Here is a 72,089-nt window from a genome sequence, read left to right as displayed (position 1 = left end):
CAAAACCAGCTGATTGCCGAGAATGAGCGTGAATGTGAAGAGCGCAAGAAGATGGCCTGGTCTATGATCCATCCGGACACCGACTAGGCTTTCTTTAACTTGCGGTACAGATACACCACTGAGGTGTTTGATGCCTAAGTTCTCGGAACAGAGAAGTTGGCTCCCTTTGAAGAATGGGTTGGCATTGCCGAGGAGGAAGAGGAGGAGTAGACGGAAGATCAAATGCCGGGTGAGGCTAACGAAGCTCAAGCCCAGCAAACTCAAGATGCTCCTCCTGCCAGCCAGGGCTAGCCGTCTCAACATCAGCAATAGCAGCAGCAGTAGCTTGATTTGTTTCTTCATTCTTTCTACTTCCGGCTTGCGAGCCGTGTAGTTTACTTGTATCTCCTTTCCCCGGACATAGGTCCGGCTGACAATCTTTTATTAATATATTTTTCCGACTGAGTAAGTTTTACCTTTGATATTATTTGCTTCAATTTTTGAAATTTTTGCCCGTACAAATCTTTTCTTTTTGCAATTTGATTCGATACATGCAGTATACCGGGTGCATTGGCTCTGCCTGCCCCTGGATGGTTGTTTGCTTAATATTATTCAACTCTAAGCAGGCAGCCGTCCATACAAGCATCCAGACAAATCCGGACAAATATTATTTAAAATAGAATTATTCTAAGTTGGATTAGCAGACGGTGCCGGCTAGGGCCAACCTAGATTATTCTTTAACCGGCTGCGGATTACCCTTTGGGTATCCGTCTTTGCCGTTTGCTGGTATGCAGGCGGCCATTGGCCGAACAGATGTATCATAACCAAGTTATGTATTAAATGCTAAGGTTCTGACCTTGCTTAATTTGAGTTTGTAGCCGGCTGTAGTGCTTTTGTGCAAAGACCGGTAACCTTCGGTCAAGATTTTAGTTACCATCTGTGTTGCTTCAGAGCAACGACCGGTTATATCTTGGTTTCAATTAATCATTTAAGCAGCCGTGAGTTATCTTAACCTAGACAATCGGTTAAAGCCGCTTAAGATATGATTTATAGAACAACGTACCACCCAAATGGGAGATGTTCTCTTCGATGAATTCACCCAGATGGGCATCGCCGGTTGCCTGCTCATGTTGGAGCAGGAGGCTTAAGATATATCCGGCCATTAGCCTTATGAATAGCTAAGTTTGATACATAGCCTACGTCTACTCAGTTTAGAGCAGACGGTTGCCCGGTTGTGCATTGCACATATGGGACTTTACACAAAAGACAATGAAAATAAAGCATTATTTTCATTAATATACTCTATTTACAAAGATTTACAAGTCCTTAGAAGTAGTACTTTTTCAAGTTATCTACGTTACAGGTTCTGGCTAGCTGTCTGCCATCTGGAGTTTTCAGGCGGTAGGTACCGCCTTTAACTTCTTCAAAAATCCGGTAGGGGCCCTCCCAATTAGGGGTTAACTTTCCTTGCTCATTGGCCCTACCGGTTGCTTCCATTTTTCGTAACACAAAGTCCCCCACTTTTAGGGGTCGTTTGTGTACTCTTTTGTTGTAGGCCCTCGTCATTATCGGACGGTATATCACATGACGCAAGGCGGCATTGCCCCTGCGCTCCGGGAGCGAATCCAATGCTAGATGAATGGCCTCCCAATGAGCCTCTTCATCATAGAGCATGATTCGAAGTGTTGGCTCATAAAGTTCCTTGGGCAGGACGACTTTAGTGTCGTATGTCATGAGAAACGGGGTTTCACCGGTTGCCCCTTTTTTAGTTGTTCTGATGGCCCATAGGACATGAGGCAACTCATCTGCTCATAGACCGCCAGCCCTTTCAATTTTCTTCTTAATGTCGTCTGAGATGAGCTTGTTGAAGGCTTCAACTTGGCCGTTTGCTTGGGGACGGCCGACTGATGCAAAAACATTGTGAGATCCCTTGATCTCCCAACTAGCTCTTGAGGGTAGGCGTTTCAAACTGAGGGCCATTGTCAGAGACCATAGACATATGTACCCCAAACTGGGTGATGATGTTTCTCTAGATAAAAGGGATGACATCCTTTGTCTTAATGCCCTTGACCGCCTCTACCTCAACCCATTTGGTGAAGTAATCTACAGACACCAAGATATACCTCCGTCCGCCCGTAGCAGGTGTATATGGACCCAAGATGTCCATGCCCCATTTTGCAAATGGAACCAGGCTGTAGATAGTCGCCAAATCAGTGGCCAGTCGGTGTATGAGCCGGCCAAATCTTTGACACTTATCGCACTTCTTCACCATTTCCATGGCATCTGCCTTAAGAGTGGGCCAAAAGTAGCCTTGCCACCTGGCCCTTTTTGCTAGAGTTCTGCCGCCTATGTGATGCACAAAAGCCCGAGTGCAAATCCTTTAGAACCTCTTTCCTCCTTTCAGGGGTAACACACTTCAGCAGCGGCTGGAGGTAACCCTTCTTGAAGAGTTCCCCCTTGTAGACCTCAAAACTTGAGGCTCGCTTTTTCAGCGCAGCCGTTTCTGAAGGGGCGTCCGGCAAAGTGTCGTCTTCCAAATAATCCCGGATGGCATCCATCCAGGTAGAGCTTCAGTCAATAACTCCAATGGGATCATGTTCAATGCTTTATTTTTCCATGACTTCCCAAAAGACTGACCTAGGCGCATCACAAGAGGCAGATGATGCCAGCTTAGACAGTGCGTTCGCCTGATTATTTTCTGACCTGAGCACCTGACTTAGATGAAATTCGTCAACTGTCCTAGCCTCATCTTTAACCGCCTGCAGATTCTTGATCATAGTCGGATGGGTGGCCTCGTAGTCACCGTGGTATTGGCTAACGATCAACTGAGAATCTGAACAGGCGTCAACTTTCGTTGCCTCTGCCGCCTTACACATGCGGATACCGGCTAGCAGGGCCTCATACTCCGCCTCATTGTTAGAGGCTTGGAACTTGAACCGTAGTGCATATTTATACGGGTCCCCTTCCGGAGACTTGCAAATTACGCTTGCACCACAGTTGTTCATAGTAGAGCTCCCGTCTACATAAACCTTCCAGACCTGATCAACATTGTCCGGCTGAGCCGGCCTTGTCATTTCCACAATGAAGTCGGCAAACGCCTGGCCCTTCACTGCCTTTCTTGGTTCAAAGGTGATTTCCAGACTTTGCATTTCAATAGCCCACTTGAGCATTCTGTCGGATGACTCCAAGGTTATCATTGGCTTGAGGGGTTAGTTTGTGTAGACCACCACCGGATGTGCTAAGAAGTATGGTTTCAACTTCTTGACTGTCATGAATAGGGCAAGACAAAAATTTTCAATCAAGGGGTACCACAACTCAGCATTTCGAAGAACATGGCTAATGAAATAGACCGGGAGTTGTATGTCGTCTCTCTCAGCTAGGAGAACGGCACTGAGGGCGTGAACTGAGACGGCCAAATACATATAGAGAACCTCTCCTGCTAGAGGGCTGACCAGCCGTGGAAATGAGTGAAGGTGCTCTTTCAATTTCTGGAATGTCGCCTCAGCATTTTCCCCCCATTCGAATCTAGTCTTCTTTTTTATTGTCTGGAAGAAGTAGAGGCACTTGTCGCCTGACCGGCTGAGAATCTTCCCAATGCCGCCAGACAACCGGTAAGTTTTTCGACTTTCTTGATAGTACGGGGTGACTTCATGTCAATTATCGCTTGTACCTTTTCCGGGTTAGCCTCTATCCCCCTTTGATCAATCAAAAATCCGAGAAACTTCCCAGACTCAACACCAAAGACACACTTTTTTGGATTAAGCATGACCTTATGCCGCCTGAGGGTGGTGAAGTTTTCTCGGAGGTCAGCAAGGTGATCCGTCTGTAGCTTAGATTTGACTTCATGTCATCAATGTACGCCTCTACATTCCTCCCAATTTGATTAATGAAGACCGTATTAATCATCCGCTAGAAGGTAGCAGACGCATTTTTCAGCCCAAACGGCATCACCGTATAGCAGAATAACCCTTGATCAGTGACGAATGTCGTCTTCTCTTGATATTTTTTCCACAAGGGTATCTGATGGAAGTCTGAATAGGCTTCCATGAAGCTCATCAAGTCATGACCGGCTGTAGAGTCGGCTAGACAGTCGATCTTTGGAAGTAGATAGTTATCCTTTGGACATGCCTTGTTCAGATCTGTGTAATCAACACACATCCGCCAGGAGCCATTCGGCTTTTTAACAAGGACAACGTTTGCTACCCTGTAACACCCTAATAATTCTCTCTTAAAAACCTGTAAATACCTTTAACAATCTGCAAGAGAATTACTGACGTGCTACCGCCACGTGTTCAAACATTAAGGCTAGTTCAGAATTTAGCAACGGAAAAAACTTAGTTATCAATAAGTTTCAAAACCAAAAATCAATAATTGAGTCATCACCAAGTTTAAACTTGTAAATCACGTAAAGTGCAAAACTACACACCCAATCATACGTCAATCATTCAAACAATTAAAATTCTAATTCAATTCTTGATTTATTAGTGACAAACAATATTTAGTATTGAATCCTTTAACTACCTCGGTGTATAAACACCTTAAGTGCATAAGGCACCTCAAATCCTTGACCTCGTCTTATAAGACTTTAATTCTCCTTTACTCATTCCATTTCAATAAACATGAACGAGTATTAAAATAATTCATTCCACATATTCACGTACCTTTGCCTCTAAGCTCATCTTGCAATTTAATGCATAAATAATGCTTACAAGATAAATTAATACGCAATTCTCATACATGAAGCAACACCAATCACCACATTAATCACCAATCAAACTTACTACCATACAATTCCAACCAATCTATAAGTTTCCTAACATGATTCTAAGGTTTTCCAAGTCCTTAAACATGCTTCTAAAGTCAAGGTTTTCGTATCCTTGTACGTACCTTGAGTAAACGAGTTGGTTGGCCACTTTAGGAGCTAAAAATCGTCTTCTACAAAGTCCTCTCCTAAACCAAAGAATAATAATTCAATCAATACTCAAGCAATATAATTTACAGCAATACTAACTTCTTTAAAACCCCTTAAACCATTGAAATAATGCTTTTAAATTACTCACAATAGTCAAAGTTAATAATTCAATAGTTAAACTATTAGTCTATATGTTAAAATCATGAAAATATAGCTAATAACATAAAATTCCAGCAACTTTAAAGTAAGGATTATAATCTGGAAATTTAATTTAAGAATATAAAATAACCTCATAAACATCTCTACTTGAAATAATCATTATATATGTTAAAAACCTAAAAATCCATCATAAAACTATGATTTAAAACCTTTAAAACCAAGATTAAAAATCTGAAAATTTACTTTAATAGTAGAATGTATGAATACAACAATCTAAACTTAAAATACTTAATTAGAGTTCAATTAGTTTCATAAAAACTCAATCAAACCTTCAAAATTCAACTAAACAACACTTTAAAACCTTCCTTTTTGCTAGAATTAAAAGCTTATATATTATTCTTAAAATTTCCTACATTAAAACATTAAGATACATACATATTCATAAAATTACAGCAAGTTAGAGCTTTATAAAAATCTGAAAATTTATTTTAAACCTTCGATAAAAATCAAAAACTACCCAAAAACCATATTTAGATGCTGAATTTGGCCACGAGAGCGTGGTGCTCACTACCAAGGTAGTAAGTTTTGATTAAAACATCGTTTACACACGAAAAACACTATTTTTTTTGTAAAAATCGGACGCGTTAGTATCTAAACGTGATTAAAACGTGATTAAAAACAAATTAAGAACGGAGATCATAAGTTGATTACAGAAAATTGAAAATTTGTTTTTAGTCTTAATTAATCAGTAGAAATTCAATAGGAACAAAATCCCCAAATTAATTGATCATTAGAACCCAAAATCCCAATTTAACTAAATTAAAACCCTAGGTTTAAAATTACAAAATCTGAAAATTAAAACAACAATTATAATATGAAATTATTAGTTTAAAACATCAAAAACATAATTTGATACTAAATAAACTAATTTCAAGCAATAAAAACCAAACCCAAAAATCAATTACATAAGCTTTTTGAAAATAATAAGAAATAAAGGAGGAAGAAAATAAGACTAACCTTTTTGTGTGGGGGGGAAATTTGGGGATTCATGGGGTATTTATAGGAGAGAATTGTAGGGTAGAATTGGGCCTCATAAAAATAATGGGCCAATTAAATAAACAAATGGGTTAGGCTTTGTTTTTATAATAATGGATTGTAGGATATAGGTTCATAAAATAATTTAGCCTAAAATAATTTTTGACCCAAATTAATAATTTGAAAATTAAATTCTGGAAAAATACAAATAAATATTATAAATAAAATAAATTTCATTTATAAAATATTTAAAAATACGGGGGATTACAATCTACCCCTCTTAAAAGAAGTTTCATCCACGAAACTTAACCCAAAGTCAATAATTTCTCAAAATTATTCATACTTTTGTGTTTTGTATTGCTATAAATTGCTTGCTTCTCAACATGTATGCTCAACAAACTGAACTTATACTCAATAAATTCGTACTTGGCCAAAATTTACATACTTTAATAACATGCAAACACAACAATATTGTTCAATAATTTGCAAAATCATGCAAACTTAAGCAATAGGCATAAATGAGGTAAAAAGCGCGAATTTATATCGTATTCTACCCCTCTTAAAAGAAAAGAGTTACGCCCCCGTAACTCACCTTAAGAAAAGAGTTAAGTGAAAAGAAAAAGTACCAGTAATCACATCTGAGGACCTCTCAGCCTCTCCTTTGCCCATTACAGGCGAACGCCCAGGAGTGTTGTTCCTCCCCTAATTACCATTGTTACCATTACCAATATTATTGTTGCCATTATTGTTACCAATCCCAGACTTCCCATTCTGACCACTCTGCCCATTACTCTTTACTTCCTGGTTAGAGGAATTGCTAGACCTCTGTTGGTTATTCCCACCATTCCCTCCATTTCCTTGTTGGTTCAGCTTGGTGTAACACTCATACTCCCTATGCCCTTTCTTATTACAAAACTTGCAAGTCACTAAATTCCCATCACAGTCTATTCCAGGGTGGTTCTTACTACACCACTTGCAAAAGAATTTCCTCTCCCCATTGCTATCATTAGAGGAATTTCTACCATTTTGGTCACCCCTCTCAGATGAGTTCCCATTCCTAAACCTCTTGAAGTTACCTTGGTTTTCATAATTCCCATAGTCCTTCCTTTCTCCCTAACCTTAGCACTCTCTCCCACATCCCTAGAGTTCAGATGATACATGTGTGCAGCTCTCTCATATACCTTATCTAGGGTCTTAAAAACTTTCCCAGTTAGGTCTTTTTGTAACTGTTTGGTCAATCCTTGTTCAAACCTCTGAGCCCTTAGTTCTTCAGTCGGGACAACCTCAATAGAAAACCTAGCAAGGATCATAAACTCATTATAGTACTCTGAAATTGACATTCGGCCCATCTCTAAGTTTATAAACTCATGCAAGTCCTAATAACCTTCCTCAGATTGGTCTAGCTTCGGAGTTAGAATCCTTTCCATAGTTTCTAGAGTATCTTCATTGTTAGTGTCTCTCTCATCCTTATACATGATTACTTCGTCACTTATCTTCTCTCTACGTCATCCCAATGCAACCGAAAAGCATAACACGAACACATCATGAAAAAAATTCAATTAGAACACCATCGCACAATTTATTAACTAAGAAACTTGCAAAATAATTAAATAAATGCAAGGTAATCAATAAGCATGCATGCCCTTTCTAATTCTACCCAAATCTCACCAGATAAATAAATCAAGCTTCAAAGTTATTTTATAAACATTTAAAACAATTATTTCAAAACACGGTTAAATTTAAAATCATTTTTACTTTTAAATATAAAATCCTTAATCGATTAGTTAGGCGCCTATGACATACTAATTGGCTTTTAGTGGTAATTAAATCTAACCTAAGCTCCCATATACCACTTACCTAATCTGGGTAGTAGCATTGCCAAATGAACCCGGCATCTAGCAGCTTCTTGACCTCGGCTGCTTCCGCCTGAGATCTTTCCTCGACGTGGTTCCTTTTCTTTTGCCTAACCGGCTTCTTTTTTAGATCTACGGCGAGTTTGTGGACAGCAAGATCCGGGCTGACGCCTGACATCTCTTCCACTTCAAAGGCAAAAATGTCTTTGAATTCCTTCAGCAGTTGGTGCAAATCTACACCTAACTTGGCAAAAGCAACCGTCCCCACTTTAACAGTTCATTCCGGACGGCTGTCATCTAGAACAATGTCAATATTTTCACAAGCCGGCTGGGGACGGAGATCATCTGACCGCGCCCCGATCAGTGATTGTTATTGCTTCTCTTTTTTTACGGCCACCAGGTGGTCCGCCTTCCTATTTTTGCCGGCTGCTTTGAGAGCAGGCAGGGCTTCCTTGAAGTCATCAAGGTCAATGGGCTCCTCGCCTTGGCCGGCTGCGGCCACAGTAGGCTTGACGTCTGAGAGATAACACTCCCTTGCCGTCTTCTGATCCCCATTCCGGGAACCCAATGACCCATCAACCCTCTCAAATTTGATCAGCATGAGGGATGGGATGATGACTGCCTTGGACTCGTTGAAGGTTGGACGGCCCAAAATTAGATTATAGGCGGTCAACTCCTTGACCAACAAGAACTTAACGAACATGTGTCGTCCCTCCCCCTTTTCTCCTAGCCAGATGGGTAGGTCAATCCTCCCCACCGGATGCACTACCCCTCCCCCAAAGCCAACTAAGGGGTGAGAGGCCTTGTGCATGCTGCTAGGCTTGTACTTGAGCTTCCCCAAGCACCGATAGCTTATAAGGTCAGACGAGCTCCCGGTATCAATAAGGATCCGGCCCACTCGTTAGTTGGCAACCTTGCATTCGATGACTATAGGGTCATCATGAGGCCGCCTAACCTTGCCTCGATCCTTCTTAGAGATGAGGACCTCAAGGAAGGTGTCTTTTGACGCCTGGCCCTCATCCACTAAGGTGACCAAATTTCTGATGTTTTCATTGGTACCCAAGATGATAGGACCCCCTCCCGCGAAGCCGCCTGCTATGGTAAAGATCTGCTCTACATAAGTGTCAGAGCTTATAGCCGGCTTCTTGGACGGTTGTCCATTGTTTGTTTTGGGGTTACCCTTGGACTACAGCATATAGGACTTCAAAGCCCCCTCATCAGCCAGACGGTCCAGTAGCCACCTGAGGCTATAGCAGCCATTGGTGTCATGGCCTATATCCTCATGGAAATGACATTACTTGCTCTTGTCCCGACTTTTGATGGGACTCTTCATTGCTGCCGGTTTTTTAATGGTCAACCGGTCTTTGATCTCCATGAGGATGGAGGAGCAATCCTTGTTGAACTCGTACTTGGGGACGTACGGCTTCAACTCTCTCTTTTTCTTTTGAGACGGCTGACCAGAATGGTTCGCCTCCCAGACTTCTTTTCTTTTCTTGCTCTCTTCTTTTTTAGCCGGCTGAGAAGACCGGCTATCCTTTTTGTCAAACTTTTTAAGGTCCAATGGGTGCTTGATGGCACAGAGATTCGTTGCCTATATGTAGGCTTCGACTTCCATCATTGCCTCTTGGAGGGTAGCAATCCTCTTTCTGGCCAGGTTGAACTTGAAGGTTGACCCGTCCTTCAGACCCTTGAAGAAGTCTGTGTAGGAAACTTCGTCAGACAGCACTTGAATCTGAATTCTCATTAGATTGAACCGCCTGACATAGGACCTTAGTCCTTCTCTATCTCCCTGCTGAATAGCCCCTAGTCAAGACTTGTCTTTTTGGCAGGGATGTTCATGGAGAAGTTGGACGCGAACAGGTATGCAAGCGTCTTGAAGTTGTTGATGCATCCGGCTGGAAGATTGTCAAACCATCATTGGGCTATGCCCTTCAATGTTTCCGGGAAGCAGCGGCACCAGGCGGCATCATCCAACCCCTGTAAGTACATGAGGTTGGTGTAAGCCATTAGGTGGTCTTCCGGGTTGGTGGCAACCAACACATTCTTATCCTTGGCCGGCTGAGCCACCTCGGTTATCTCCCTGGAGAACGCCAACGACTATTCCCCAAGGTTTAGCAGCCAGGAGTTGCCAGATCATGGGCTGGACATTTTGTGCTGCCTGACCCCCAAAGAGGGTCGGCTGCATGTATGGTGATCCATACGACATGTATGGTTGTTGGGGCACATAAGGAGCCGGCTGGATAATCTGAGGGCAAGTACGTGCGGACATGCCGCGTGACTGACTCTCTCAGTTTGTTTCTGAATACTTCATTGAAGTGTTCCGAAAACTATCTAGGTCAGTCGACGTTGAGGCCGACTCAGACAATTATTGACTTCTCTTCTTGTGGATGAACATTCGGGCATCTGAGTAAGTCTTTTTTGACCCATCCGGATGAACTTGCCGGATGGCCTTTTTTTGCCCTGATTCAGGGAAACGAAGTTTGGATAGGTCGATCATGGGCCCGTCTGCCCCTTTGGGTTTAGGGTGAGGAGTAGGCACACGATCTTTCACATGCTTTTTCCCGGAGGGAGAAGGCTTCTTGGCCGACTAACCCTTGTTGGTGCCTGTTGACTTGTTTATCAGGTCCTTGATCTCCCCTTTAAAGTCGTCATGAATTTCATGAGTTCGTCTCTGGTTATGGGGGCAGCACCCTCCGCCACCTGGGGTCGCCCAGCCAGCTTGACGTTTCGGCTGGTAGGACCAGCTTTTGTCAACACCTCGTTCCCTTGTTTCCTTGGAATGGTTGCGTCTCGTTCTGAATGACCCATCTGGGGCCACGTAGGTGTCGACCTCAAAGTCGTCACCACTATCTTGGTCCGTGTGGACCTCAGTTTCGGCTATAGGCCGTTTGTCCTCAACAAGCGGTACAGATTCTGATGCCATCTAGGAAGTACTCTCCCCACAGACGGCGCCAAATTTTTCGAGGTTTTTGGTTACAATTTCAAGAATGCGCGTTGACCGTCTGTACCTGCAAAACCACGAAAACTTCGGTTGGGTGGAGTTCCGCCTCCAACGATCAAGTTAGAACGTTTCCGGATGTATAAAAGTGCGGAATGTAAAGGTTTTTCTCTCCGATTCCGAGAGAATTCTGCAATTAATATTTCTCGGGTTTTTGTGTGTATATTTATGAATATGTAAAAAATGAGGATTTTCCTCTATTTATAGTGGAAGCGGATCAGTTCCCCTTTTAAGGTTAAAGTGTCACGTGTCAGTAGAGGATTGGATCCCCTAGGATCTCTTCTGAGGCTGACACATGTCAGCATGCTATAGGGCCACGTGGGCAGTATTTTACCCTAAACAATCCCAACTTTTTATTATTATGCAATAATCCCAACTTTAACTTGCGTTTTCTTTCTTCAATCTCGATTACCTGTTACCTGCAGAAAAGGTTAAAACAAATGTAAACTAATTTTTTTGATTGCCACGTGTTGTAGTTAATTGGTTCAAAAAAAATAAAAAATAAAAATGAAAACCACCTTTTCCCACCGAAACTACAAACCCCACCCAGCCTTCTCCGTCGCCCCTCCCTTTTCCCCTTGAACCACCCTTCCTAGTAACCCCCTCCCTCTCCTCAAAACCACATCCCCACCCCTCTAAACACCCAAGAAACCCCTCTCACCACCATCGAAAAACCTAAGCTAGGTGAAGGGGGTGGCGGTTTCGACGGTGTGGGATAGGAGGGGCTTCGATTTTGACCGCGTAAGGAAAGAGGGGGTTTATTAGGGGGGTAGATTTGGGGAGGAGAACGGTTTTGTGGAAGCGTTATGAGGGGCGATAACGGTTTTCGAGGCAAGGTTGGGGTGGAGGAGGGGCGATTTCCGGTGTTAGGGTTGGTTCGTTGGTGAAAATCGGTGGCGGGGGGTGGGAGGGGGTAGGCTAGGAGAGAAGGGCCATCGTTGGTGGCTGGTGGTTTTGATTTTTAAAATTTTTTAAAATATTTTTGGACCAATAATGTTTTAACACGTGTTAGGTAACCTAGAATAAAGGGTTGTTGTCTTTTGTTGATAGGTTTCGGATTGTTAGAAGAAAACGCTCATTAAAGTTGAGATAATTACAAAATTATCGAAAGTTAGAATTATTCAAATTAAATTGCGTAAAGTTGTGATTGTTGAAGTGTATTTTTTCTTTTTAGTAAATGTTTCACAAAATACGAAATGGAGGTAGTATTTTATTTTAATCATGCCTAAAACTATGTGTTGATCAAAGTGTAACACTTAAAAAAACACAGTGGGATATATTGTGAGTATTGTGACTGGGGTTGGTTGAAAAACTAAAAAATGATAATAAAAAAAGAAAAACACCTTAAAAAGTGATAGTTAGGGAATAATATAGGTACAAGTTATGGATGTAAGATAAGAACAATATTAAAAAGTATGAGTGAGGTAAAAATGAGGACCATGTGAGGTGAGAGATGTAATAAAATAGTGGAAGGTATTTCCATTTTGAGTGCACGTATGTCATTGCAATTTTTGTATGGTTATATCATTAATTATAAACTAGTTTTGTGCCCGGGCGATGCTCAGATAGCTGATTAAAGTTTAGGATAAACTTTTTGGATTGAATGTTAAATACTGTCATACAACCCCTTTTGATAAAGCAGGATGTTTATACATACCAAACTGAAAATATTTTTTTACCAAAACTAAATTTATTTTTCCTGATTAAAACTTATTTTCACTGATTTTCTATTATTTTTGTGTATAAATTAAATATATTATACATGGATCTTATTTTAAAGAACTTCTTAAAACGAAATTTATGATGAAAATAGTACCGAGTTATAAGATATTTATTCGAAGTTATGATTAATTTTGTATATGTGAAATATTAGAAGTATATCGATAATAAAACTCTATACAACATTTTTATCTTGAAATCTATCCAAATTTCAATTACTTAGCATCAAATATGTCACAATAATACCTAGTTTGTAACACCCTAGAAATTCCTTTCCTTTAAAATACCTGTTTTACCCTTTTTTTTAAAATACGAAATAGGAAAACCTAAGGCATCACCGCCAGCGTGAAAACGGCTAAGGAAAATATAAAAGACACACAACGGGAGACTATCTTTTAAAATCACTTAAAACAAGTCAACTTTTAAAAAGTCAAACTAAGTTAACCTACAACTTGAAACCATTATAGGCCCTCAAAAACCAAATAATACTAAAAACCTTTGCGTTAGTATCACAAACACAATAAATAATATTCAAAGCAATTATAACACATTATATTCCTATAGGAACTAAACATGATTCGCTCTTCACTCATGCCCCTCATGAAAATGCTTCATCACCTGAAAAACTTCTCTCTACTTGTCCCCACTACTCGCCATTAGAAATGGGTCGTCGTAGGGCCAAGGTAAAGACAACGCCAAACAAACATACAAACACACAATCAACAATGTTGAGTACGTAAGCGTAATTAAACACACTAACATGCTTTCATCCTATCAACACACAACTTACCATGTTGCACCTGTTTACAAGCATACAAACATTCAACACTTAACAAGACAAATAGCTAGTCCAATTATTTAGCTTGATTACGCATCGAACGGGTTTCACCCTAGCCTGACCCAATAAAGGGGTACTAACACGGGAGCTAACCGTGTAAGTATAAAATAAACCACTCGTAAATGGCGGAATTCCTGAGCATAATAAAAAGGAATATACAGCGTCTTGTACTCCTAGTAGAAGTTATGGTTAAATATAAAACCCCATAACTCCCCCCATATGTTCGTACTCAAGGTATATATGTTCCAAGAGTTTTGGTGCGTAATCTCTTTCACTTTACGTTGTTTACATATTTTTAGCCTTGTTGATGACTCTCAAACACAATACAACCAAACACTATAATTCATTCAAGCAATCAAACATACAAATTTAATTCTTGAATAATTATTGACCACATAAATTTACTGTTGAATCATTTTTAAACTACCTCAGTGTTAAATAACACCTTAAGCGCATAAAGCACCTCAAATCCTATCCCTCGGTGTTAAAAACACCTTAAACGCATAAAGCACCTCAAATCTTATCCCTCGGTGTTAGAAACACCTTAAGTGCACTTAGGCACCAAAATATAATTTATTCCTCGTGTACATTGATGAGGAGCGAAATGTCGTTGTCAATACACCTTCCTATCAAATTAATCCTAGATTACCTAAATGAGTATAGAGGCAAGCAAGGGTCGAGATCCACGGAGAAACGGGAGATTGCAACGCTAAGTGCTAACAATAGAGTTTTAAAACGGGTGTATATGAATAAGAGTGGTGGAAAACAAGACAATAAATAAACTAAGGCTACCAAAATTACTCTAACAATTAACAAAGACTAACAAGTATTGGAAACTATGAGATTAAAAACGCTAGGGGGATCCGGGAACATCAAACTTGGAGATTAAGAGCTAAACACATAGATAATCAAGGATTCGCAACCAAGGGAGCAAGGATCCTACTTAACACAATTCATTCCCATGCAATTGATTAAGCAATGTATAAACTACGATCTATCCTAACATGATCACTCCCGCGCATCAATTAGGACATGTAATAATATAGTCAATGGTGCACAACATCAACCATATAACAATAAGCACAAGTTCATACAACAAGGGTTTAAATCCCCAAAAATCAAGTATTTAATCAAATAGCAACCAAGTCATCCATTCCCCTTCCCCTAGCTAAAAGTCTAGCCTAGGAGAGAGAAACTACTCATATCAACAATACCCAAAATATTGGCCATAATCAAAATCATCAACATAACAATCAAAAATACTTGAAATATGTAAATAAACCAAAATAAAAGGGATTAAGATAGAAAGAGCTCACAAAGCATCAACTTTGCATTAAAATACGAAAATGGGTCTTTGAACCTTCAATGGTGAACCATCAAAAATCCAATAGAATGCTCCAATATTGATTACAAGGATGATTAAAGCACTAATTTAGATTAAAGATTAAAGTTTGGGTGAAAAAAGACTAAGAATCTGAATTTTCTCTCTCTAAAAACTTATACAAGCATCAATGGAGGCTATTCTCTCTCTAGAAATGTCCTAAGCATATTACCCTAAATGGAATAACTGCCTCCATTCCCTTTTCAAATCAGCTTTTAAGTAGGGAATAAAATCGGGCTGGGCTGACGGCGTGCACGCCCGCTACAGCTCTTTGCGCGCCCGCGCAGTATGATGTGCGCGCCCTCTACTAAAGGCTGCGCGCCCGCGCACTTTCGTGTGCGCGCCCTCTACTAACATTTGCGCGCCCTCTACTGAGCGCGCTTGGCATCTACAGAAAGTTGCCTTCTATCTTCAAGAGTTCAAGCTAATCTGCGCGCCCTCTCCAGGAATCACCGCGCCCGCGCAGGATGAGTAGCGCGCCCTCTCCAGGGCGCGAGGCATCTATGAGGTTTACATCCTGATTTGGCCTTGAATGCGCGCCCTCTCCCTTGGGTTGCGTGCCCGCGCAGAGCGGGAGAGAGGGCTCTCCTGGGCGCACAGCCTGATTAAAGCTCCTCACTTGATTTGCTATTGAAACCGGCTCTCGAAACTATTCCGAACTTTCTTCTACTTCACGTATCGATTGGTTTACCTGCAAAACACAGGAAAACACCCAAAAACAGCACAAAAAGGTAAAGCAGAGGGGAAGTACGAGGGAAATAGCATTGTTGTGCAATATATGGAGAAGCGCGGCAAAATAGGGCTAAACAAGCCATAAATGGAGGGAAATGATAGGAAAAAGGATCCCGAATAGTGGCATAAAAGCCACTTATCAAATTCCCCCGCACTTACCTCTTGCTTGTCCTCAAGCAAGATCACCACCCAAATTAGAAATAAAGGCAGACAACCAAGATTAAAAATAAAAGAAAGACATAAGAATATACACTAACTCACTTTTGTAGGAATCACGGTTGTTTTTAGCGCAAACAACAAGCCAATTAAACCTCAAAGTCGCCTATGAGGACGAGTAAGCTCTCGTGAAGGTTTCCAAAGAGATTAACCCACAACTCTTGGTAAAAACCGAGGAGAAAAAGACAAATCAAACACTACAAAGATAAACATAATTCAGCATGGCTTAAAGAAAACAACATCAAATTTCAAGATGGACGATTGCTTTATTCGGGCTCAACCATGATAAACAACACCAAAGAATATTAGTCATTCTCAACTAAATGGTGCACGCACTTCTCAAGATGCTAAAGATTGCAAGAATCAAGTCTAAGCCAAGCATAGAGAACTAATGAGTCATCTTCCTCCCTAGTCCCCTCTAGAATGGTCCGCGTTCCCCCCACTAGCTTCAAATCATCCCCCTAGGTGGCTCCTCATGATTCCACGAAGGAACCGGAAAAAATAATTACTTTAAGGAGGTAAAAGATCATCCCGACATCTCATCTATACATGCTCTTTCCATAGGGTTGAAAACCATCTCCCTCCACCGGTTAATGACCACGGACTTCTAAGGTCTAAGGGGCTTTACATGGGTTGTAATGACACGGCTTAAGGTAGAGGTCGGAAGAACAATTTGAAATAGTGGCGGTAATCCCTAAATGAAGCAAGAGGAAGGGCAGCCCTCAAGATCAAAATTCAAGACATAACCACAACTCAAACGAACATCCAAACATTTTGATTTCATTCGCATCACTAACTTTAATCAAGGATACACAAGATAGATCAATTTCTCATATCACTTTTTTCTCTTTCTCTCTAACTTTTTTTTTTTTTTTTTTTTTGCTCAAAGCATCACACTTCCCAAGTTTTCTTTCATGCTCAAATTTAGAATTTCATCTCAAGAATTTGCTCCAAACCAATTTCATCAAAGGTTCATGCTCATATCCACTACGCTCTTCATACTAGCCTTACAAGCCCAGTGCTTCACTAACTAAAAGGGTTGGTAAAACATAGGTCGTTAAGCTTGTAATGGGGTTGAGACAAGAATGGGAAACATTAGGCTCAAATTGGTTGGAAAGGAGGTTGATGCAAAAGAGAAAATCAAATTTGTAACTAAATAAAAGAGAATATAAATGAAAATGAGAAATGATGCCCTTTTCCTCCCCCAAAAGTCCAAGGTCACGATCTTGGGAGCTAATAATCAACACAAGGATTCAAACGTGCATAGATGAGGATCCTAAAAACGCCGCTTAACAAATTGATGAAGGCTTGAACAAAATGAACCTCACTAGGGACGAGAAGAGTAAGCAACAACCAACTAGGGGGCGTCAAATCCACTATGAGGAGCAACTCCATCTTACCACAAACCGTGAACTAAGGGTTCAAATGCCATCACTAGTTCTTGCCTTTGCTACCTTGACTAAGACTCGACTAATTCAATCAACAACGATGTCGAAATGTGCATCTCATCACAAAGTTAAGAACGAAGAAACTAGCATTCTAAGGTGCATCATCACGGAAATAGAGTCCGAATGTAGTAAGCAAGTTCCAAAATACCACTATATCATCATGCCATAATTACGCTTATCACAAATAAAAAAATAAGGAAATGAAACAAAAGAAAGGAGTAAAGAGGGTTCACATATTAGGCATAAAGATTCACATAAATCCCAATCGACATACAAGTGATCGTTCGGTATCAATACTAACGATCCCAGGTTCCTTGGAACCGCATGCAAACATCCTCGAACCATTCAACTCCTTCCTAGTCTAAGAAGAAAAAAAGAAAACTAAACACACCAAAAAGAAAAAAAAAGGGTATCACCGAATGCCGCTTGAATTTGGAATGCACAGTCATACCATACTCACCATCGGGTTTGCAATTTGAAGCGCGGGTGAGTTGTTTTTTAAGTTCCTTCTTCAATCTACATCAGTGAGACAAGGAAAACACACCAAAAAGAAAGAAAGAAAAGGAGCATAAACTATATACAAAGGATTAGATCTTCCCATCATAAACAGCTAAAACAACAGGATATCAAATAAAAGCAGCGAAAATAGACAGCAAGCTAAGATTTCCCCCCCACACTATAGTGATGCAAGCCCCTTATATACAAAAGAATCGACCCCTGACACTTATACCCCCCCCCCCACACTTAGAAGGAGTAACGACCTCGTTGCTCCAAGACAAAACAAAGGAAGGGAAGGACAGGGGGAATAACCAAGAAAAACAGGGGCTAGTGCCCACTAGGGCCAGCATCACCGGAGTCCGGCCCCATATCCCCGTAGGAGAAGCCGTCAGGTGGGCCGTGGGGATCCCAACCTCCAGTGTAGCCTGGAGGCCAACCATAATGACCTCGGAAGAGGTCTTGTTGCCAAGTAGGCAACGGGTCAAATTGGGGAGGCATGGTTAGGGGTTGGGGGTGGGTGGGGTCAACATAGGGGTAATTGGGATCACCCCTATAATCACTACCACCCGGCAACCTATAATCATGGGACCCGGATGCGTCAGGAAAATCATGGCGCACCCTATTTGGCTCGGAAGGTCCTTGCCAATAGGGGTAGGTAGGGGTGTTGTCACCCCCCCCCCCCCCCCACGATGGCACTGGGCCATGCTGGGGAGGCCAATATGGATAATTGACCGGAGGCGTGACATCGCCTCTATCTACATGCATATCATAAATAGATTGTTGTTGGAGAAACATACCTTGCTAAGTTTCAAATAGGCTTTGAACACCCAACTGAAGGCTCCCCATTCGCTGCTCAAGACTTTCCAAGCCTTGGCTATGGAAGAACTGCTTTGTTGTTGCTATTGCTGTTGCTGTTGCTGTTGTTGTTGGTGTTGATGTTGTTGATGTTGATGTTGATGTTGTTGTTGTTGATTTTGTTGTTGTTAATGTTGTTGTTGTTGATCCACCATCTCCGTTGCCGTATCAAGTATTTAATCAAATAGCAACCAAGTCATCCATTCCCCTTCCCCTAGCTAAAAGTCTAGCCTAGGAGAGAGAAACTACTCATATCAACAATACCCAAAATATTGGCCATAATCAAAATCATCAACATAACAATCAAAAATACTTGAAATATGTAAATAAACCAAAATAAAAGGGATTAAGATAGAAAGAGCTCACAAAGCATCAACTTTGCATTAAAATAAGAAAATGGGTCTTTGAACCTTCAATGGTGAACCATCAAAAATCCAATAAATGCTCCAATATTGATTACAAGGATGATTAAAGCACTAATTTAGATTAAAGATTAAAGTTTGGGTGATAAAAGACTAAGAATCTGAATTTTCTCTCTCTAAAAACTTATACAAGCATCAATGGAGGCTATTCTCTCTCTAGAAATGTCCTAAGCATATTACCCTAAATGGAATAGCTGCCTCCATTCCCTTTTCAAATCAGCTTTTAAGTAGGGAATAAAAACGGGTTGGGCTGACGGCGCGCACGCCCGCTACAGCTCTTTGCGCGCCCGCGCAGTATGATGTGCGCGCCCTCTACTAAAGGCTGCGCGCCCGCACACTTCCGTGTGAGCGCCCGCTACTAACATCTGCGCGCCCGCGAAGTATACTGCGCGCCCTCTACTGAGCGCGCTTGGCATCTACAAAAAGTTGCCTTCTATCTTCAAGAGTTCAAGCTAATCTGCGCGCCCTCCCCAGGAATCACCACGCCCGCGCAGGATGAGTAGCGCGCCCTCTCCAGGGCGCGAGGCATCTACGAGGTTTACATCCTGATTTGGCCTTGAATGCGCGCCCTCTCCCTTGGGTTGCGCGCCCGCGCAGAGCGGGAGAGAGGGCTCTCCTAGGCGCACAGCCTGATTAAATCTCCTCACTTGATTTGCTATTGAAACCGGCTCTCGAAACTATCCCGAACTTTCTTCTACTTCACGTATCGATTGGTTTACCTGCAAAACACAGGAAAACACCCAAAAACAGCACAAAAAGGTAAAGTAGAGGGGAAGTACGAGGGAAATAGCATTGTTGTGCAATATATGGAGAAGCGCGACAAAATAGGGCTAAACAAGCGATAAATGGAGGGAAATGATAGGAAAAAGGATCCCGAATAGTGGCATAAAAGCCACTTATCATACATAGACACTTAAATAGCTCCTTCCTCATGCTTATAGCATCAATAAAAATTATATGAACCAGAATAAAATTTCCTTTCCATATTCCAAACCAAATTAAACATTTAGTTTAATTAAACATGCTCTATATCATGCTAATAATAAAAGTGTGGTTCATAATCAACATGCCAATACAGTTAATTTCAATCACCAATTCACCATAAATAATTCATACATCAGAAATCATTCACCAACATCAATCCAATCAACAAATTCCAACCTATCATGATACTACTTGGAATTAATTAAACAAAGCCTAGCATGCCTCTACATATTCAAATAATTACTAAGTACGCGAACGTACCTTAAATCATCTTTCCAACTAGCCACAATGCTAGAAATTACTCAACTTAAAGTCTCCTACAATACCAAAATTATAAAGAGGTATTAATACCTCTTTCACACAAATTTCCAGCAATATATACTCTCTTTAAATCACTCATAAACCCTCTAAAATAAATCTGAAATTTTATTTAAAACCCTTACTTTTATTCCTAATTAATGGGTAATTAAAAATCCTTTCAAGAACCTTAATTATAACCTTTTTATAAAAATTCCAGGTTTATTAAACCATCAAAAATCGCTGTAATTATGTTTATAAACTTTAATTTCAATAGTTTAAATTACCCACAATACAATTCCATAAATATACATTAATTTAGAAACCTAGGGTTTTCAATTTGGGGCTTTTTGATTAAAAAGTAAATCTGAAAATTATATTAGAACATTAAACCTTCGTTAAAAATAAAAAACTGCCCGAAAACTATATTTAGAGGCTGAATTTGGCCACAATAGGGTGGTGCAGGTATTGAGTTTTAATTAAAATGTTGTTTACGTACGAAAAACACTATTTTTTTGTAAAAATCGGACGAGTTAGAATCTAAACGTGATTAAAACGTTAAAATTAAAAATAAAAGGGAAGGGAAAAATTAAGGAGAAAAAAGAAAATAAGAGGAGAGAGAGAATTTACCTTTGGGTTACACTCTACCTAAGGCATATGATGGGTATTTATACCCTCTCTCATAACCTCCTACTTACTACCCTTAATAATCCCTTTCCTACTCAAACTAGGATTTTAAAATTTTGACTTTTAAAAATTATCTTCTTATAAAATAATATGCCCCAATATTTTTAAATCATAAAATAAAATATTTTCAAGATTATTAAATAATTAAAAATACACTTTTAATAAAAATCATTCTTTTTAAATTAATGAAAAAACCCTAAATAATTCATTTCGAATTATTTAAATATTTTAAGAAATACTTATTTAAATTAAAAATACGTATAAAAATACGGAGTATTACATAGTTGCCTACGTGGCATGACACTTGGCGAAAAATTGGAATGGCAAGTGTCGTTGTCTCGTGGCTTTGCTATGAGACCGGCTTTATTTATTAGTGATATGATAAGTAAAATTACAACAGTTAAATTTAATAAACTATTTGTCAAAAAAAAATATTAATAAACCATTCATTGAGATGATTCCAACAAGTACCCACAAGACTATATTTACTCTTATGTATAAAGAGAATTAGATGAATAGTGCAAAAAGTCAATATGTTTCATTCATTTAAACACGAAGGGAGTATTGCAATTGAAAAGAAACAACCGATTATAAGAAGTGTTGCAATTAAAGTAAAACGGAGGGAATATAAATAATTAAACATTCATAGTACAAAAAGTCAAAGTGAGTGTTACTTAGTTTCGTAATAATCGTAACCCTGGGGTATAAAAAAAGTAATATTTTGTAATATACAGTATAATTAGTAGGAAAGAAAAATAATAAAAAAGGTAGTATAAGCGAGGATAGTATAAAAGAGAAGTAACAAAATATTTGTAAAAGTGGAGGTAGTCGGAGGGAGAATTAATAAAATAGTGGTAGATTCTTACCAAATAATAAGAAATTGTTGCAAATCTATAATTATATACCAAAGTAATCCCATAATTATCCCCAAACTACATGTGTCATCGTCTCACAAAAAAAATTTCCGCCAAAAAACTTTGTTTTTTTTTTATTATTATTTTTTGTTATGAAAAGAAGTTTGTTATATCTCATATTCTCATGAAAAATTTTTAGCCTTATATTTAGGGAATGAAACACAACAATAATTTAAATAAAAAATTAGTGGTAAAAATAAGAAATATTACGTAGTAATACTTTAAAGTACTACATAGCATATTTATCAAAAAATATTATTTTATTTTTTATTGTTATCAACAAGAATAACATGAGTAGTGATTAGTGATGAGTACTTTTTAATTGAGAATAAAGTATGAATAATACGGAGTACATATTACGAAAACTAAAAATATTATTACTCCTTACATCTCACATTACTTGTAGTATAAAATTAGACATTGAGATACATCTTATAGTATATCACATGTAGTGATGGTAAAGGGTCGGTGGATGGACCCGGATCCAAGTCCGTTTTTCTACCTTGGATCCAAATTTGACCTGGATCCGTCGGGTCTGGAAATTGGTGACCTAGATCCGAATCCAGATTCAACAGGTCCACCGAATCCGGGTCCGGGTCCAAAACAGGTCCGGTACGTTTTGCCTAAGTTTTTGCAACAAATGTAATGTTCAGGTAAAACAATGCGTTTCAAACTTCTGTCGGGGGTTTATTAAGTTCAACTTAAATTAAAGTTATACAACTAATCCAAAAATACAAAGCAACCAACTTATACACTTGTCTTTTTTAAAAATATATATATATTATAAACAACAAAAAAAGTATGATGTTACAAATGAGCAAGCAAAAAGACAACGATGATTTTTCTATATGAGCATCCAAAATCCATCTCCCGAAAAGATTAATCTTCATCACTACTAACATTATCATCAACATTCTTAATAAAGAAACAAACAATTTTAATTTAATTTTTTTAAAGTAAATTATAAAACGGGTAAACGGATCTGGGTCCGGGCCTGGGGGTTTGACCCGGATCCAGATCATTTTCTTTCAACAGGGTCCGGATCTGACCCGGATTCGTCGGGGCCAAAATTTGAAGACCCATATCCGTGACAAACGAATATGGATCCTCGGATCCAGGTCGGGTGCAAATCCATTGCCATCCCTAATCACATGAATATGTTTATTGTAATTTTACAAAAAAAAAAATTTACTAGCAATAATTCTGTTTTGTACATTTTCTAATAAACAAATAATGAAATACTTATATTGTAAAACCGTGATTATTATGAAATATAAAAAAGAAAAGTATTGCAATTACTATGAAACGGTTTGATTATTTTATATGAATAAGTACATTATGAAAGTGATTAGCTGTTGATCAAACGGTTGGCGTTTTATTATCAACAGCTTATCAACGGTTTTAAGCTATTTGAAGTTTTCATTTTTCTAGGGCAGCTATCCAACTGGGAGATCAAGAAGAAAACCAATGGAGTAAGGTTAATTTTCTTTTTCCCATACCAAATTAATTGTCATTATTTTAATTTTTCATTGGTCTTAAGTTTTTGATCGATTGACAAAAACATATAATTGATCTTTATTATATTAGTTGATTTTACCATTTCAATTAATTTTTGGACTATACCTCATTTATGTTCGTTAATGCAGACTGAAATTAGTGAAGCAATCATGATTATGTAGTTAGCCTAATTTGGTAATTTAAGTTGAATATTTACGCGTAAGATTTCATCGGTTTCAAATGTAGAAAGTTAGACCATAATGTTGGATTTATATCTGAATGTTTTAGATAAATTTTTTATATTGCTGTAAAATTTCGTGTTTATTAGTTTTGGATATAGATTATGAAAGCTTTGATCCTTCGATTTCTACTCCATGTTTGGTTATTTAAATGTGTTTGAGTTTTATGATTTATTACTAGTTTGTTTCTAAATCAATTTTCATTAGTAGTTTATTTACTATTAGCAACTTAATTTCATTTTTTTTTTTTTTTTTTTTTGATGAATCTGTTTGTTGTCCAGATTTGTGAATAGTTTTAGAAGATATGAACCATTTGTTAATTCATGGACTGGTTTTTTAAGTTATTGATTCGGCATTGTGAAAACCCTTGTTTATCTGCTCTTCGAGATGTTTTATATTTCCATGTATATGGGACTTGATTCTTGTCATAAAAAGTTATACAAGTAATTTGCTTAATCATAGCTGATTTGGTAAAGTTTTGATACATACCTAATGTTAGATGCATTGTTTGTAGCAACTTCACTACTTAGGAGCGATGTTGGTTCCACTCAATCTATCGCGATCTGCTTAGAAGAGAAGCAAATAAACTATGTTTAAAAGAGGAAATAAATCACTATTTCTATGGCGATCAGTTCGGAACTGTCAGTTACCTGGTGTTGTTGCAGTTCTGGGGTTAGTCATCTTTGTCGCTTTACTGTATTCTCTATGCATTGGGGAAAATTCGGCCGCAGATAAAAGCATTTATGATCATGCAAAGCAACGGCTTGTATATCAAGTGCTTCCCAACCCGACTGTGGAATTTATAAAAGAAACACAAGTCATTTGGCAAATACCATCTGATCCTAAAGCAGTTCTGTTTATAGCTCATGGGTGTGGTGGCAGTGCCCTTAACTTTTGGGACAGATGCCCTGGGTGTCCAAATTGTGTAGGGTTGCCTGAAGAAAAGCAAATCGTCCTTGATGCTCTCGCTCAAAATTTTGCTGTTTTTGTTATTACAAAAGCTGATGTCTGTTGGTCATATGGAGAAGATGGATTAAGGGTGAAAGAAATCATGAAATGGTGGCTGGAAAAGCATGACTTAGTGAAATTTCCGTTGGTTGGTTTAGGGGCTTCGTCTGGTGGTTATTTTCTATCTGTACTTGCAACGGAGGTAAGATTTAGGGGAATTGTTCTTATGATTGCTTCCGGACTGTTTGATAAGATGGATAGCATCCCAGACAACTACCCTCCTACCCTGTTTGTGCACATGCCCAAGGATGTCAAAAGGGGAAGGAAGATTAACAGACACATTGAGATGTTGAGAAAGAAGGGTGTTGAAACTCAAGAGATCAAGTGCATGGAATTTTCGGTGACATCACATTGGCTAGGTGATAGAGTTGTGGGCTTAAACCAGACCACATCATCCAAGTTATTTGAACTGTTCTGCAGCAGAGGTTTTATCGATGCCAAAGGGTATATGGAAAATGATGGACGGTCGACTCCTTGGAGAGAAGCCCTGAAGCAAAGCGACATTCTTTTGCCATACGGATCTTACTTGATGCTTCACATTGAAGAAGAGCTGAATCTAGCTTATGCATATCATGAAATGACAAGCTTGCAGTCAGATCAAATCTTTGAATGGCTTAAAACCCACCTTTAGATTATAATCACGATTTAACATCTTACATTTAATTTTCTTTCAATGTTCAATCTTTCATTTAGATGCTCTGTACCTACGTATGAGATCATAACTGACTAGAAAAATGAGTGACGGCGCAATATCTTTTGGCTTTTGGGCTATAATGAACTAATTTAATACGATTGATTCAACTGCCTATGTTTCTTTTATCATGAAGTAATAGACAATCGTTGATTTGAAGTAATTTTCGATTTGAAACCACTTTGTCGCAGAGGTAAGGTTGTTTATATTGCACCCCCTTAAGGCAGGAGCTTATTTAGAGGTATTGGGTAGAAGTTTATGCATTATTGCTGATTTTTATGGAAGTCTCATGTGTACAATTTAGCAGCTTCATCCTATCTTATAAAGGAGAGAAATAAACCTGCCAAGGTCCAATTAGAGTCTGAGTTATACAACTAAAGCGATCTTTCGCTTCATTTGGATAACAGATGTACTCTCGATGGGAATGAGTTTCTCATTTCATGATTTTTCGTTTCAATTAGAATCTGATCAAGCTTATAAACTAATTGTATATAGGGGATAGTTTAGAAGCAATGGTGGTTGTTTGATTGAGCTTTTGATCTCATGTGTATAGCAGGCAATCTCAATGTTCCTTGGGACAGTTCCTGTGATTATAAATATATAACATGATTGGATAGGGAATGTGGAAAAAAAGGGACTAAGGGAGAGAAGAGGGAGGGTGAAAAGCGGGAAGACAATTATGGTTCTACACCGAATACATAAAGATTAATAAAGAATACCTGAAAATTATATATAAACAGAGGGAGTTATTATTGAATAAACTATGTGATGCTTAGCATTCCTCTCGCTTCCAACCTACAATAGACATTGACGACAATGATGCTTTAATTCTTTCAGTGCATAATTTAACGCAGCCGTAGAAAGTACCTAAAATAATATATCCGTGGAATGTAGCAAAAGCGCATGTATGAGCATGCACCGATGGGTGGCCGCCATGCCTAATGCCTCGTTGATGCTTACATGTTATGCTGAAAGTTGCCATGAAATAGAAGGCCCTTAATCAATAACAAGTTGTTTTCTGTTTTGACATCTTCTTCCCTTGTCGTCATTAATCACATATGCATGGGACATACACCCTATTAAGCTTACTGCTCTTCATTTCGGCCTTCCGAAAAGCAGTAGTAACACATGAACCACCCCTTTTATGATCATTGATAGTTAACAACCTTCATAAGTTTTGTAGCAACTACAAAGCTAGTTTATAAAATAACTTGCAACATAGGGAAGAGGAGTACTACATAGTCTACATATAACATTTATTACTGCAAAAACTAATATTGGTGAAAAAAAAAAATGGTTTGAGGAGGGTAAGATTTTGATAATTTCCAAAATATATAAGTAATCATAAAAATGTTAAATACATTGTAAAATATAATAAAAGTTTAGAAGTTGACAGTTGACACAATAATATTCAAATGAAGCAAACAAAATTTCTATTTGTCAATGATAATGTACATTCCTACATATTTATGAAATTTTATGGTCAATGTGTGCTAAAAAATGAAGGTTGTACAATTTTTTGCCAATGTCATGGAAATGGATCTTCCTCTACTAGGCCTTTTTCGTTTGAAATTACTTTTTAGTTTCCAGTTCAATTTATTTAATTTCCTCCCTTTATTTCCATAAACAAAAAGTTTCATATGTAGTTGGTCACACCTTGTGGTCGGGGTTACTTGGTCGGGGGTTACTCGATCGGTTAGGGGTTACTTGGTCAAGAGTTATTCGATCAATCAAGGGTTACTCAGTCGGTCAAGGATTACTCGGTCAGGGGTTACCCTGTCAGTATTTTAGTGTGTGCCAGCCGGCCACACGGTGTGACCAACCACAAAGAAAACACTTTGTTCATAAAATTCAATTTAGTTCAAATTCATTTGGTAAAAAAAAAAATTAGAACCTTATTCACTATCACGATGTATATCATATAATTATAGTTAATTTGTGGCTTTTCGATGTCCAAAAGAACTAAAAAAAAAAATTACATGGCTCTTAGCCAACCCATCAAGCAATATTGTAACCAAAAGAAATAAAAAAATTAAAAAATAATTATATGATTACTATTGAGTTCAATTAAAAAAAAGTACGAAGTAAATTCTTGACCAAGCAAAAAAAAATTAACTTGCCGACTTTATATCAAGATTCGAAACATATGTAGTGTATATTTATTTTTTTTATTGTCAAAATTTAATTTGATCAAATTGCCAAGTTCCTTTTCCCTACGTTCGCTACGTAAGGCCACCCAACCAAAGGGCGGCAAAAAAGATGCTCAAAATTATTGAAAGATGATCAAAATTTTCAATTTGGTCGGTTTGATTAGGCTCTTTTTGTTGTTTTGCATTACTTTTTTTTTTTTTGCTTCAATCTATTTAGTGACAGATACCAGCACTAAAATCTTAATCAATATCGACTCAGCTTAATTAATGATCCTCTTATATGACTAATTTCTCATATTGTATAATTGCATAAAGAGCCACAATTTATTACCTTGATAAACAAAATACATTTTATCTATAATTGCATAAAGAGCCATAATTTATTACCTTGATAAACAAAATACATTTTATCAAGTGACAAAATCGTAAATAAATCAATAAAATTATTCGGTCAGCATTTGTTTATCAAGGTGATAAATTTGTAATTTCTCATAATTTAGGAAGCAGAAAGAGAATATCACATTTTAATTTTGCCATTCAAACCATGGAACTTCTAGCCACAATGTCTAGTGTCATAAAACAAGTGTGGAAAGAAAGAAGATTGCATGTGATGACTATATTACTCACGCTCTTTATTTTACTACTCGTGTCGGATCATAAGTAGTATCTCTTCATTTTTGTATGGAAACCATTTGAAAAAACAAGCCGAGTGTAACACTTAAACGCATACCCATGTCTGATATGAGATCCTGTAATCCGAAAAACATAGGTTATGACTCTCATGAGTATGTTACCTTCCTATATAAAAGTAGCCAACATCATCATAAACTGCAGTCATATAAGGATGATAAGTAACCTACTCAACAGAAACAAATGCAAAAGCAAATAATAATGAAGTTTGGTAATTTAATTAAGAACAGAAACATGAGATTTGTTAGGAACAAAAATACTTGATTAATCTTGCTTTTGTCACTCAAGCTTGTCCAATTAGGCAGGTGACTAATCAATCAGTAGGACCAGCCAACTCATCAAGATAACACCTTTATCAAGTGGCAAGAATCTTGTCAATTCTACAAATACTTTATATAATCAGCAGTTATTTCATCTACAATTATAAGTACCTAATTATAAGTACTAATTCTAGTCATTTTAAGTTCTATAGCTAAACTTATTATACACTAAATCAGCAAGAGTATGCAGTAAGATTACTTTGCCAATGCTTGTGAAGTAAGAAATAAATTCAAAGCTATTCTGTCGTGCCTCAAAAAGTTCCTGCATGAAGAATGACGTCAGAAGCTGATATACCAGAATCCTTAAATATGCAAGTAAGTAGGAACTATGCACTCTAACTAAATGGTACAGTGTTTTCTGCTATGCTGATGCTTTTAATATGCCCAAAAATAAGCTTTATTTCTGCTTTATCGAAATATATTTTGTGTTTGTGAACCATTTTGGATGATCAACTTCTGATCATGTTTGGAGCTGACTTAAATATGCACTATGACAGTAACATTGAATCTTAAGCCATTTTGTGCATAAGTTCTGAATCCACTTCTCAAATTCTGTGTTTTGCTTCATTGTCTGTAAAACAAAACATTATCGCTACTAGAATCTAATAAATGTAGAAGTTCCAGCATAGCAGTGTCGTTAATAATTCTACCAACGTTAGGGTAACATACCCAAGGGAATCAAGATTTTAGAACAAATTCATTCTTAAATAAAGTTTCATTAACAACAAAAGTATAAGAAAACCTGGTTCCACTAGAGCTAAAATTGAGACAGTTAACAAGAAATATGACTTATGCTTAAAATATGTTGACAACACCTCAACTTCACATACATCACAGATAAGAATAACACAAAAGTCCTCTAGATTATGCTTTAGCTATCTTTAATTCTTTCTTCCCCTTCTAGATGTCTTTCCATCAAAGGTCTCAAAGAATACAGCTTATTTTCTATTTTCACTAAGTAAACCAAGAACTAAAACTGAACATATTTTCATTTCATGAAGGCCAAAACTCTTTTTGTTCCAACTAAAAAGATATGTAAAAGCGATGATAATTAAAATCCCAATCCCCATCTGAATCAGGGGCAAGTTTAGTTAAATTAATAGTTTATGAACCATCTTCAAAATTGCAAATTATGAATAAGTGATGAAATTTTAATGTTACGTATGAATAGATAAATATATGAATCATTTGGTAGATATAATAAAGGACTATTGGTTGTATTTGTTTTTTACATTGCATAACCTCAACCCAAGGCTTACTATAATAATAATAAGAAAGATGGAGTTTAGTGAGGTAGCTTTTTTCCCAAACACATTGACCTATGCAGGAACAATTTCCAGAATCATAATCTCAAAATCTCTTTTCGCAAATAAAACCTAGAAAAGCACATTGGTTTGATGGTAAGCTGAACTAGAGCACAATGTATAAAAAGGCTCAAGGGTGCACCAAGGCATTTCAGAGTTCCTTGTGCCTAAGGTGCGCCTAAGACACTACATAATTTATGCATACCCAGTTTCAGATTCCTTTGAACATACTCAGTTTCAGTGCTCCTTAAGCTGCGCCTCATCAAAATCGCCTCGCCTAAACCACAAAAAGTGCATAATCCGTGACGCCTTGCACCTCAGCGCCTAGTTGCGCCTTTTCAAACACTGCTAGAGCATCATGCATTCAGACTGTCAATTACCGTTAATTTCATTACTCTAGTATCCGGATAAGAGACATTATTATATAGTAAAAACTAAGCTATCATAAGTAATCATGAAATTATATCAAGTGAATAGCTAATGACAATTAATCAATCAATATAAATTGCCCAGAACCAATGAACCATTATACTTGAAATGTCTGCTAGCATCCAGTGATTACTTGTAGGGTGTACACAAAAAAAGCTGGACACAAGTTTGAAACAAATTCAAAGAATTCAATTCCAGAACCATGAAACAGATATCGGTGGACATTTGTTCCATGTGTAGCTAGCACTCTTATGGCACTGAATCCAACAGGATAGTATAATTTATAATTTGCAACTAGTCTTTCATAGGTTTAATTTTGTAGTGTAAAACAGCCCAAATGTGTTAAATGAAAGCAACCATACAATCTCAGTACATAATAGTAAGATTAATTTATTCTTTTAAGTTATAGTAGTGAATGTACTACAAATGAAATATAGTGTTTGGATACCTGAAACTGGAACAGGTTCTCATGATTCTGAGTCCATTACTAGTCTGAAAAGTAAAGTTCAATACTCTTGCTTTTGTTTGATGGTTCGGTTGATAGAGACTTCTCGTTCCTGATATCGGCAAAAAAAATTCTCAGTTTCAAGTCAAATTCTTTAATTGCATCCAAAGATCTGTAGTGTTTGATTAAAAGGAATATGAAACTCAATATGTTAAAAATGAGCAGGTAATTTTTAGAAAAATAGTACACATATCGCTGCTTAGGAAAATACGGTTTTAATAGAGGCATGATTTAACCCATTTTCCTTAAGGAAAAGAAATTTCAATCAAACAATAACACAAGTGAGTGAATCAATAAAGAACAGAAACTCTGTTCTGCCCCTAGGATGGGACTCATTTTGCTCTGAAGTAGCATTTATATTGAGCGTCTTAAAATTTAATGCATCTGAAAGCTTATGCTTTATCCTTGCACAGGCAAGAGATGAGGAAGATATAGATAAGACAGACAAGCAATGCATCTTAAACACAGACAACCATCCAAAGGAGCACGCTACCATAGAAAATGTGTTGCAGGCACATTATAAGCAAACAACTGGGACAAATGATGAGGAGGAAAGAAAAACAAACATCACTGTAGGAAATGGAAGCAGTGAATATACAGAAGGTGAATCTTTTATGTACCCACCAACTGTTGAAAAGGTTGCTTATGAAGACACTGTAAGACAGTCAAAAGATTTCACAGAAGCAATATTAGATGATGCAATAACCACGATATCAAAGACCAAAATCCAGCAGGACAGTAAGAAGCTTGCAACTGCAGAAGATGCAGATGAGCTGCCAACTGGAAGACCAGGTCTAGATGAAAAGGGCAGAGAGACTTCAGATAGCATGAAAATTGCTAATCAAGAACCTAAAAGTGGACATCATAATGAAGAAAAGGAAAGCGACATCAAAACTGACAATGATGCTTATAATGAAAATCAGGATAAATTAAATTTACATGAAATTAAGACAGTGGAACTTCCAGTTTGTGTCTTTGAGCAATTGGAGGGCTTAAAAATCGATTTGAAATCAGAAGACTTGGAGAAAACATTCACAGAAGCAGTCAAAGGACCAAGGACCATGACACAGAAAGATGAAGAAGAGAAGGTGGATTCCACTGGACTTGCAGATATTAGCGTGTTACATACATTTAGTTCCCCAACTGACAGTAATAAAGAGTCAATCTCAGAAACCATAAAGGATATGAAGGAGCTAGGTGTCAGCTCTTGGGAGAACATCAATACAGTCGGGGAAAAGAAAGGTGTAAATGAAGTTGGCAATAATAATAATCTAGAAGAGGTTGAAGATACAAGTAGATCAAATATAATGTTGACGGAAATAACTGACGCTGAAGGTGAGAACTTTGAAAGTAATACCAACAGCCACAGAGACAAAATTCATCCAGATGAAGGGGATCAAAATGAACAAGATACTTTCATATCTGAAACTGACTCAGGAAATTCTGTCAAGGGGCCTCCAGAAAGTGCCATGGAAATTCCTGAAAAATGCACAGTAGAAGCAGCGATGAGGCAGGAGGGATTAGAGACAGAAATTCTGGAGGAAGTTTTGAAATTGAGCTCAGAATACATTGAGGCAGGTGAGACAACAGACGATGTCACATACTCTGAGCACGGAGAAACAAAGTCGGACATTGTTTCTTCAGAGGATCAAAGAAATGAAAACCACACAGTGGGAGCAGGAAATTGTCATGCATCTAAAATTTCTCAAGATGTAAGCCATCCCTAGTTTCATCTAATAATTCAGTCTAAAAGTTTCCTAGTCATCCTTAACTCTTAAAACACAATTAAGGCACATGTATATTGCTTTTAGAATACCGCTGAGGCTTTTATGAAAAAAAAAAAAAAAAAAAAAAAAAAAAAAAAAAAAAAAAAAAAAAACTGACTTCAGAGGGGATGTTAAATTTCAGAATGAAGATGATTTACTCTTTAGCAATAACACAGAAGCTATAGACAGAGGGGATGAAAAGAAAAATTTATACACTGAATCTCAACAAGAACAAGAAAATCAAAAGATTGAACTTTCAAAAGAAGAGAGCTTTCCCAAAGATCAAGCCTCTGAAGTAAATAAAACCAAAGAATTCACACATTCCGAAGTGAACTCTGATGAAGACATGAAAAAAAATGGTGCTGACTTTACAACAAGTGTAACTAAAGAAGAAATGATGCAAGAGTTTATGGAGTCTGATCCAGAAAAAAGACTAGAGGTGCAAAATGAGAAGGAATCAACAGAAGCTAAAACCAAAGGGCAGGCTTCCGACAACCATTTACAAGAAAGAAAAATAGCCAGTAAGTGTTATAATAGCTCATTTCTTATTGATAGATCTTAGTGCTAATAAAACTAACAGTAGAGATATACATGCTATAACATATACTTAATTCTTATTTCTTCAATAAAGAAAGATGCAGAAACAAATGAAATGAACATAAACATTGGTTGAAACAGCATCCTAACTTTCAGTGACTTTCATTAACCTTCTATAATATATCAAGGTTTGCAAAATAATTTGCCGGAGAATATACAATGACAGAGTAATTGCATGATAAGGAAATAAGATGTCGACATCATAATGAAGCAGTTGTATGACTTGTATCACACCGTATATCTGTATGAAGACAATATCTTTGTTTATAATTGTCTTCCTTTTATAAACCCATCAATTATAATGATGACAGTATAAACCTTAGTCAATGAAAACCAAAAAATGAGGTTTCAGGTTATACTAGAAGTTGCTATGCTTATATTCTTTTAGAACCAGCACTTAGTTTTTAAAATCGCAACTCAAAGTATGCTTATCACATAACTCTAATCACCCCTACACCAAGTAAGCATTGAGCAACAAGATTGTCATTGGGTATAAATAAAAGCACACACCACCAACTCTCTCTATCCTTTAATTGGGATGCGGTTCAAGATACTAATAGCATGGATATGCAAGGTGCAGGTGATGCAGAGGAGGAAACAATCTGTAAATACGATTCTACATCAGTCAATATTTCTCCAGAACAATCAGCTGAGAGAACTGATCAATCGAGCTTTGAGGTAAAAGAAGCAGAAATCAGCAGGGAGAAGAAACAATGCATTGATCTAGATGACTTCCAGAGTAAAAATCCAACTACTGAACAGGTATGAAAGAGATAATGAAACTTTAAATGGACAGCAATTTCAATCTTGTGATACATTTGTGGTAATTTGACCATCATCCATCACTAGGATCAAAATGGATCAACACTCTTGGAGGAATATACATATGATGTTATCATGCAAGATTCTACTGACAGAAGTATGGATGACAGCTTTCCAAAAGAAAAGCTACAGAATCAAATATCTGACGAGAACCATTCTGAAAAAGCAGAAACAAACCAAGAGATTATTGAAAATTCTCCAAGACAGGATGAAGTTACCGAGATTTTAAATGACAGTATGAAGTTTATTGAAGCAGATGCAACAATAGACAAGCAACATGAAAATCTTGAAGATGAGGATATATACAATCTAATAAAAAGTGTTCTGACAGAAAAAGTAAGAACTTGTTTTGTTTATCATTCTAGTTATAACCCCCACCCAATGAAAGAATAAGATCAGCTTGAAAGGAAATGCCTCAAAAATTTTATGGAGAAAAGAAACAGAAGCTTTTCTCCCAGATAATTGTAATAATTTTTGGGCCAAAAAATATTGAGCCACATAATTCTCAATTGCAAATTGTTTCAAAACAACTTACCATGACACTTACCAAGGGATTTTTCAGGACATAAAAGCAGAATTAGGTATCATTGAAGTACAAATGGATAAAAATACATATGCACAAATTTGTTCCGACGAGATTCATGAAGAAAAAACAGTCGCCAAGAAGGAGATTGTGAATCAAAGTTCTAAAGAGAGCAACTCTTGTAGTGAAAAACAAGGTCAAGAGATCGCTGAAGCATGTACACAAGTTCTGAGGAATGACGAATGGAAAAGGATTGCTTGTGAAGACATTCAAGTCAATGAAGTTGAGGAAGAAGCAGCTATTGATAAACAAAAATGTAGCAAAGAGACTGAGGATCAGACAACAAATGGTGACTCCACAGACATGGTCGATGGAGTAGATTTTAAACAAGAAAATGAGAATCTCATAAGCATGGTGGAAGATATGAATCAGGTAACTTATAAACTATTAGCCATCCAGTCATATTACACGCCTCTTCCCTCCACAAGATGGAAAAAACTGATATCTATATATGTTTACGAAATAACTGACCATGGCCTGCTGATTTTCAGGTCACAAATGCTGAATCAGACAATTTAAACGTACTAGAAGACAAGCTTCATGAACAAACTGGTTACAATCCGGATCACAAAACAGAAGTGGACAATAATGTGGAATATGTGAATCAAAGCTCTGGAGAGGGAAACTCTTGCAATGAAAAACAAGATCAACAGAAGGCTAAAGCATCTACACCACATATAGAAGCAGAATTTGCCATTTCAAGAAAAGGTGAATGCACTAGGGTTTCTAGTGAAGAAGTTCAAGTAATTGAAATTGAAGAAGAAGCAGCTATTGATAAACAGCCATTTACATCAAAGACTCATACCATACCTGAGGTTGGAGAAGAGATTTTACTAGCAAATGCAAATTCCAAGAGTGCATTGGAAGACTTGAATCAGGTAACGTATATTTGTCTTGCTAGACCAAGTCAATCAGAGAGCTTAATATAGTATATTGCTTCACCATTACACAAAAAGAAAAACATAGTCTTCCTCATTATACTTAGTTTCTATTGGAATCAAAACCAATATTGCAGGACAAAAATGCTCAATTGAGCAGCACTGAAATAGAAAAGGATGAAAAAGAAAATGAAGATAATTGTTTTAGTGAGATCCATCAAACAAAAGCGGTGAACAGTAAGGAGATTTTGAATCAGAGCTTCGAAGAGAGCAATTCCTGGACTGAAACACAAGATAAAGAGATTGCACAAGCATCTACACCACCTCCAGGAGCCGAAATCATTCAAGTCAGTGAAATTGAAAAAGAAACATCTATTGGGGCAATTGAGCAACAAATCATAGAAAATGAGAACTCCATGTATACATTGAAAGATGTGGATCAGGTAACAAAAGTCATCCATGAACACCTTCTAGTAATTTTTTTGAGCTTCTCAATTACAATAGCGGAAATATCAGCCTCAAAAAATCTTTAATTATCATGAAACTAACTAGGTGCGATTTCAGAACATGAGTACAAGATCAATAATCATTGAAGCACAAACAGATGAGCAAACTGGTTCCAATGAGAATAACGTAATGGGTGAGGCGAACAATGGAAATACTGTGATTCAAATATCTGAAGTAAGTGATCATTGCGGTGGAAATCAAGATCAAGAGGTTTCTCAAGGATTTACACATCTTACAAAGGTTGAAAACCTTGTTCTAAGCAATGAAGAATTCACAAGTATCTCTAGTGAAGGCATCCAAGTTAGTGAGGTCAGTGAAGAAGCAACAATTGACGAACAACAATGTATGTTAGAGATTACAAATAGGGAAAAATCAGGTGTTTTTTCATACGAAGCCAAAGGAGTGGAGGGTTTACTAGAAAAGGAGAATTCCGTCAGCATCATGGAAGATGTGATTCAGGTAACTTTTTAAATTTAACATGCATGACCATGTCAGAGAACTTAATCATCCACAAACACTCGTGTCGTAATTTTATTTTTCTCTCTATTTTATATGCAACAATTGACAATGGGAGTAATCATGTTCAGGACTTAAATGCCCAAAGAGGCAGCATTGAAGTACAAAAGACTGAAAATACAAATGCAAACTCTTCTTTAAATGATATTCATGAATTACAAGCAGTTAACCATGACGATTTTCTAAATCAAAACTACGAACAGAGCAACTCTTGCAGCGAAAAAATAGACAAGGATACTGTTAAAGCATACACACCCCAGCTAAAAGCCAGAACCTTTGATCCAAGCAATAATGAATGCACAATGATGCCTAGTGATGAATTAAAAGTGCGCGAAGATGACAATAAAACAACAATTCAGGAGCAACAATGCTGTGCAAAGAATGAGCATCCGAATGGCGTGTGTTCAGATGAGGTTATGAGAGTGAAAAATGTAGAAGGGAATCAGAATTTTATGAACATAATTAAAAACAGAGACCAGGTAATTTTTTTCACAATAATTCATCCGTACACACTTCATTGTTCCATTTCAAGCCTTTTGCCTCTCCACATGGAGGGAGAACTTATTTCATGCCTCATAATTCTTAAGTTCAAATCCTTACTAGAAGATTGACCATGCACCTAACTTGAAAATGTTAGGACATGACGTCTGAATCAGATAACACAGATGTACTACAGGATGAGAATACACACAACCAAGCTGATTCCGAAGACATTAATGAAATAGAAGCGATCAACAATGAGGAGATTGTGAGTCAAAGCAGCAAAGAGAGTAACTCTAGCAGCGGAAATGAAGATCAGGACTTTTATCGAACATTTATACCACATCTTGAAGCCAAAAATGATGTCCAAAGAAATGATGAATGTAGTAGTATATGCAGTGAAGATATTCAAGTCACTGAAATGGTAGTAAAAGCAGCAGCTGATAAGAAGCAATGTACTTCACAGGATGAAGATCCAAATAAGACAACTGATGTGTCTTCAAATGATGTCACAAGAATGGAGATTGTACAAGAAAATGAAATCTCCATGAACAAAGTGGGTGATGTAGACCAGGAAAATTTATCCCAACAAATCATCCATGTACACTACATAGTCACATATTTAGCTTCCCCACCTAGAGGGATTGATTTTTACCTCATTATTTTGAACTTCTAATATTTAAAAATGATTGACCATATAATTAATTTCAGGACAAAAGTGCTGTATCAGACAACATTGAAGTACTACAAGCTGAAAACACAGATGTACAAACTGGTACCAAAGACATTCATGACACAATATTGGTCAACAATGAGGAGGTTACGGATAAAAGCTCTGATGAGAAAGGCTCTTATTGTGAAAAGAATATTCAAGAGACTAATGATGCATGTGCACTACAAGTAGAAGTTATACATCATGCTCCTACCAAAGATGAATGCACTAGGATCTGTAGCGAAGAGTTTCAAGTCAGTGAAGTGGAGGATAAATCAACAATTGACAAAAACAAATGTAGTTCAGAGACGGATGATCCAAATAAGACAAAAGAGGGTGTTTATTCACACAAGGTTAGAGGAGTAAAGTCTAGAAAATGAGAATTGCATGATCATACAAGTAAATTTAATTATGCTTGACCTAGGATATAAAGAATCTAAAATCATGCTTGACCTAATCAATTAGGTAACGAACTTAGTCATCATTAAAATACCTAATTACAATTAGTTTTCCAAGGCAATATGCACTGGTTAAATAAGATGTTTTCTGCTCATAACTATTAATTTTTTATTTTTTTGAGCGAATTAACCAGAGAAATTTCAGGACATGAATTCCCAATCAAATGATATACAGAAGGATGAGAAAACAAATGAACAAATTTTCTCCGATGAGATTCATGAAACGGAAGGGTTCAGCAATCAGGAGACTGTGAATCAAAGCTTCGAAGAGAACAACTCGTATAGTGGAAAGAAAGATCAAAAGAGTTCTCCAACATCTACACTGCTTCTAGAAACCACAGACCCAACTTCAAGCGATGATGAGTGGACTAGGCCACCAGGTGAAGAAGTTAAAGTTGATGAAGTTGAGGAAGAAGCAGTGATTGTGGAGCAACGATGTAATGCTGAGAATGGGGATCCAAATAAAATAAAAAATGTTGTTTTACCAATTGAGGTTGGGAGAGTAGAAATTATACAAGACAATGAGAATCATCATAACATAGTGGAAGACGTGGATCAGGTAACTTTCATCTTTAACCTTGCCATTCTAAATAGTTTGGTCATTCTTTGAGACTTCCAATTAGCATTGGGATCGTTCTCTCTACACAATTCGGAAAGTAAATCGTCAACTACTAACTCGTATATTTCTAACTTCTACGAAACAATTTCCCATGTACAAAAGAAAGGGACATTCCAAGACACAGATACAGAAGCAGACAGCATTGAAGCACAGAGGAATGAAAAGGCACATAAAGAAACAAGTTTATATGAGATTCAAGACACAAAAGTGGTCAACCAAAAGGAGACTGTCAATCAGAGCTCTGAAGAGAACACTTGCGGTGAAAAACAAGATCAGGGTACCGCTGAAGCATCTGAAATTCGAAGAAAAGACGAATGCACTAGAATCAATGGAGAAGAAATTCAAGTCAGTGATGTAAAGGAAGAAGTTGCAGATGAGAAGCTGGAACGTAGCTTTGAGACTAAGAATGTAAATAAGATAACAAATGGTATTTGTCCATCTGAGGTCAAGGGACTGGAGATTGAACAAGAAAATGAGAGTTCCATGAACATTGAACAAGATCTGGATAAGGTAACATTATTAAAAGCTAGTAGTCTAAGGGCACAACTAGTCACATTTCAAGCTTTTGCATCACACATGGAATAGGATTATATGCGCTGCATAGTTAATACTCCATAGGTTCTAATGTTTAAATCAATTGACCCTGTAACTAACCAAGAGAAATTCCAGAGTAAATAATAGTAAGTGGGAAAAGTGTTTACATTACATGAAATAAATTCCTAAAGAACATTTGTTTGCTTCATGATTGTTAATTTAAAATTTTTTTCAAAACTAATTGACCATGTACTAAACCAGGGAGCTGTACAGGGAAAAATTCTTCAACCAGAGAGCCATGAAGTGCAGCAGGTTGACCAAACACATATGAAAACTTGCTTGAATAATTTTGATGAAACAGAAGCAGTTAGGCAGCATGTAGAGATTGAGGATCAAAGTTCCAAAGAGAGCGACTTTTGTAATGATAAACAAGATCAAGAAATTGCTAGAGCATCTAAGCCAAATATAGAAGCTGAGTATCCTGTAATAGATAAAAGTACAATGATCTCTAGCAGTAAAGTTGAGGAAGAAGAAACAATTGAGATACAGCAATGCAACTCTGAAGATCCAAATGACATAAAACATGATGTGTCTTCATATGAGGTCAGACTATAGTTGGTTTCTCTTTTCTCTATAGTTTTATATCAATAAAACAAGATATATGCATAACTTAAAAATTAGTAGCTGACAAAAATATATGATCATGTATCAGAGAATTGAGGAAGATAATGTCATTGAGAGCGAACTTAATCAACCTGTAGGCACTGAAACATCTGGACAAAACGGTAACATAAAGAAGGATGGTTTGGATCTAAGTCAATCTGCTAAAAAGTCCAATGACCACACACAATTAATAGAATACAACACAGCAGCAGGGTTGGAATCAGAGCATCATAAGCATGAAAATGAGGATCCAAGGGAAATGACCAACCGCTTCGAAGAAGAGGTAGATCCCCCTTTGTTTTGATGCATCTTTAATTTACCACACAACAATGAAATACCTACACTTTTACCAATAAGGACTAAATGATTTAGTTCTAGTCAAGATTTAATACAGGAATATTAATTTCACTGACACACAGAAGAAAGTTCCTTTTTCACTAACAAGAATCCCATAGAGCAGAAAGTACAAGTGTCAGAATCATCATTCTTAAAAGTAATTAGTAATTTATCAATCATAAAAAGAAAAAGGAAGTGTTAAGAAACAGAGAACTTACAGTGAAACTTTTCTTTTCCTATGGGGAATAGAATCCAGAACCAGCTTCCTCTACTAGAGGATAATGATTTCTAATCGTTCTGTCAAAAAGTACAAAACAAATAATTAGTTGCCAAGTCAGGCTCAAAAACTTTTTCATCAAGTGCTACCAATAACGTATTAATTTATTAAGAAAAAGACTAAACTGGTGTAAAATGATTGTGATGAACCAGGTGAAACATACTTATGAATCAATCTCGACAAATGAGATAGACACGGTCAGTGAAAAGGTCAAGTATGTGGAGCTAGGTGCATCAATTGCAGGAGAGGTATCAAGTGTGCAATATGTCTTGGCCCCCGAATTTGGTATTTCAAGAGAGAGCATTGACAAGGAGGGCAAACAGGGGGTAGATACTATTAAAACCAAGGGTCTTTTGGAAAGAAACAATATGAAGGCCCTTGAAGTCAGTTCAACTGACGAAATTCAACATTTAAGTGTCATAAAAGAGTTTCCTCACAAGGTTGAAGCCGAAGAGGTCGAACTGATTAAGCTAACTGAAATAGATCATGATTTCCAAGATAAGGCTTCTACAGAACTACATGCAAAGAAATTTTTTGAAGACCAGGAGTTTGATGATGCCAAACATGAAGAAAAACTTTCCAAAGCTACAATATCCGATGTAAACAGTCAAGATGTCACTGAAATAACAACAGATGAGACTGTACAAAAACATAATTGGCAAGCAAGTGAACCACTAGACCAGCTGCAAGAGCCATCATCTAAAGAATGTGAGCAAAAGATTGAAAGTTGCAAAACTGAAGATAGAGATGAGAGCACCAAAACAATGAAAGGTCAGAAGGATGAAAAGCCAAATGACTCATCTGAAAAGACATCACAAGAGACATGCTCGTTAGAAGAGGAACAAAGAGAGCTAGAAGTATCAAACTCAGATTTTATACCAAGTGTGGTCTTACTGAAACCAGTAGTGAAAGATGTGACAAAAGATATATCACACAAGCCAGAGCCTGAAAACGAGTCATCAGAATTTCAAGGTGCAACTTCTGCCTCAGAATATGAACTAAATTCAGAACTTGAGATGTCGATGTACAGTTGCTCACAAGAGAGCAAAAAGGAGAATGAATGCCAGTCTTTAGAGAAGTCAGAACAAACCAACGATATTTCTGTTCAATATGAATCATCACCTGAACTTATTTCCGAAAGAAACGTTGTAAATATGTGTGAGATAGCCTCTGATATTCAAGAAAGAAATGAAATCTCTGAGCATATTGCTAAACAATATGATCAAGAATGGATAAATTCAGAAGATTGCAACGAAGACAAAAGGCAAAAGGCAGCAAAAACTCAGCTCACAATGGGAGAAAATAAAAGCAAGGACAGTGAAGAATACAAAGATCCAATATGTGATACTACAATTACAGAGGTAAGAATTTGCAACACAATTTTTTTTTGTAAAAAAAAGGTATATATTTGTGGCCCACACTGACAATTTTATATTTTATTTAGGAGAAGATGCAGATTAGAGCACTGTAATAGATACTTATAATACAACCTCTTTCGCAATCTTTAAGGGGTAGGGTAGAGTAATTAACTAAGTAAACATCCAAGAGGGATGAAAACTTATTAATAACTACTCGTGTTATTCAAATAAGTTGTTAAATCAAGAGAATCATTTGTGTTACGGGAAACCTAGCAGGTGTTCAAAAATATTGTGAGTTAAAACATTCCTTGCCTTGATTTACACTTCTTGAACTGTTAGGAAATTTCCTAAATACCAAGTTTTGGGATAATGGGAAACATAGAAGTGTAAAAATACAGTGAATTGAAACACTCACGGAGTCATGGACTATTATAAACACTTCCTTAATTATTTTCTGTAGTAGATGCCAAGCTATAATGTTCGCCAAAATTGACCCATTAAGTGAACCAGGTGAGCTCTATTGATGACTCTATGAAGGAAGCTTATAAGCAACTAAGTGAGAAAAATGCTTTTGTGCAAGTTAATCACCTAGTTCAAAACCATGAAATTCTACATAAAGTAACTGAATCCAATGAGATGAATGGATCAAATTCACAAGAGGCTCTTCTGCAAAGAGACATGGGGGATGATTTTGATATCAGCACATCTGTGGAAACTCAGAAGATAAATGACAGGCAAATGTTTCCTCCAAACGCTGTAGAGATTGATATATTATCTGCAAGAGATGCCGAAGAAATTACAGATGTAGATGAGTTAGAACGAGATTCAAGTGATGAGAGTTCAAAAGAAACCAAAGCAAATCAGTTCTCAGAAAAGCTGGAGCAAGATGATGCAAAAGGAGAAAATAAATGTCAAGATCAAATGGCTATTCTCATGCATTACCAAGATGTCATAGAAACAGATGTTGTAGCAAGGCACATTACCCAGGCAAATGAAACGAATGAGAAACTTCAGGCACCAGTGTATCAGAACCTTGAGGAGACAAATGAAACTACTAAACCAGTTGCAGAAATTGAAGGGAAAACAGATGATAGCTTATCTGAAAAACAAGTGAAAGAGATATGTGTGCCAGAAAAAGAACAAAAGGAGCTTAAAGTCCTAAATTTGAAAGATGAACCTAACGACGATTCACTGTCAAAGCAAGAACTAGTAGAAATAGTCCAGACCACTGGTGATTCAACAATGAAAGAGCCTGAAGACTTGTCAGTGGAGTTAGAGGCTACTACTTCTACAGCAAAGACCGAGACAAGCACAGAACCAATGAATTATTCTGAGCCTTCCTCACAAACAATAAAATATAAAACCAAGGTGCAGGATTTAAAATCCACTGAGTTCCATGAGCTGACAAAAAGTTCTCAGGAGGCACTAGAGCGCAAAGGTGAGGAGCTGGCTAAATCAGAAAAAACTCTTCAGGAAAAGGATCACCAGACAAAAAGCAATGAGCTCATAGCAGAAGAAAGAAGTTTGAACAACTTTGGAGCACATGTAGCCGCAACAGATGTGGTGAATTATGATAAAATTGCAGTAAGTACCTTTTTTGAAATCATGTGGTCATTGGTAGTACAGAATCTGTTTCTTGTCTTCCATTTTTCGTTTATTTCAATTACTTATTTCATCCTTCAAATTTACTGCATTGCCATAAAGCCAATCCTTTACCTATGGTAATGCCATATAAAAACGGAAAAAAAAAAAAAAAAAAAAAAAAAAAAAAAAAAAAAAAAATGGAGATGGGTGGAACATGGGATGAGTGATAAGATTCTACAATTTTTTAATCTAGTATTAAATTTCTATTCCAGGATATACCAGTGGCAATGTTTTTTCAATAGCACTCCTTATAGAAAGCTAAATGCTAAGTGGCTAGCTGTAGAAAAGTTTGTTTGATTGAGCATAAATTATTTTACAAGCACTTCACAGTTAATTACTAAATCAGAAAAGCTGGATCCTTTGATTGAAAACCGCCAGTGGGTGACTAATCAGCAATTAAGCAATATTTATTTAGTTCTTTGGCAATTGAAATTATATTAACAACCAAAAAAAATTTACACACAACCACCAAAACTGACTACACACACCGAACAACTATAAAGCACCTCAATTCTGAGCTTCTACCACCACCTCCCGACATTCTGGGAAGCCACTATATTATTACATATCACAACCAGAAATCACTAAACATACTTGTGATAAATTTTATTTTTTCCCAATAGTACTCTCTCCACAGATCTAACATCAAGTAAATATTTTGTCTGTTTCTTAGGTACTTTCGAATGATCCTACACTCGCACAACAAAACCTGCAGGAAACTAAGTCACATGATAACGTAGAAAAGAGGAAAATGGGGGAAGAACAGGAGATGATGACTGAGTTCAGCAATTCATTTGTCGATGATGGAACAGATGCCAAAGCTACAAGACATGAGCTACTTGAGCACAAGGTATACTCATCTTCTTATCAATATAGACCTTATAATATTATTTTAACCAGCAAAAACCACAAAATATGATTAATTTCTGCTCCACAGGACTCCGAAGGATTAAACGAAATCCAGAATGTGAGAGAACTCAACATTCTACATATTGAAGAAAAAGAGCAAGAACAGCAAGAAAAGTGTGAAAAGCTTCTGGACTCATCTCAATTTCAAGACTCATTGAGTAATATCCCTAAAGAGGCAAGCATTGATGATATAAAGCGACTACAGGCTGATAATAAAGAAGAACACAATGAAACTGAAGTATATGCACAAAAGGGCTTATCTACAATTGAGTCGAAAAGAATTGGAGTCACCTCAAATGATCCTGCCAAAGAAAACTCAGAGAGAGCAGTAACAGTTGACAATTCCAGCATAGCAAAGAACGAGTATTCAGAACAAATACCCGAAAACCAGAACAAAGCCCAAATCAACTCAATCACATTGGATACAACCAACAAACAACAAGAAATCATTCTACAAAGAGACACAAACAAAAGCAGAGAAGATGCAGCATTGAAACCCAAAGAATCGGAACTGAAGTTACCTCTAATATCAGAAGGTTTAAGGGAAATAGACCCAAAAACAACCCAGAAAAGATCACAAAACTTATTATCAGGAGTTGGGTCAAAAGTGAAACATTCAATTTCCAAAGTGAAGAAAGCCATAGCATGCTCATCATCTCAATTTCAACCTGAAGAAGTCATAGTAAAGCTAAATAAAAATAAGAAAAACTAAGATAAGCCATAAACATAGCTTGAATTGTTCTTCAAAAAACTTTTTTTAGTGATTTTTAATAATGCTGCTACTATATGTAATTCAGCAGAACATTGATATATGATATTGCTTAACATTGTGAGGTTGAATTTGTGTAATTGAAACGTGAGTGATTGAATTGTGTACTCCATCTGTTCCCTTTTAATTGCCTCATTCCCCAATTCTTCTTTTATAAGAGCATAGTTGATGGATGCCACGGCACCGAGCATCTACATTGATGGGAAAACATATAGGCTCCCCATTTGACAAAAAATGAAAAGGGAGACTTTTCCACCAATGTTACTCATTTTCCATTTGACAAAAATATTTTAGGGAGGTTAATATGTTGAAAGTCTCACAAAATTATTGTGGTCCCAGTTTGCCCCAAAAGTTGTCAAAACCAACGGTAAGAGCAAGATTAGCTGTAAGTCTTAAGACTTAAGATGACATCATCATTTTTAAAGTTTTTGGTCTTAAGACAAATCTTTGTTTTTTTAATACATATAAGAAGCTAAATTTAAACAAAATCTGAACTAGAGTCTTGAAAACTCAAGACTCAACTCTACACTCTATACACAGTGTTTTCACTACATATACATCAAAACACAGTGTTTTGATTAAAAAAAAAATTTAATACATTAAAATCTATGTACATTTCTTCAAAAAAAAAATTCTATGTACTTTATTTCAAAAAAAAATGTATGTACGTTGTTTCAAAAAAAAATTATAGATATGTACGTTATTTTTTAATTTTTTATATACAAAAATCATATTGTTTGTTTTATTTTATCTTAATTATGTACCTATTTTGTTTCAAAAAAAAATAAAAATACGTACCTATCATGATTTAACAACAATTATCAATTTAAATTATCCTATATTTTGTTATTGTTTGTTGGTTTTTAATACTTATCATGTATTACCTAGTCATAATAAAACTACTCTATATATGTATTATAAAAACTAAATATCCTATTGATTTTAGTATTAATACAGTTTTTTAATCCCAATTTTGACCAATTTATTTTTATTAATTGCAACTTTGGATTATTCCTCTATAATCCCAACTTTGATGTGGGCTATCATTCTTCAAACCAAAAAACTGGGAACTGGCTAAGGAAGTGAATGTAGAGTCAACAATCCTCAAAATTGACTTTAATCACCAATTCCCTCCTAAAATGATGTCCAATCAGCATCTCCTTCCAACTACTCCTTCCTGGCAAAATTAAAATCCCACCATTAATACTCTGCAACTTTCACTTTCCCCCCAATTACGACCCATTGTACTACTCTGAGAATCCCAAAAATCGCAATGGGAAGGTGAAATTGTTTTCTAGGGTTTTCATTTGAGGAAAGAAGCAGCTTAGTTGATGAAATCGAAGCAAGGGACGCAAGAAGGAAGTAGAGGCAACCCTAAATTCGCTTTTTTGTCATGTTTTTTGTTTAGTCATCAATTTAAAGCAATTTCGACATACAATAATGGTTTATAGACTTATAGTTATGTGAATTCTTGTTTATGAATTGAAAATGCCATAAAAATCAAAACTTGGAATTAGGGTTTCTTTGATGTGAATTCCACGGCTGTTTGTGTTTCTGTGTTGGTTTAGTGGTTGATTTATGTTGCGTTGTCTATAGTTGTAGTGTTTCTGTGTTAGTAGGAGGTTACACTGATATTAGTGAGGACATAGACCCTACATATGACCCTAAGACTAACAAAGGGAAGGGAGTTGCAGTAGCTGGTGAAAGGAGGGTGTTTGGTGATGTGTACACTGATGAGGATATTAATGAGGAAAGCTATGATGGGGTTAAACCTGGTCCTGCAGCTGAAGAAAAATTGGATGTAGGGTTGGAGCAATTAGGTCTAGAGGTTGAGAAAGAATATGAAGATGCAATTTTTAATGAGACATTACAGACAGATTCTGATGTGAGTGATGAGGAGTAAAACACAGCTAGACAGAGGGTTAAAGCTTGTAGTACACAGTTAATTCAGGTTGCATCTAAAGTTATACATGAAGTAGCTGAGGGGAACCTAAGTGTCTAAGATCCAGTGACTGAAGGTGAAACTTTGAGTGAATATGAGGACTCTGATGAGGAGATAGATACACCACCTAGGAGTGAAGATGAGGGAGGTGATGGTTTGAGGAAGAGAAGATTTGCACTACTTGTAAGCCCAAATATAGATTTCAGTCAATTCAAGTGGAAAGTGGGTTTAAGATTTGCCAAAAGGGAAGATTTCAGGGAGGCAGTTGCCAAATATGCTGTTTTACAGGGTAAGAACTTAACTTTTGTTGTTGGGAACAAGAAGAGACACTAGAGGGTAGGAGTGAAATGCATTAAAGGGTGTCCTTTCTATGTTTATGCATCTTGGCATTCAAGAAAGGCAGCCTTGATTGTGAAGAGGGTGAGTGGAGAGCATACCTGCCAGAGGAACAGGATGAAGAACAGGCAGTTGAAAGCTACCTGGGTTGCCAAACAATTCCTTGAAGTATTCAAAAGCAGACCGCATTGGCCTGCAAAGGAAATAGTGGAGTGCATTAAAAGAGCTTTCAAGGTCATTGTGAATAAGGTGTTTGCTTATAAAGTGAAATATGCTGTCCACAGTCTTCTACATGGTTCAATGCATGACTACTACCAAAAAGTGGGAGTTTATCTTACATCATTGCAGACAAGTAGCCCTGGCAGTACAACTAAGCTAATGATTGTACAGCAGAAGAAAGGTCCACTTGTGTTTCAAAGACTTTTCATGTGCTTTGAGGGGTTGTCCAAGGGATGGAAAGATGGTTTTAGGAAGGTGTTGGTTGTTGATGCAACCTTTCTGAAGACCTTTCTAGGTGGTCAATTGCTTTGTGTTGTTGGAAGGGATGCCAATGACCAAATGTTCCCAGTGGCATGGGTTGTTGCTGAGGGTGAGAATAATCTGAGTTGGGAATGGTTTTTTGTGAATCTACAAAAAGTGTTAGAGTTGGGAGATGGTGAAGGTGTTGCAGTCCTATTTGATGAGCACCAGGTATGAGCACTTTGACTTTTATTCACTCTTAGCACAAATTTATTTTCAAATAATTTTTATAGCTTACTACTTTTGCACTTAATTTGATGTTAGGCTATTGTGAATGTTGTGTCCTCTATTTTGCCCAAAGCAGAACACAGGCATTGTGCCAGGCATATATTTTCCAGCTGGCACAAGACCTATAGAGGACATGAGCTTAATTTGCAATTATGGAAGATTGCTAAGTGTTACAACAAGCCAAATTATGATGATGCATTAAAGGAGCTCACTGTAATCAATCCTGAAGCAGCTGAGGCATTCAAAGCCTATAATCCTAGTTTATTCTGCAGCGCTTTCTTGGGTACTCCAATGAAGACTAATGCAATAACCAGCAATATTGCAGAAACTTTCAATGGCTATATAATAAATGCAAGAACAAAGCACCTGTTGTACATGTTAAAAGAAATCAGAACATGCTTGATGCAGAGGCTACTCAAAAAAAGGCAAGGGATAGAGAAATGGTCATGTGTTTTTTGCCCAAGAATTCAGGCAAAATTGGACAAGGAGAAACACAAGGCTTCATACTATGATGTGCAGCCTTCCACAGACCAATTGTTCAATGTCACCCATGACCTAGACCAGCTTGTTGTTAATTTGCAAGAAAAACCTTGCAGCTGTAGGAAGTGGGAAATGCTTGGCATTCCCTGCTGCCATGTAGTTGCTTGCATCTTCTTTTTTAACAAAGAAGCAGAAGACTATGTGGAAAGGTGTTACACAAGGAAGCATATCTACAGGCTTATGCAGGTATACACTAACTCTTCTCCTCTCTAAGACTAATTTACCAACTTCTACTACTAGTTTACCTGATGATGCTTCTATAAATTGACTGGGACAGGTTCAATTCCACCTCTTGAAGGTGAGAGGTTTTGGCCAAAGGTGCAATGACCCCTAGACCCACCACCAATTAAAATTGGTTCAGGGAAGCCAAGGAAAAATAGAATTAAGGACCCTTTTGAGAACTCTAAAAAACCTGGCTATTTGACCAAGTCTGGTGTTGAGATGACCTGTTCCTTGTGCAAACAGAAGGGACACAACAAAAGAAGATGTCCTAACAAGGATACAATTACACCCCCTACTGAACCACCAACAAAAAGGCCTAGGGGCAAGCCTAGAAATGATGGCCAGCCACCTCATAGCAATGTGCCTGAAAACCCTCAAACTTAGCTCACAATATCTGCATCAGCTCCGCACCATTCATTCACTGCCCAGCCTGCACAGCTTGGGAGAGGTGGCAGAGTTATTAGAGAAGGGTTAAGATCAAGAGGAGGTGCTCAAAGTTCTGCTACATCTGCAACTTCTTCTGGTGGGAGAGGACAAGCTCAAAACTCTACAGGGAGACGAAGAGGCCAAGCTGAGAGCTTTGTAGGGAAAGGAAGAGGTGGTAGGGGAAGACAGAGAATTCCAAGAGGAGTGGGTGTGTACATTGCTGAGGATGGGAGTATAAAACCCAATGTATGTGTTTAAAAATTGCAAATTGGTTTTGTTATCTCTGTTGTTTCAGCTATTCTAACTTAGCCTACTTTTACATGTGATAGGTGTGTGGCCAATCCAATAGGAGAGGAGGACTGACACTCAGGCCAAGCCGGGACCAAAGTTTGAATTTCATAATCCCAAGTCAGCAATCAACCCTCCATCAGCCAACTAAGTAAAAATCTTTTCATGTCAAAGATAGTTTAGTTAACAAACTCCCCCTTTTGTGTAGCAGTTCCAGACTAATTACTATTAACTTAGGTTCAAGTGGATATTGTTTCACTTAAGAATTAGGGCATAATTTCCTTTTGTGTATGAAACTATTTGCCGCAGCCCTATTATTTTGGATTTGTGAACTTATATGTTGGGTTGGTACATAATGTACCTATTTTGGTAATGACTATGTAACTATTTTGGTAATGACTTTGCATGATTATTTGTTTACGCGCAAAAAAAAAATACAAACATGTTGTTCAGAAAAAAACCATACTTCATTTCATTTCATTTCAAAAGGTACACACCATAAATCCTACTTTAAGTACAACACCACCATGGCAAAAAAAAAAAAAAAACCAAGGAAAATAAAATGGCAATAAACAAATTAGTCTCATTCCTTGAACATTTCATGAGCTCAGTCCTCATGTCACATAGTTCTTCTTTCAGTTGCTGTGCCACCTCCATTTTTTCCCGTTGTCCCTTACATTATCTTCAATTTGTCTTCAAGGAATTTGTTCTGCATCTCCAATTCACGAATTGTAGTGTCCCTTTCAAATATCTCTAATCGCAGATCATCCCCATTAGTACAGTCAACCCACTTCATAAAATTGTAATTGGTATCCTGTACTAAAAAAGACCCCTTTTAATCAAAACCCTAATTACAATTGGGATTTAAATTTTCCAAAAAAATATACAATTTGGACTAAATAGGACTAATTAAACCTTAAGTAACTACATTTTAACCATTACCGGCCATTTTGGGCATCCATAAAATTTGGATCCAATGTTATGCCCCTTCTTCACAGTTCGCACAACGGCATCCAAACCACAACTGCATTTCGTCGTGGTGTACAAACCTCCTCACGAGTTTGAAGAAGACCCAAAGCAACCAACTGCTACACTTCTACCTCCAGCCATTGCTAATGGTGAACTATGAGAGAAGAAAAAAAGAGATGATGCTGAAAAAGAAAGAAAACAGAGAGGATGGGGGAGTTGTAACGGGAAAATAAGAGAGAGAGAGAGTGGGGAAGCAAGTAATAAATGAGTTATTATTTTTTAAAAAAATAAAAATAAGCAAATTAAAGTAACAACTCTTGCCACGTAGGACATCAACCTACTACAACAGGTTTAGTAATCTGTTAGGTATGAAGAATGATAGCCCACATCAAAGTTGGGATTATTGAGGAATAATCTAAAGTTGGGATTAATAAAAATAAATTAGTCAAAGTTTAGATTAAAAAATAGTATTAATCCTTGATTTTATTATCATTTATTTGTCTTCTTTAAAAGCCTACAAAAAATATAAAGAATGTACAATATTATAGTTTTCTTCTAAATATGGATCCCATTCAAAATTTTGATTTGCAATCTATTATGAATTTGATTCAAAGCACTCAAAATCAAAATCTAGCCTCACAACCAATGCAAAATTCTCAAAATCCGCAAGTGCAAAATTTAGCCAACTTTCTCCAAGCTCCATCTCAACCCTAATCTACTGCAAATATGATACCAAATGGCATGGGGTTTAATAATTCATCCCAACTCCCTAAATTTTCTACCCAACAAGGGTTGGAAAATATTGAGGTACAAACTCCTCCTATTACTACTCAAGGTCGAAAAAGAAAATCGACTCCCTGGATGATTAAATATGATTGTCTCCTTGCTACTGCATGGTTACATAATAGTAAAAATAAAATCACCGATAATTCACAAAAATCAGATGATTATTGGATACAAGTGACAGATTTCTTCAATGAGAATAAGGAGAAGGATTAAGCTCCAAGAGAACCAAATCAGTGCAAGCAACACTTGTGGATTATCAATGGAGCAGTGAGTAAATTTGTTGGGTGCTATAGTCATTATGAAAATAAAAGCGGGTATGATGAGTCATTGAAAATTTCTGATTCTCATTCTTTGTATGAAACAAAGTACAATACTACAGTCTCATACCAACATGTTTGGAGTATTGTATGCAACTCAGATAAATGGAAGCACGAAAACAGTAAACGAAAAGTTATGAATGGTGGTTCTTCCAAGCAAGGAGAACACAAATCATCTAGTGAGGATATTGATGATTTAGAAAAAATCGAAGAGGGTCGACCCATTCGCCAAAAAGCAGCTAAGGAGGTAGCAAAGAAAAAAGGGAAAAATATACAAATTGATTATAGTTCTATGATGTCCGAGATTAGTAACATTGAACAACTACGTAGTAGCAACTTACAACAAATAGTTGAAATGAAAGAGAAAGAGATTGCGCTCAACCAACAAGAGATTGAACATCAAATAATTTATGCCGATGTTAGCAAGATGAACCCCTTACAAAGGAAGATGCACGAGAAGAATTTGCAAGCAATAGCTGAGAAATATGGTTTGAATGTAGATGATTAGTTTTTTTTTTTTTTTTTTTTATTTCAATTCAATTAAGTAAAATTTTATTCCGTTTGTTTTTACGTATTTGTTTGATTTCCTTAGCTTTTTTTTGCTAATGAAATTTAATGTAAGTTGATTTCATTGAATAAAACAATTATTAGTCCGTATTTATTTATTTTTATTTTTTTGTGAGGATAGTGGCAAACGGTGATAAAGATAGAGTAGCTCAAGTTAATCTTTGAGATTTTCATTTGACAAATATTTTAGGTACTAAATCTCCTATAAATAAGCTAGCTTAATTATCTTCATATATCACCAACATAGTACATTGAAATTTGCATGAGATACATCACTAATACGGAGTAGTACCTATAATTGTGACATTAGTTATTGTATAAATGTATATATCTAATTTATTTAGTTCTTGATTCAAATAACACTATATTAGAATATGTTGTTGTTAGAATATACTTATCATATATTATATAATTATTGTATATATCTAATTTACTTAGTTTATATTTACTTCCCTTACTTTTAACAAACGGTTCAGCTAATCTACTTAGTCAATGATAGTTGTCAAACATTTATCTTTTAGTATATTTTAGTTAGCTAATTTAATTCTTTCAAAAAAGTTAGTTGTAAGATTGAGTGTTTATGGTTTTTCTCTCTCTAAAAACGAGAGTTTATCTCACTAAAGGTGAGTCTCTTTAGGCAAACTAGGGTTGCCTGTTTCTGCAAGAAATCTTGCATGCTTCAAATCTGCTGATTATCCACTTTATCCTTCTAGGTGGAAAGAATATCTTTAACTTATTGGAGTTGATAATCTTCGATTCGGCCTTTTAGTTTCCCAAATGGATCAATGTCTTGGGAGTGCTTTAGCTACCTCGTTCTACTAGAAAGGCTTTAACCTTTCCCCAACTCTTCGTTTTCCAACAAGAAAGTAGCAGTTCGTCCCATTTCCCCAGCCAATCAGCTCATCTCAGTTAATGCAAACCGTTTAATGGTGCAAGCATTACAAAGCTGTAGGCGGCTATCCAATTAGGGGCCTGTTTTTCCTCTCCTCTTGCTCCCCATGTGTGTGATGTTTCACATTCCAAGGACTCAAGTTAGGTTATAAATTCTCTGGGCTTATTCAGTTTCTCCATCAATTCTCATCAATTCAATCCTTTCTGCTTCTCTTTTCTTCTCTTCTACACTCTCTAAGGCTGCTAGTCTGGCAGTCTGCTTCATACTTCCTTTATCATAAATCAGTAAATTCATTTTCACGTCTGCCTCAATATGAGAAATCAAAGGGATTCTCCAAACCCTCATGATGAGCAGCAGGCTAGGAATATGCGTGGGGGACCCCTTATCCCCCCACCAGGAAACTTTGATCTGGCAAATGGCTCTATAAATTTTAACTCGTGTGTGATTGGTTTATTCATTGGACCGCATCCCCCTTCTGAACACTATGTTCAACACATTGTAACATTGCGTTGGATAAGGAAGGGGGTGATAAAGGTTCACAGATCAAGCCCATATATTCTGTTTGAGTGCTTTGATGGGCAGGATCTAGAGGGCCTCATCCTTGCAAGCACTACAATCATAGACGGACGGATCATAAATCTGAGGAGGTATCAAGTCGACTTTGTACCTCAATACATGAACTTCACCCTAGCTAGGGTATGGGTAAGAATTTTTGGTTTGCCGCTTGCATACTTAACAGCGAGTTGGGCTAGACAGATCCTACGACACGTAGGATACATTGAAGAGGTGGAGAATGAAGGGGAAGAGCTTCCCATACATGCAGAGCTTAGGGCCCGAGTCCTAATTGATCTATCTATACCTCTTATTCCAGGGTGCTTCATATCCTTGGAAGGAAACAAAGTAATCTGGGTTTATCTTCGATATGAAGGTATCTACAAATTTTGTAAGTTGTGTGGCTATGCAGGACATGCTACTTCAAGGTGTTCTCTCCATGCGTCGGTGGCAAGAAGGAGAGTAAGGCGTAGCTAAGTGAGGTGGAAGAGGATGGTCTACGGGTGCTATATGGACCAACCGAGTATCCTTTCTATTCCAACCTTATTCGGGGTCTCCCGGATTGGTACAGGTATCGTAATACGGGCTTGGATCTTCGGCCTTACGAAAATTCAGAAGGCTTTCCGATGTATGAGAGAGGTCCGAGAGAAGATATAGGGTTCGAAGAAGGGAATTCGTATGAAGACTCGTTATCAAGTCAAGAAAGTGATGAGAGTGATCAGTTTCACTCGGGTAAGGAAGCTTGGTCGAATAAGGGTTCGGAATTGGTGGAACGGGAGGTGGAACAGCTGAGACCAGATCTTTCTCTTTCGCCAGGAAGGCGTTTGGGCCTGAATGGCGACCCTTATGCAGAAATTATGCAACATGTTGCAGCTTTCAACAATGAAGGGGGAAACAATGAGTGTGTTAGGTGAGAGGAAGGCGAGAGGCCACAATGTGAGGCTGCCCAAGCTCCTGTGTAAAACCAGCTTGGGGAAGTGAGTAGGCAAGGGGAGGCTAGGAATTTGGAAATGCAAGGAGCACACACTCCTCAACCTCTGGCCAGACAACTCTTCAAGGACTCGATCTTTGAAGTAGGAGAGCCTTCCTCGACAAGGCATGAGCACCGTGAAAGGGGAGGGCCTGGAACTCTATTTCATACGCTTGGGATATCAGAGTGGGCTTCTACTCCAGCAGTGTTTGATAGACAGGAAGAGACACTACAAGGAATTGAAGAGACTCGGGGCTCGGATCTGGTAGCTCCAGTTACTAATCAGGCACATGGATGGCTGGAAAGTCCTTCAATAATGACTACTAGAATATTGGAGGAGTTCGAACAGCAAGTAGATGATGAATATGCGCAAATTATCGAGGCAAGCACAATATTGTCCTTGGGTATTCGAAGGGTCAGGAGATCGGAAATACAGGCGATACACCGTACTATAAGGGCTCCTCCGACACCCTTTCTTCGGCTATCTTCAAGTAACTTAGGAGGATTGCCGAATATGCCTCTAACAGAATTGTATCCGCCTACTACTCTGGTATCGCATTTAAGTTCTTTTAATTTTACGGAATTATTTAACTATGATGACAGTGCCAATACCAGGAAAAGAATAAGGGAGGCAGTAGGGCACTACCCTCACTCTTACGAAGGGGACTCGGTCCGATTTAGCGAAACAGACTATGAGTGGGTTGAAAGGAAGAGGCTCAAAAGGCTACATAGATGGTCCGAAAAAGGGAGGTTTTACAATCTGGTTAAAGGATGAGAATGGAAGATGTAGGTTTGCTTCAAAGGCCATCTCCGATCCTGACATGGCAAAAGAATTCGGGGTGGATTTAGATGGTGATCTTCGAATGCGGGGCAAGAACAAGAGATCCCAAGGTGTTCAATCCTCTTTGTTTGGGTCTCCAAAAAGACAGAAAAGTGAAGAAGTGACTTCGGTTTACAGGGAGGTGAAATATGACATGGACATCGACCTACAGGTGTCCATCTTCGACTCGATCAGAATTACTACGGAGGGTGAGGTGGCTGCTCCTATTCAGACCCCGACGGGTTTATGAATATCGTGGCCTGGAATTCCAGGGGTTTAAATGATCCACACACCCTTGCAGTACCTTACTTAGTGTGGCTCTATCGTACTAAGTTACCTATGTTTTTATTTGTTTCAGAAACTAAGATGGATTATGTTTCAGCGGCTTCTCGGTTAAGTTGTCTAGGTCCTACTACCACTTTTGGATGGGATTCGGATGGTAGTAGAGGGGGTCTTTTAGTTTTATGTTGGTCAAATGTTGTAGTTGATTGTCTGTACTCCTAAAAAAATATGATCCTATGTAAGACTCATGAATCTAATGGTAGTATAAAGTACATTTTGTTCTTTTATGGTGAGCCTCAAGTAGAAAATAGAAAGATAGTATGGGAGCAATTACAATGGTTTTTAGAAGAATTTAAGAATGTTCTGGTAATTGGAGATTTTAATCAAGTGGAGAGTGGGAGTGATAAACTAGGAGGGTCAAGTCGAATAAGAGGAATTGAGGCCTTCCTAGATTGGAGATTCAGTAGCAATGTGTTAGAAGTCCCCTTCTCGGGTCCAAGGTTCACGTGGAGCAACATAAGAGAGGAGGAAGATCTGATTCTAGAAAGGCTGGATCGGGCGTATATCACAGAGGAATGGTTCGAACACTCCCCGGATGGGAGGATTATACATGAGCCAATTGTGTGCTCTGACCATGCAGCAATCTCTTATATGGATAGGCCTAGGTCCACAACTTCTAATAGGCCATATCAGATAGAACATTGGTGTTTTGTTTTCCAGGAAGTCAATGATATAGTGGGAACTACATGGGAGGAGGAAGGCTTGGGGTCCTCCATGTTCCAACTGGCAAGGAAACTTGAGAGGGTCAGGACCAGGCTGCAAGCTTGGTGTTTGGAGAACAAGAAGGTTTGGGGGATAAATTGGAGAAAACTGTCTAAAGACCTGCGGAGCTCGGGAATGGATATCAGTACGATTCAGGAAGGGGAAGGGTATATCCATCACATCAATAGTCTTATTCCAAACAACCAGTTGGATTTCAGTTACTGGGATCAACAGATGAAGGAAAAGTGGATTAGGTGTGGGGGACTGCCCTACGCCTACAATGTACAGGAAAGTGAAACAAAGGCAGTTACAAAATGAAATTTTAACTCTTCGGAATGATAAAACATGGGTGGAGGGGCATCGAGGGGTCGAAGAGGTAATCTTAAACTCAATCAAGGGGATCTACAACCCGGTAATATCAGAGAGCCATGGGGAAGATATAGATCTATTACTCCGGCAACTGGATATCCCTAAACTCTCGACTGAAGATAGGTCTTGGTTGGATAGGGATTTTTCGAATGAGGAAATCAGACAAGCGATGTTCAAGATGAATGGTTCTAAGTCCCTAAGGCCGGATGGTTTTACAGTTGAGTTTTTCAAGAAATATTGGGAGAAAGTAGGGAATTTGGTTACTGAAAGTGTCAGGCAATTTCTAAGGACTTGAAACATGCTAAAGGAATGGAACCAGTCCCTCCTAGTCTTAATACCGAAGGTGAAGGTGCCGGAACTGGCTAGCCATTTCAGACCCATTAGTCTCTGCAACACGGTGTACAAATGCATATCAAAGTGCCTGGTGAATAGACTAAAGTATGTCCTTCCAAGCCTAATCATGGAAAATCAGCGTGCTTTCATCCCGGGAAGGTATATGGAGGACAACATCCTCCTGAGCCATGAACTGATGCCTCTTATAAATTCAAGGAAGGGGTCTAATTTTACAGCAACCAAAATTGATATGTCCAAGGCATATGATAGGGTGGACTGGCTCTTTCTTCTGAAAGTCTTAAAGGTTCAAGGGTTCTCCAATCACTGTATAAGGATGGTCTCTCAGTGCATCTCAACGGTTATTTTTAAAGCAATTATAAACAGATAATCATCTGATCATTTTGCCCCAAAGTGTGGATTGAGACAAGGGGATCCTCTTTCCCCTTATCTATTTATCATCTGTATGGACATTCTGTCAAATATTTTAATCTTGGCAGAGGACATCAAACAAATACAAGGGTTAAGGGTTTCAAGGAGGTTACCATCGATCTCTCATCTGTTCTTTGCAGACGATGCTATGTTGTTCTTCAAGGAAAACAAGGATTCTTGTGAGTGTATCTCGGATATTCTACATAGGTTTGGCAAAGCCTCGGGCCAACAACTGAACCTCCAAAAATCTGTTGTCAAATTCTCTCTGGAGGTTGATAGTAATATGAAGTTGACAGTAAAACAAATTCTAGCAATGCCGGACACCAACAACATGGGATCTCATCTGGGGGCTCCGATTGACATTTAGGGGAAGAAGAGCACGTATTTCAACTTTTTAGTGGATAAAGTTTCGGAAAAAGTTATGACATGGGCCTCCCTTAAACTTTCTCAACCGGCAAAGTTGATTCTCGTCAACATAGTGCTGGTAAGTATGTCTGCTCATGTCATGAAATGTCTTAAACTCCCTCAAAGTATTGCGAACAAGATTGATGGCCTGATTACCCGTTTCTGGTGGGCAAGTAAGGGGGGGGGGGAAGGGTTACATTGGGTAAGTAGAGGTATAACCTAACTTCCTAAGAGCATGGGAGGCCTGGGGATTCGAGGTTGCTCATACCTCAATGATGCACTACTTTTTAAACAAGCAACAAGAATGCACCTCAACCCTCAACTACTAGTATCTAGAGTTTATAAGGGCCTACAACCATGTGGAATATGTTGTATGAATAGGCTAAAGGTGAGAAAAGGAACTCCATCTATGGCAAGGTCAAGCCTGAGACATGCATCACAATCTTTGAAGAATGGTTTTGCCTGGAAAGTGGGAAATGGAAATAATATAAAGGCCATCAGTATGCCTTGGGTGAATGGTTCCATTCCAACAGTTAAATCAGGACAAACTCTGGGAGCTGCTGTGAATTGGAAAGTGAAGGACTTCATTAACAGAGAGGAAAGAACTTGGAATGCTAGAAAGGTAAGGGAATGCTTTGACTTGGAGAGTGCAAAGTCGATCCTGTCAATGGAACTTCCTCAGTCAACCGAGGAGGACGATTTTATCTACTGGAAATATCATCCATCGGGTAGATATACCGTCAAAACTGGATACTATTACTTATCAAAGGATGAGGGTCTAGATAGTTCAAAGTTTGGAGCAAGGCATCAAGAGTTTGTAAAGGTGATTTGGAGGCTGGGCATCCAGCCTAAATGGAAGGTTTTCCTCTGGAAACTGTTTCATGACGGTATTGCAGCCAAGGTTAACTTGACAAAGAGGGGAATACGAGTAAATAAAGTCTGTGATCATTGTAAGGTACGCTGAGAAGATAGTCAACATATTTTCAGGTTCTGTATTCTGGCAAAGGAAGTTTGGGAAAGCAGCTCCCTAACTATTTGCCCTGATTCTCCTGGATTCAACTCATTGAAAAGTTTGGTCCATCACTTTATCCTGCTGTTTAATAGCGAGGATGGTTGTTCGTGGAAACTTTATGGGGTTTATGGAAGACTAGGAACGCTATATGCTTCAATAACTCTAATGGGACCATAAGTCTAGTGAATGAATCTATTCATCGAGCTATGGACGACCATGAAACCTTTACACACCAAACAACGGTTGCAATTGGGGGGGTTTCCAGTGAAACAAATCACCCGACTCTCCCCCCGAGTTTTAATTATGTGCAACTGGGACAGGAAGACAAAGGTTTTGATGACTTCATACTGGAAATAGATGGTTCATGGGATAAGAAGACAACAAGAGAAGGGATAGGGTGGGTAGTTAAGCCTAATCGTCATGATTTTGCTCTTGACAAAAGAGGAAAACATGGGGCAGCAGCGTCAGTTATTCAATGGGAGGCCTGGGCTTTTCTTGAAGCTATGAAGTGGGCTAGAGAGAAAGGGAGACAAGGAATCCTACTTCTATCTGACTCTATTGGGCTTGTGAACAACTTACAGGTACAACCGAGCAAGGAAATTTCAATTGCATGGCTACTAAAGGAAATCAGGAAAGTGGGGGGGGGGATGTTCCAACGATGCACGATTTTAAAAGTCCAGAGAGACCAAGTACAAAAGGCTAATGGTATTGCTAGATTTTGTCTGATGAATTGTTCTAATCTGCTATAGTTTGATTTTGTTTGTTCCTTTGCTATTGTCAAAAAAAAAGTTAGCTAATTTAATTTGTAGCCTAACTTCAAGCTTCCAATTTGTACATATTTCAATACATTTGTACATATTTCAAAAAAAAAAATATTGAAATATATATGTTAAAAGGAAAAAAAATATTAATAAATATTTTAAAGAAATCTAAAATAAGTCTAAGGAATGAAGAGATAAATCTAATTGAGTCTTAAGGAGTCTTAACATAATTAAAAATTAAAAAAATATAATTAAATTTAATATAAAATCTGATGTGACAATGGATTAAAATCTTAAGACTAGACAGGGCTAATCTTGCTCTAACACATTCAACTTTTTTATTTTTATATTTTAAAAATAGGAGAGAGAAAGTAAATGGGGAGGTTAATGAATGTAGGTATGGAACTATAAAAAGCGAAGGGTATGAGATAAAGTTAGTGAAAAGTGACGTGGACTAATAAGGTGAGGAGAGAGAAATTATAGGAGCCCCGTGAAATAACATTATCTATAAATAAAAGAACATAACTTATAAATAAAAGAACATTACCTATAAATAAAAGAATATTACATATAAATAAAAGAACATAGCCTATAAATAAAAAAAAACGTAGTTATAATAATTTATTATGCATTACAAACGAAAATAGAGTAGTCATGTTTTCTGAAAAGGGAAAATTGCCAAGAATAATCTGAACTTTGTCTCATTTGCCCAAAATAATCCCAACTTTCGATTATTTTTTAATAATCCAAACTTTAATATGAGTTTTCTTTAAATTGTCTCAACCGATCATGTAAGTTGTTAAACAAGTTACCTAACACGTGTTGGCACATGATAGATCATTTTTTATTTAAATATTAAATGAAAAAAAACCTTTAAAAAATAAAATAAAATAAAAGCCCAAACCCAGCGACAACCCTTGCCACCGCCTGAGGCTGCTACCGCCGGCACTCTTGATATCCGTTTTTGGCCACCTCCCTACCCACGCCCCGTTTTCGGCCCCGTTCCTTTCCCCTCGATCCGTTTTCGACCCCCCTCCCCTTCACCCGTCCCATTTCAGATCTGGGTAGATTGGTTGTTTCGAGTTTTGGTGTGGTGGTTTTGGAGTCGGGATGATGGTTTCGGGGTCTAGGTGGGTTAGAGCTGTGTTTTCGGGTCTAGTAAGGTGTGGTGGTGGTTCAAGGGTTTGGATTGGGTGGGGGTGGATATGGTGGTCGTTGAGGTTGTGTGGTTAAGGTGGTGGTAGTTTTTTTTTTTTATTTTTTTTTATTTTTAATTTTACCTTTTTTTTAATTTTAGATTATTTTTTCTTTTTTTATTTAGTTTTTAAATTTTTGACCAATCACGTGGTGATACGGTGCAAATAATCTCGAGTCACAAATGTTAACCTATTTAACCGTTTCAAGTGACTTGGGACCGTTTAAAATCAATGAGGTATAAAGTTGGGATTATTAAAAAATAATCAAAAGTTGGGATTATTGATAACTTGCTATTTGATATGATTTTAGGGTGTTTTTTAACCTAGTTTGCTTGATAAATTTGTGTTTTTGGTTCACTTTAACTCTATTATGCAATTTTTGTGTATCCTATGCTTCATGGGTTGTTAGTGTTTTTGTTGAGATTCTAGGTCTAAAGACGACCAAATAAAGCCCATAGATACTAAACCGAGGTTAGAAGTAAGAAGATGGTAGAAAGAAGCCAAGGAAAGGAGCAATATCGAAGAAAAGATGAAGAAAAGGACTTAGAAGAGCCTACACGGTCATGCCAAGCCTTGCACGCCCGTGCAGGAGTGCACCAACAACATAAGAGTTTATGCCTTGCCCTGCACGTCCGTGCAAATTTAGGCACGTCCGTGCAAGATGCCGAGCATGTCCGTGCAGACATTTTCACGTCCGTGCAGGAGTGCTCCAGCAAGTAAGAACCTTTGTCAAGGCCTGCACGGCCGTGCTTAAGTTGGCACGTACGTGCAGAAGAGGTTGAACGTTCGTGTCACAATTGGCACGCTCGTGCTCCATGCATGATTTCCAGCCTAAACAGTGGCTACTGCCATGCCTTGCACAGCCATGCATAGGACAGCACATCCGTGCAGCTTAGGCTGCACGTCCGTGCCAGGCCTAGCACGTCCGTGCTGACCTGCAGTCGAGCCCGATTCTTGTTTTCTCTGTCCTTTTTACTTGGGGGTCTTATAGATACCCCCTTTGAGATCACTTGTACATATCATCAAGGTTTTAGAGCTTTCTCTTAGTTTTGCAATCCTAGAACATTTAATTCTCAAATCATTAGTTAGATTCTAATTATTAGCTTGGAAATATTCAACTTCAATCATTGTAGAAGACAAGTTCCACCATTGTTGCTCACTTTGAAGCTTCATAGTAACTATTTCTTACTCTTCTCTTCCATTTCTCTCTACTTTGTTGCTAATTACTTACTTAATGCTTGCATGCTTAGATTGTTAATTAGCTTAATCCTTAGTTTGAACTTGTTCATGAATTGCTTGAAATCTTTAATTGTTTTAATCTCCATGGATTGCGAGTAGTCTAATTTCTAGGGTTTGGGTAAAACCCTCAATGTAGTCACTAATTTCTTGTTGCATGTAATAATTGGTTAATTATTGGGTGTTAATTAGTTGAGCTTAAGTGGTTTAATTTCTTAGTTCTTGTATATGGCCATTGCTATAAGAAAAAATTGTCCAAAATAATCCCACCTTTGGGGCGTCCGCTAAAAATAATCTCACCTTTGGGTTATTTTTAAATAATACGACCTTTATACCCAATCCGCTCAAAATGGTCTCAACCGGTCATGTAACTTGTTATAACAAGTTACCAAACACGTGGCGGCTTGTAATTGGTAAGAAAATAAATAAATAAAAATTTCTAAAAGGTTAAATTTTTTTAAAGAAAAAATAAAAATGAAAAAATGAAAATTAAGAAACCACCCACCAGTTGTCGTCCCTGCTGTTTCGGGGTTTTTTGGATATCCTGCAAGAGAGTTAAAACACCAAGACTGACCTCCGGCTACCTGTACCTGCAAAACAACGGGGACTCCCGGGGGTGGGAGTTCCGCCTCTAACGATCAAGTTAGAACGTGTCTAAGGAGTAAAGTGCGGAAAGTAAATGGGACAAGGCTCCTCTTAGGAGAGGACTGATCATCCGGCTGTCTGAGACAGCCTCAATATCTGAGCTTTTTTGCTCTCTGATTTGTCAGGATTGAACGTATATTCAATTGGATCCCCCCTCAAATGATGTAAATGATAAGTATTTATAGAGTCTTTGGGACAGGTGCCTCTTAGGTTATTTAACCTAATTTGATGGGCTTCCACCGTTTTACGGTTTCTAGGGTTATGAGCTTAAAGCTCGTTTTCCCCATTGAATGACACGTGTCATGCTTTAATGGGCTCATTGAGCGCTAAGCTTAGGGACACGTGTTGCATTAGCATAGGTTCATTTGTCAGGGGTATTTTTATCCCAAACATTAGCCCCTCGGAAAGAGTAATCTCTCTTTTAAGAGGGATTGTTCCTTTAGAATATGAGACCCTTTAAGCCGCTTTGGTCGGCATTTGTCTAGTTCAATGAAAGAGGGACTTGATTAACTTGGAAAATTTTGATACCTTGAACGGTATGATATTTTCAAAGCTAATCAATCATAATAATGATTGCTGCTGAACTAGACAGATGTCGGCTCTTATTGCTTTTAGCCCCACTATGTTGATAGCCCCAGATCAGGCGGACTATCGACCATCGAGTAGGGGGTAAGCGCTAAATATTATCCGGCCATTGGCCTCTTTAGGTTGTTCTTAATGGGAACAACACTTAGTTGTTAAGTTTTTGGACTTAGCTTATGTCTGCTCATGTTTGGAGCGGACGGTTTTAAATATAATCCGGCTATTGGCCTCATAGAGTTGTTCTAAAAGGAACAAAACTTAGCCACTAAGTTTTTGACATAGCCTATATCCTCAAATTTAGCCGACGGTATTGCTTTTGAGCAACAGCAGGCGGCATCTGACCACGATAGTAACTGGGTACCGCTGGTATTTAACAGCCGTCAGTTTTGTTATCTTAGTCTCATTTGATCAATTTCTAATGGATGTGAGCTTGCCTTTTTGACAGTCGGTAGGGCCATTTGTTTTAAGTTTATAGAGCAATATGCCACCTAAATTGGAGATGCTCTCTGCGACGAATTCACCTAAATGGGCGTCGCCGGACGCCTCCTTATGTTAGAGCAGACGGATTGTTTAATTTATTAAGATCATCTGGCCATTGGCCTCAATTTGATCATTCCGGCCATTGGCCTCAATTTGATCATCCGGCCATTGGCCTCAATTTGTTGTTTTAAAAGGAACAACACATAGCCGCTAAGTTTTTAAACTTAGCTTATATCTACTCATGCTGGAGCAGATGGTTGATTTAGATTTTGCCGCCTGCACATTGCACAGGCAGTGCTTCTACTTAAGCCATTTCAACATACTTTTTTAGACCTTTTTCGGTCGGTATGCTGCCCATGAGGGAGACTTAAACAAGTATACTATTGAAATTCAATCAATAACAATAAGGAAGCACATAGTGCTTATGGTACCTTTCAATATGGAGAATCTCCGTCAATGTGCTGGATGACATTGAGATGCCTCCTGCTTGATTCATGATACCGATTTCTTCAAATGGAGACAGGCGGCCAAGAGACGCCGAGTAACTGATGAGCTCGAGAAATGAATTTTCTCTCGGATTATACAGACGGCTCTCTATTGGGATGCCTCCTGCTAATAGTTACTGCTTGAATGGGATTGAAGTGCCGCCTCTTTGGCTCAAGTGACTGAGTTTCCTGCTGTTTGAGATACTTCCCACTCAAATTAAATGGTCACGTGCAAGTGACTTTTTAAGTGCCATACATAGGCTCATGGTATGTATATAATTTATATATACCCATAATAATAATATTTTTCTTTTTTTTAATCATAATAATGATGAACACTCGTAGTGGCCACCCACATACATGATGTAATACACAGGTGCTGGAACGTATTCACAGCTGGTTTGAATGGCGTATTTTATGCACGCTAATTTTTACTCAATCAAGAGGGATGCCGCTTGTGTTTTAAACTCACAAGAGACTGATTGATAACGTTGCACCACAACTGGCTTAGCAAGAATGTACCCACAGCCGGCTGCTTGATTTTAGCTGACCGGATGATTGGTTATTAAATGGCTAGATGCTTCACAACTTAAAGACCCACAGCCGGCGTCAAGGTTGTAACACAGGCGCTCCCCAACCGGACTATTCATGGCCGCTGTCACATTCATACAACCACCTCTTGAGGCTACCCTTCTAGACGCCAGTTGTTCCTCTTGATAACCACAACGTAAGAAGCGTCTAACTGAAGGACAATCATGCCGGCTGCTCATTGCTTAACCCACATACACAGCCGCTATTATTCTTGCCGGAAGCATGGTTAGAATTGACGTGTCGCTGCAAAGTATGCAACCACAGCCGTCTTCAACGGTGCAAGAATATGCGCCTAGCTGAAGATAACCGGCTGCCGCCTGGTCAGAGACTGGGCATAGCCAGATGTTCCCTGGCTGGTTGCTTGGTTAATAGCTTGCCGGTTGCTTGGACATTGTAGGCTTCAGCGTTATCTTCATGGCCATCCAACCTCTGAATGTCGGCTTAACCTAGCGACAACCGCAAAGAGCAGTAGCAGCTGCTGCACCTACAACCGGCAGAAATTATATCCTTATGGTCTTCCGGCCACTTGATGCCTGCTGACCCCAGTGATGACGAAATCAATAAGAGCCGCCTTTCTCGCGCATGATAATGCCGTTTGTGCCTAGATAGTGTAATAGCCTTATGCGACCCTTCAAACATATGAACAAACTCACTTGATCGACATTAGCTGGCATAAATATAGCCAGATGTTCAAAGGTTGGCTTTGTTTGACGTATCACAACACAGCCGGCTACATTGTAAGTGCCAACTGGAGCTAGGTGTCAGCTGACCCCATTGGCTCAACCAAGGTGCTTGACCGGCTGCTCTTTATGATATACCACATTATGCCTAGCATATGATGTCGCTTGTATGACACTTGCATGCAAGCTGATAGCGTTTAAAACAAGCACTCACACGGCCGAATTTATTATGCAAACCATGTACCACCCTTCTGGACAGCCGGGCATGAAGTTGGATTCTCATTTGGCCGCCTGGCCGGATGCTTGGTGGCTGGCGTAATGTCGGCTGTGTGATTGAAAACAACAACACAAGAATTGTGTCGTTCATGCATGATAATGCCGGCTGAGTGCCGGCTGCTATTACCATACGGCTGCTGCCTTTATCCAAAAAGAGACTAGCACACAAGCAACCTTGTTATGTCGCTTGTGTGTTAGCTGCTGTTGGCGGTCAAATATCATTGCATACAGCCGACTCAGCACCATGAATGGATGACTTGTTACAAGATGTCGGATGCTTGGTCATTGACTGGCCATGGCATTAAAACATGTACTTGCGGTCGGGTTCCTTATTGCAACCCATGCGCCACTCCTACATATAGCCGCCTAATTATATAAGTTGGTCGGCTGCTCGATGGCAGGGATAATGCTGGCTGGGCCTATTGCTAACAACATCGCACACCGTGAGGCTCATGCATGATAATGTCGGCTACAGCTGGACGGAGCTGCCTGTCCAGAGTTTGAACTTTCATTGGTTGGCTTAACTGCTGCTTGTATGCCAACATGCTTGGGTATGTTGGTTGATTAAGAGGCCACTTGGTGGCATAATCCCGCCTGTCCAAGCATAAGACATTTTAACCTCATGATGCCTGTAGCACTCAATATTTGGCCTTATGGTGCCTGTTGTGCTTGACAGTTGGCCTGATGACGCCTGTATTACTTGGTCGTTTAATGCTTTCGCACTAGAGGGTTATTTCCTTAGAGAATACAGAAGGTTGTTCAACAAGTTTTTGCAGACGGAGCTGCCTGTCCAGAGTTTGGACGCTTTGTGCCGCCTGCCTCTTGAAGAGGGTCGGCTTCACGCATGTTTGTCCATACGACATGTATGGTTGCTGAGGCGCATACTGTGCCACATGGAGTATCTGAGGGCCAGAATGAACGGACAAGCCGCCTGACTGACCCCCTCGGTTTGACTGTGAATAACTCATTGAGGTATTCTGGAGGCTGTCTGGGAAGGTCGACGTTGAAGTCGACTCAAACATTTAGAATGGGGAAGAGGCGCTAGGTTCTTGACCTCGACCGTAGGCTGCCTCCTATTAGCCGATGGTACAGACTGTTGTGAAGCCATCTTAGTGGTACTCTCCCCATAGACGGCCCCAAATGTTTCAGGGTTTTTTGGATGTCCTGCGAGAGAGTTACAACACCAAGACTAACCTCTGGCTGCCTGTACCTGCAAAACAACGGAGACTCCTGGGGATGGGAGTTCCGCCTCCGACGATCAAGTTAGAACGTGTCTGAGGAGTAAAGTGTGGAAAGTAAATGGGATCAGGCTCCTCGTAGGAGAGGAGTGATCATCCGGCTGTTTGAGACAGCCTCAATATCTGAGCTTTTTTGCTCTCTGATTTGTCAGGATTGAATGTATATGCAATTGGATCCCCCCTCAACTGATGTAAATGATAAGTATTTATAGAGTCTTTGGGACAGGTGCATCTTAGGTTATTTAACCTAATTTGATGGGCTTCCACTGTTTTACGGTTTCTAGGGTTATGGGCTTAAAGCCCGTTTTCCCCTTTGAATGACACGTGTCATGCTCTAATTGGCTCATTGAGTGCTCAACTTAGGGACACGTGTTGCATTAGAATAGGTCCATTTGTCAGGGGTATTTTTACCCCAAACACCTGCTACCCAGCCACCAACCACGGCACCGGCGACAACGCTAAAGGCAGTGTCGAACCCCCCTCCCCGTCCCTTGAACCACCAACCCCCTCCCTCACGAGAACCAAGGCAGTGTTTTGCAAAGCCCCGGCGAGCTGTAAAACTATCTCCACCCTTGAAAACCCCTTTCCCGTCCCAATCCTAGCCCCCTCCCCGTCCCCCATCCCTTTTCCGGCCGCATCCACGATTTCACACGCACCGATTTCCCATGCCCCTGGTTTCGTCCACGTGCAGACCTCCCCACCTCGTTTCCTAGGATCTGGTTTGGTGGGGTTTCGAATGGTCTTAGAGTTAGTGAGATTTTGATTTTTTAAAGGAGGTTTTGGGGTTAGGTTGGGTGGGATTCTGATTGGCGCGGTGAGTTTCTAGGTGGCGGTGGTTTCGAGTCTTGGTGGAGTGGTGGTTCTAGGGTCTGGGTTTGGGTGCTGGTGGGGATGGTGGTGGCTGAAGTGGTGTGGCTTAGGTGGTGGTGGTTTTTTTTTTATTTGATTTTACTTTTTTTTTTTATTAATTTTGGACAAATTAAGTTGTGACACGTGTAAATTAAACCTAATAAGAAAAATTACCTCTTCAACTGGTTACTGGTCACTCGGGACCATTATGAGCGGGTTGAGTATAAAGGTCGGATTATTTAAAAATAACCCAAAGGTGGGATTATTATGGGTGCCCCAAAGGTGGGATTATTCTGGGCAATTTTTCCTAAAAAAAAAATAAGCAAAGAGAGTTCACCATTGAAGCACAACCTAGGGTTTCAATGAAGTAGAACAAAGATGAACAAAGAAAGAGAAATCATTCCTGAAATGAGTAGGAAACTCTTGTAAAGTGAATTAATAGTGGAAATCAAGCAAGTAGAAAACTCAATTGCAAGTTCTTTAACCAAAATAAAAAAAAAAAACACCCAAAATTCTCAAATTATGAAAAATCCGAAAATTTGGTTGTGAAATTCAAATTTTGGAGTATTAAATCTAGTAAAAATGTGTTTTGTGAGTGATGAATTAAGAACATAAAAGCTATAAAAATCAAGAAATAAAATGAACGAAGAAGTTAGAGGGAGAGGAGAGAGAGAATGAAGGGGTGAAATGAATAGCAGTTGGTGCGGAGTACATCATGTTTTCTGAAAAAGAACATTAAATTTGTCTCAATGTTCTTTTATTTTATATGTAAAATGAACTTCCAGATGTACATGCACATGGTACACCCCCCTCTACTATACTATTTTCAATATTATATGACAATACAATAACAAATCTTAAAAATACAATGATACATAGAACATTTCTAAAAAAAGAAAGCATGATTATTAAAATAAAGAAAATGCTAAAATTGCAATAATACATTACTGTCGATTATTTTGCCTATTATTACCCCCAAACTTGAGACATAAATGTTCCATTAAATCCTACTTTAGGCTCTATGCATATCTTCATCACGAACATGAGCTCTATTACACATGAAATTATCCAAACTTGCAATTCGATTTTCACTATTTTGGAATTGGAAGGGTTCGTTATTATTTCTGCTGCTTGAGGATGGAGGTGATGCTTGATCATATTAAGTCAGATCATAATACGTTGCATAGGTATCTCGTTCATCCTCAATGAACATACTGTGCATAATAATGCAAGCTATCATGATTTTTCCCAACATTGATGCATCATGAGCAAGAGCAGGATTTCTTATTATTGCAAAGTGAGCCTGTAATACTTCAAAAGCACGCTCAATGTCCTTCCACATACTCTCTTGTTTCTTAGCAAAAAGACCATCTTTTTTGTTTTTTTAGAAGGGATATGATGTGTTTAAAGGTCGTGCACCACTTATTAACTATGTCGTAAACAACCACCAATACAAGATTGGATATTCCCTTACTGATGGTATATATCTTAGATGGGCGGCTAATTAAATAATGGGGGTCTATCAAGAACATTTATATCATTACGACTACCCGGTGTCTCGAAAAAAGCATGCCAAATCTTAACATCATATAACGCCACAACATCCAAAATTAATGTGGGCTTATTGGCTTTTTCATAAAACATCCCTTTCAATCTAAGAGGGCAATTCTTCCATTACCAATGCATGCAATCAATGGATCCAAGCATTCATGGGAAAACTCTTCGTTCCCCAATTCTCAGTAATCTTACCAAATCTTCTTCAATGGGGTTTCTAAGGTATTCATCGCTAAAGTAAGAGATAACATCTTCTGCAAAATAATGTTGTAAGCAATCTCTTGCAAGAGATTCACTAATCCGAATGTAGTCTTCCACAAAATCAGCTGAGGTGTCGTATGCTATTAACCTCATATTCGTTGTGCATTTTTGCAATGTAGAAGCACCAAATCTACCAGTAGCATCTTGCCACTATTGAGAGAACAAATGACGTTCTTCTAAAGTGTTTTTTATGCGGAGAAATACATGTTACCTCATTCAAAATCCTTGACGGAATAAATGTGCAGGGAATATGGGAGGATCTGCAAAGTTGTCGTTCCATAAACGAGCTTGTCCATCTTTACGATTTCTTTCAACAGGTTTATTTAGTGCCCTCGTAATTTGATTTAAAGCTTGATATATTTCAAATGGATTGGACATCATTACTTGATCCATCATTTGATTAACAACTCGATTTGCTTGTCTAGGCTTTTCATAACGTTGATCATCGCTGTCATTCGATAATTAGGTTAGTAGGTTGGAAACATTTTCAGAATTGGAAGAGGAATTAGAAGAGTTAGAAGTTTCCATTGAAGACATATTTTATGAATGGTTTTTTCACCAAATACCCCTGAGTAATTCGTTAATTCACCGTATACCCATGAAATTTTTCAAATTCACCACATATACTCAAGTTTAACAACAATGTCACCAAATACCCAAATGACTAACAACAATTAACTCCGTTAGTCATTAAGGCTAATTATGCCACGTTACAACCTCTGATTGGTTCTTTTTAAATAATTTAATTCGTTATTAAGAATTTAAAAAAATGAATTTTTTTTATTTAAAATAAAAAACCAATCAGCCTACCTCCCTACCCACCACCGCCACCCAGCCCTTGCCCTTGCCCCCGCCCCAAGCCGCCGGCGCCGAGAACGCCCTCCCCCACACCGTCAGCTCGCCGCCCCCTGCCATTGACGTTCCTCTTCCCCTAAACCACCACGCAACCACTGGTTAGACCCCCCTAAAAAACCCGAAATCTTACAAAAAAAACCCTCTCCCACCACTAAAAAACCCCAACCGTCGCTCCCTCACCCCCAAAACCCTAACGATTAGGGTTTTCGAGGGTGGTGGAGGGTCGATTGGGGTTTTTTAGGGGTGGGCGAAGGTCTTGTATTGGGGATTTTGGGTTTTAAGGGTTTTTTCGATTGGTTGTGTGGTGGTTTTGGAGAGGGGGCAATGTTAGGGGGGAGGAGCAGCGGGAGCCACCGGCGCAGGGAAGGGAGTCTCGGTGCTTGCTGTGTGGGGGCAGGGGCAGGTGACTGGGTAGTGGTGGTTGGTGGGGAGGAAGGCGGGTTGGGTTTTTTTTAATATTTGTTTTGTTTTTTTAATTTTTTATTTAATTAAAATAATTTTGAAAAACGAAGAAATTAGAATATTACACATGGAATAATTAATGTTAATGACTAGCACTGTCAAAAACCGAACCGAACTGGTGAAACCGAACCGTTACAACCGATCCGAATGAGAACCGAACCGATTAAAAACCGATTTTATGAAACCGAAAACCGACCCAAACCGCATGTTAGTAAAACCGAAACCGAACCGATCCGAGTAAACGTTAAACCGTTTAAGAACCGAACCAAATCTAAACCGAACTGAAAGGAAAACCGAACCGAAAATGAACCGAACCGTTTCTAACCCGAAACCGTTTAAACTGGCATAAAAACCGTTTACACCGAACCGTTAACAAACTGCAACCCGTTTGCACCAAACCATTTATAAACCGAACTGATTATAAACTGAACCGCTTATAAACCGAACCGTTTATGAACTGAATCGCTTATAATTCAAACCGTTACAAACCACTTCCTATAAGGGGTTTTTTGAACGACTCGATAAAAAACCAATTTTTTGAAATAAAAAAAGACCCGAACCGTAATTTAGTAAACCTAAAATAAAACCGATCCAAATAATGTTAAATCGTAGAAGAACCGTACCCGTTAACGAACCGAACCAGTTATAAACCGAACTAAAATAAAACTGAACCAAAAAAGAACCAAAGTGTTGTAACCGGACAAAAACCGTTAACAAACCGCAACCTGTACCGTTTACTACCCGAACCGTTTACAACCCGGACCGAATTTAAACCGGGATAAAA

At 38.2% G+C, this 72,089-nt stretch overlaps 3 protein-coding genes and 1 long non-coding RNA gene across 16 annotated transcripts; 3 read left to right on the top strand and 1 right to left on the bottom strand.

Annotated features, from left to right (window-relative positions):
- Positions 1 to 23,265: 23,265 nt before the first annotated feature.
- Positions 23,266 to 25,477, top strand: LOC110695660. 2 transcript variants are annotated; one of them, XM_021872879.1, is made up of 2 exons: positions 23,266 to 23,404; positions 24,178 to 25,477. In XM_021872879.1, the coding sequence occupies exon 2, from the start codon at positions 24,253 to 24,255 to the stop codon at positions 25,300 to 25,302; it is 1,050 nt and encodes a 349-aa protein (XP_021728571.1). In that variant the 5' UTR covers positions 23,266 to 23,404; positions 24,178 to 24,252; the 3' UTR covers positions 25,303 to 25,477. The 2 variants fall into 2 exon arrangements, with proteins under 2 accessions (XP_021728571.1, XP_021728572.1); XM_021872880.1 differs by having other exon boundaries at positions 23,279 to 23,399.
- A 3,060-nt stretch (positions 25,478 to 28,537) lies between these two features.
- LOC110695658 lies at positions 28,538 to 40,654 on the bottom strand. 4 transcript variants are annotated; one of them, XR_002506162.1, is made up of 4 exons: positions 40,450 to 40,654; positions 30,704 to 30,812; positions 30,032 to 30,195; positions 28,538 to 28,784 (listed from the first exon to the last, which is right to left on the bottom strand). It is a non-coding gene; the product is annotated as an uncharacterized LOC110695658 (long non-coding RNA). The 4 variants fall into 4 exon arrangements; XR_002506160.1 differs by having other exon boundaries at positions 30,032 to 30,171; positions 40,450 to 40,652; XR_002506159.1 differs by having other exon boundaries at positions 30,032 to 30,812.
- Positions 28,734 to 45,331, top strand: LOC110695656 (uncharacterized protein PF11_0213). 9 transcript variants are annotated; one of them, XM_021872871.1, is made up of 20 exons: positions 28,734 to 28,837; positions 31,174 to 32,472; positions 32,669 to 33,047; positions 33,704 to 33,885; positions 33,973 to 34,281; positions 34,508 to 34,900; positions 35,020 to 35,406; positions 35,544 to 35,849; positions 35,959 to 36,372; positions 36,501 to 36,908; positions 37,067 to 37,510; positions 37,621 to 37,974; positions 38,225 to 38,638; positions 38,801 to 39,208; positions 39,494 to 39,835; positions 39,945 to 40,178; positions 40,661 to 41,869; positions 42,377 to 43,450; positions 44,184 to 44,360; positions 44,448 to 45,331. In XM_021872871.1, the coding sequence occupies exons 1-20, from the start codon at positions 28,796 to 28,798 to the stop codon at positions 45,129 to 45,131; spliced, it is 9,459 nt and encodes a 3,152-aa protein (XP_021728563.1). In that variant the 5' UTR covers positions 28,734 to 28,795; the 3' UTR covers positions 45,132 to 45,331. The 9 variants fall into 9 exon arrangements, with proteins under 9 accessions (XP_021728563.1, XP_021728564.1, XP_021728567.1 ...); XM_021872872.1 differs by having other exon boundaries at positions 33,698 to 33,885; positions 35,971 to 36,372; XM_021872875.1 differs by having other exon boundaries at positions 33,698 to 33,885; positions 36,633 to 36,908.
- Positions 45,332 to 58,551: 13,220 nt separating this feature from the next.
- LOC110695825 lies at positions 58,552 to 63,123 on the top strand. Its single transcript, XM_021873051.1, has 3 exons — positions 58,552 to 59,097; positions 59,247 to 59,735; positions 63,118 to 63,123. The coding sequence occupies exons 1-3, from the start codon at positions 58,552 to 58,554 to the stop codon at positions 63,121 to 63,123; spliced, it is 1,041 nt and encodes a 346-aa protein (XP_021728743.1).
- Positions 63,124 to 72,089: the final 8,966 nt, after the last annotated feature.

This window comes from Chenopodium quinoa, unplaced genomic scaffold, assembly GCF_001683475.1.
Source record: "Chenopodium quinoa cultivar QQ74 unplaced genomic scaffold, ASM168347v1, whole genome shotgun sequence".
NCBI classification, from domain to species: Eukaryota; Viridiplantae; Streptophyta; class Magnoliopsida; order Caryophyllales; family Amaranthaceae; genus Chenopodium; species Chenopodium quinoa.
The sequence above is the reverse complement of the archived record's forward strand: the minus strand, read 5'-3'. Positions and strand labels throughout refer to the sequence as shown.

Bases quoted from the DNA above. Each gene is read 5' to 3' on its own strand.
- LOC110695660 (XM_021872879.1), top strand. From the start codon at position 24,253: ATGTTTAAAAGAGGAAATAAATCACTATTTCTATGGCGATCAGTTCGG.
- LOC110695656 (XM_021872870.1), top strand. From the start codon at position 28,796: ATGACGTCAGAAGCTGATATACCAGAATCCTTAAATATGCAA. The intron at 37,511-37,620 runs GTACACTACATA...AATTAATTTCAG, and splicing joins TATCCCAACAAATCATCCAT to GACAAAAGTGCTGTATCAGA. The intron at 40,179-40,660 runs GTAGATCCCCCT...GTGATGAACCAG, and splicing joins CCAACCGCTTCGAAGAAGAG to GTGAAACATACTTATGAATC.
- LOC110695825 (XM_021873051.1), top strand. From the start codon at position 58,552: ATGGCAAGGTCAAGCCTGAGACATGCATCACAATCTTTGAAGAATGGT. The intron at 59,098-59,246 runs GTACGCTGAGAA...GCTGTTTAATAG, and splicing joins AAGTCTGTGATCATTGTAAG to CGAGGATGGTTGTTCGTGGA.